The sequence below is a fragment of the Amblyomma maculatum genome, chromosome 1, assembly GCF_055883805.1.
Source record: "Amblyomma maculatum isolate TAMU_Amacu chromosome 1, ASM5588380v1, whole genome shotgun sequence".
Lineage (NCBI taxonomy): Eukaryota > Metazoa > Arthropoda > Arachnida > Ixodida > Ixodidae > Amblyomma > Amblyomma maculatum.
This window is the reverse complement of record NC_139344.1, coordinates 36,285,488-36,357,576: the sequence shown is the minus strand read 5'-3', so window position 1 is coordinate 36,357,576 and position 72,089 is coordinate 36,285,488. Positions and strand designations below refer to the sequence as shown.

Genomic DNA, 72,089 nt, shown 5'->3' with positions numbered 1-72,089 from the left:
ATGCTAAAAATTGTACCAAACGAATTCTATTTGTGTTTACTATCTTAAATAAATCAGACTGTCCATGGTATTGAAGTGCATTTAAACTTGCAAAGGCATCATTTACCAGTTTGCAAGTGGAGTTTACACTCATCTTTTACATCACGTACTGCAGAACCTCAGGCAACTTGGATCCCCTACCCCTCAATGTAGGGGCCGAGGACGCAGAGAATGACCCTGAACCGTCCCAAAATGCTCAACAGATTTTTGCTGATATGTATGGCGGGGAAAATTTTGTGTCTATTTCAAGCCCTGGACCAAGCTCAACTCCAGGAATGAGTGCAGGAGTAGAGCTTCTGCCTGAAGCACCCAGCTGCATTGAGCCCCACAAAAAAAAAAAAAAAAAAAAGCAAAAAGGTAAATATGATGACCAAATCGACAAACTTGGTGTCATTCTAAAAAATAATCCGGATGAATTGGACCATTTCGGCTCTTTTCTTGTGGCAAAAATAAGAACAGTGCCAAAAAGGTTGTGGAGCGAGATGCAGCTGGCGGTCTTTCAGACGGTAGCTGGTTATATCCAAGATGAATGAGTTAGTAATTTATCCTGTGCTCCACAGGATGAATAATTAATCATTCATCTTGGATATAACCAGCTGGTGCAGGGACTTCTCACTTTTTTGTGCAAAGGGGGCAAGACTTCCTGTTTTTTTTTTTGTGGGTATGAAATAATATTGCCCGTATTTTTTCTTGATTTTAACTTTTCATTATATGAGTGGTATCACTCGAATCTTTGTGCAATAATCATGACATTATTTTTTTTTAAATGCGTTATAGCCAGCTATACCACTACTATATACATACACCTGTTACACGAACACTTTCGATCCTCATTGAACTCAATCTGCATTCAACTCAATGCAGATTGAGTTCAATGAGGATCAGAAATGTTCGTGCGACAGAGGTATAACTCCTGTGATATATTTGTACTCAAACATTTATGCTTCTGCACAATTCTCAGTGTTTCATACCATGCATTTTGAGGTCATTATTTAAATGTTTACATTTCTGTGCATGATCAAACCACCAGTGCTTTAACTCTTCACAGAAGCAGCCATACTTGTGAGCAATAGTCAGTGTTTCATGTTATCTATTTTAAAATAGCCATCTGTGCCGCTGTGATAACTGCATGCTGCTGCCATATTTGCAATTTTTTTGCCAATAATCAAAGTTCCTATCATAATTTTAATTTAGTCAACGTTGTCACTTAGAGTCACAGTGATGATTTTGAATTCATGCATCTGTATTTCTGGGCAGTACAAGGTGTGAAATTGTCATCCCCTTTAACATCCGTGTTGCTGTGATAACTGCATGCAGCTGCAATATTTGCAATTTTCTTGCCTATAATCTAAGTTCCTATATTTATGCATTTTAATTTTCAGTCAATGTTGTCACAGTGATGATTTTGAACTCGTGCATCTGTATTTCTGGGCAGTACAAGGTGTGAAATTGGCATCCCCTTTAACATCTGTGTTGCTGTGATAACTGCATACAGCTGCAATATTTGCAATTTTCTTGCCTATAATCTAAGTTCCTATATTTATGCATTTTAATTTTCAGTCAATGTTGTCACAGTGATGATTTTGAACTCGTGCATCTGTATTTCTGGGCAGTACAAGGTGTGAAATTGTCATCCCCTTTAATATCCGTGTTGCTGTGATAACTGCATGTAGCTGCAATATTTGCAATTTTCTTGCCTATAATCTAAGTTCCTATATTTATGCATTTTAATTTTCAGTCAATGTTGTCACACTTGGAGTCACAGTGATGATTTTGAGCTCAGACATCTCTTGTGCAATAAAAGATGTACTTACAGTTTACTTATTTTATTAATGTGGATATAGTGACTGGTGTTGTAGTAACAAACACAAGCAACAGTCTGCTTAAAAATTCATTTAATTCTTTTCATTATAGGGAACAGGTGGGACAGAAAGCTGCAGCAGCTTGGCTAGTCCTCACCTCCTACAAAGTGACGACAGTGGATATTTTAGAACTTGAATACATGACATGGCAGTGCCAAAAAAATGAGAAAACAAAAGAGCTTGTACAACACAAAAAGGACACACACTGGTAAGCATGTACACTGCATACCCGGGCTCACATGCAAGATAAAAATAAATTCAAGGAAAAAAAAAAGAATCCTCTTAAAGCTTCATGTGCACAAGCTGTTCAATTATCTATACCTATTCAGGTGCCAGGTACACATTCTTGTAGGTTTCCATGAACCTCGCAATGGACTCACGGAAGTAATGGTGTGCCGGCCGTGCATCAACATCGCGTGTCATGCAGCCATGCAGGCCTTCCATATGCAGTGCAATTCCATCAGCATCACAGCGTCGAAAGGATAAAACTTGAATGGAGGAAAAGGGACTGTACGTTCCCTGTGGTGTTCATTGCTTTTTATGCAGGAAGCCCGAAACCATCACGTCTTCTTGGGGTGTTTAAGCGGAGTAATGGAACATACAGCGAAGAACACTGAAAAAAAGACCTGCCACTAGATCTCCAAAGAATTTGTTTCCTACCCATAGAAAATGATGTCATCATGTCAGTATCACTAATTGCAGCTTCATTGTCATCACTACTATCATCCTCAAGGTAGACAAGGAGAATTATGACATGCATTTCATGATCCCGGGTGCGGCGCAGTTTGTTAAAGTGCTCAGCTGGGGATCCAAGGGATGGAGGTTCGATTCCTTGTAGACAAGAATTATTACGTGCGTTTCAGTTGACGACATCACTTGATTGAAAGCTGTAGTGGGACAGGACGCCGTGACTATAGGCGATTAAAGGCTTTCGCCTTAAAAATTTGTTGTGCCCCGCCGTGGTGGTGCACTCGACTGATGTGGCCAAGGATGTGGAATCGAATCCTGGCCATGGTGGCTGCTTTTCTATGGAGGCAATAAGCAAGGCATCCATGTGCTGTGTGATGTCAGTGCACATTAAAGAACAACGGGTGGTCGAAATTTTCGTACTCCTCCGCTAAGGCGTCTCTCATAGCCCGAGTCGCTTTGGGGCGTTAAACCCCACAAACCAAACCAAACCAAAAATTTGTGGTCATGATGGAACAACAGCGCAGCAAACATAGAGAGAAGACTGAGACAAGACAAGCGCTGACTGCAACTCAGCTGTAGGCAATGCTTGTCTTATCTCAGTCTTCCCTCACTCTGTGTTTCAGGATGCCATAAGTGCAAACACTTATGGCTTCCTCACACCAGGCAGGCGCCACTGCCATTGCGTTTGACCCTCATTACAAAAAAAAATTGATGAATTTGTTGCGCACAACAGTGGCACTTTGTACACAGTTTCGTGCCCTCGTACGCTGCAGCTCGAACATCGCTGACTTTGCTTCTTCCCTCCAGGAACCTTCGTGGATGTTCCCGAAGCGTAGCCAGGAGGGCAGTAATGGCTGCTGGCAATGTTCTCCAAACAGAGAAAATTGTGCAGTACGCATGTGGCTTTCACTATGTTGTCCACATTTTCGGGTTCCAAGTTTATGCGCCTCTCAAATATGCGCCACCGGGAAGCCAGGATCCCGAAGGCGTTTTCTGCACACCTTCTGTGGGGGGGGGGGAGAAGAAGAAGAAGGAAAAAAAAAAACTTTTGCTTGCAAATGTAAACCTTTTAACAATAACAAGCAAAACCATTCTGTGCCTCAATACGGTTGTTCTAACAATTTGAAAATATTGTAAGCCAGCATGTCTGTAATAACTGGCAATAAAATGAAGCCAAAACAGCACCAGCTGAGTTTCCTATTATGTTCTCACTTGACCAAAGTTAAGAAAGAATACCACCACATTGCATGAAAAGCCCGTTAAAAGGAGTGAAATTGTAGATACCTTGCACGGCTGAGGCGATAGTTGTACACCACTTCTTCAGTATCTGTGCGGCTCCCTGGCAGTGGCCGCATAAAATCTGGGCGCAACTGGAAGGCCTCATCGCCAACAAATACATGAGGGCAGACCTTTTCTGACTCTGGCAGCTGGGCTGCATGAGGCAGGTCAAGCTTGCCCTCATGTAGCCGTTGGCCAATGGGGGAGTCTTTAAAAATGCCCCCATCACTGAACCTCCCAGGTGCACCCACATCAACAAGCCGGAATAGGTATTGGCTGTCCACAACTGCCATGAGAACAATGGAATGAGTGCCCTGGAAACAAGTAGAAATATGAACTGTGAAGGCTTGGATCCAGAAGTGTCGCTACCACAGGAGTGAACAGTTTGCATAGGATGACCTTTGTGTGCATTTTCCTCAGGATAAATGAACATTCTCCAGTAAACCTTTTTATGATCCTGAGAAATCAGTCCGACTGGGTGGTTTAGGTGAGGAGCAATTGTCACTTTTTCCTATGCTATGAGCATAGCCCACTGCCCAATATGGCAGCACTGTTCACTGCTTTGTGAAATTGTGTGCAGGTGGAATGATGTCTTTCTTGGTTTTATGGAGACTACGGCTTTATAAATAGACTTGCCATAACAAGCCCCTTATTTTTATCTGCTCAAGCACTTTGTATTCATTCCACATATATATAAAACTTTTTAAATAGCTGTTAGAGTCTCGCACTTTCTTGCACTAGTTCTGTGTGAGATTGTTTTGCAGACATAAATGACCCTTTCTACAATGCTCATCAATTTGGGCCTTGACAGCACCGCTGCAAATAGGCTATAACCTTTAAATGCTACATATCATCTAAATATTTTTGCTTTCATACCCTGTAGTTGAAACAAAGGCTGCCTGCATTCTTGGGGCATTTAATCTCAACATGCTTCCCATCCACTGCTCCCAGGCAGTTGGGGAATTGCCACCGACTCCAATAGCCTAAAGAAATTTGGAGCCACTCCGTTTGCGTTGGAGGCTGCAATATAAAGGCCAGTGCGTAATCAAAAATGAAATACATGTATCATATCTGACCTATGGTCGAGGGTAGAGTTTGCATACCTTCATATATATTGGCGTCAGCACCTGCCAGAGCACTTTGCATGTCAGGTGTATAGCCTCTCTGGCTGTAGTGATCCCCACCCTGAACGCCATTGCAACATCTTTTATCAGCATTCCTGATGACAGGTATCTGAAAATATGGACAGTCACAAGCATTTCAGCAAGTTTAAACACATGTACACTCACACGTTTTGTTCTGATTGCTGGGCGTCATCCAAGCAGTCTGTAAAGCCACTAACTTTCCTTTGTAATGAAACGTATGGCTTTTTTTGTAAATTTGTAAAACGCATTTTGTAAATCAGATAACTAATTAGAGCATTCTGCCTCTAACCTGGCGTCCACCGTAGTCCTCGATACAACTTCAGGTCTAAAGTATTAATTTAAGCATGCCTTCTTTATATAAAAATATTTTGGAACCTCTAAAAAAAAATAAACTGATATAGGCACACTATTGGCCCTACTCAGGGAAAATAAGCCGCAGTGGAAGATCGTAAACAAAGTTCCCGCACGAGATCTCCTGTACAAGATCCGCTCGTCGGGCACTGAAATTCTTAAAAGCAGTTCACAGAGTACCTTTTGAAACTATACGTACCGCGGCGTCAGGGCGAGGCGCTCGCCAGACGATATGGGCTCTCTGCAGAGCCACTCTTTTGTCAAGCGACTCTTTACCAGCTCGTGAATAAAGTCGAATGCCTCCGGTGACATCCGGTAGAACTTTTGAAACAGCAACGGATCTCCGTTTTTCATCACCTTCATCTGCAAGGACGTTTTGAAGTATTTAGTTGCGCTGCGCTCACCTCTTCGCCAGAAACAACTTACCGCCGTGAAAAACTCGCTTTCTTCGGCGCGCCGCTGCCAGACTGGCCGCACCCAGCATTTCCTGTCAAAAGCCTTCTTTCTTTGCATGATCAAGAGCAACCGCAGTGCTGAGAGCTTCCTGCGTCTGTCCATTTTGCGCGGGCAAAAGATCCCGAATGCGCGCGCGCTTTTTCAAGGCAAAAACGAAAACGCAACCAAAAAAACAAAATGTCACGTGACTACTTGTTAGTGCAATGGTTAGTGCACAGTTAGCGCGTGTCAAACATATCAAAGCCAATGAAGTATGTTGTAAATGCATTTTATTTTGTATTTCGTTGCAAAATACTTAAATTCTTGCAGTTTGTTTTTACTGCTGTTACGTTTGCGAATACATTTGCGGTGTGCTATGCCAGCAACACTGAGCGACTGAGCGCTGTCGCCGTTTCGCGTTGCCGTCGGTTTCGCGCTGTCGCCACTGTCGCGTGCATGGGAGCGAACCAAGATCGCTTTCGCCGCGCCGCCTTGTCGCGTCGCTCACTTTTTCGTTCACATGCGTTTCCCGCTTAAGTGCATCAACATGTACTTGTCTTAAATTCAATTTGTTTTGTGTGTGTGAAGATCGGTTATAAGCTGACGTCTAATATTTGGTACGCAGGGACCTTCCTGATAAGTGTTTTGGAGTCTAGCATATGCTTGCTGGTTGCTGAGGCTGAACAAATGGGACTATGAAAGGCAGAGGCAGCATATGCTCTAACGCCACAAGGTGAGCCCTGTACCTAATCTCAAAACAATTGCTGTACCACCGGGACTGGTCATATGTTTAACATTGAGAACATGCTTGGGCACTGGTCACCAGTTTGCAAAGTGCATGAATGAATCGAACAAGCAAGCATCTCTGCAGCTTCCTGTAGCTTGTGTCCAGCTTGTAGTTCACAGCCTTCCTTTCTCAGCTGCAATTAATGCATTGCAGTGTGCAATGTAACAGTTGATCCAGACTAAGAAAACCAGACTAGCTCCAAAAACAAACAAATGTTTGCACGAGATGGAAGGTCAAACCACGCTATATTGTCATCTCAATTCGCTGTGAGAAACTAGCAAAGCTGCCTTCTTTAAAGAATGATATTCCTGCACAGGTTGTGTCGCTTTTTTGTGCGTGTGACAAAGTTGCTGCAATAACTTTATAGCTTTGGAAACCACTGTGAAAGATAAAATGAGGTCTGCAAGATTGCCATCAATGGCTTGCAAGACAAGCAGCACAGAATGTACACCCTGCCAATTCTTTAACAGTACCGCGCGAGCGTCGACTGTCCGAGCAGAAGCAAAGTGGAAATTAGGAGAGGGAACAAGTAGGGAGGTATAATCATGCTGCTTGAGCGAGGGCTGTCTGCTTGGCTGTTCTGCTCCGTTGGCAGCAACCCCTTGAATCAAGTTTCATATCCGAGTTCTGGGAGCTCTCTATGTGCTTGTGGCTTTTTATGAATGTGTCGATATTTAATATTCTCGACAATAATTTTTCACAAGTGACGATGGCAAAAGAGTTATTGGGCATGTTGGATTTTTTATCGGAAATGTGTGTACTTTGAAGATATTATTTGCACGATATGCAGATATTCCGGCTAAAAACAAACAGTGACAGCTTCTCCGGGCACTGATATGCCTACCAGCCAATTGTGGCAGGGTTGCTTCACATTAATCAAAGCAGCGTAGCAAACGAGGCTCACTGCAGCCGCAAGAATTGTGAGAACTCACTTGCTTTGTCATCTCCTGCATCTTCCGGCACAGCAGTGCCGGTCAGTCTCTTTCCGCTCATCAGAGATGATCCTTTTATGCCAGGGGTCTTGGAGCACGGCCCGCGTACCTGCGTGATGCAGTCCACCAGCTCAAAATTTTCAGCTGACGTTTTGAAAGCATTACCACCAGCCCTAATTTACAACAAAAATAAACTCAGACTTTGTACCCAGTTCGTACGCACAGACAAACCTCATACAAACCACTGGGAAGGGCCAACGTTCGAACGCTTGATGAGGTGCGGTCTTTTTCAAGGTTGGTATTCAACACTCGTGGCGCTTCAGCCACAGATACAGTCTTGCTGCCGCAGCGGCGCCATCTTTCTCAACAGGGGAAGGGGCAGGAGGGGACCTTCTACATGCACATACCTGCGAGGTCTCCCAAATTATCCGGGAGATTCCCGAATCTTGATGCTTTTGTACGATTGTACAACCAAAACAAAAATCTCCCTGAAATGCTCTCACGTTTGGCCAAATCCTTTTTCTAGTCTAGCCACATAGCTCCAAGGCTATCTACTGCTTGACACCGATTGACATCGTGTTCAGTGAAAGGTCTAAAAAGCAGAGTCGGCCAAGCGCAGTAGTTAAAACTGCCAGAACTACTTTCACTTTGCTGTTTGAGACTGTAGCACCGCCACCGCTTGGGGCGGTTCAGGTGTGACGTAAGGTCGGCTTTTTTCTAAAGTTCCAGTGGCTTAATTTCTGCCTATAATGTTTCTACACTAACACCGGTTTTTGCTTAGGCAACTTCTATGTTTACTTGTGTTCTTTGTTACCTTCGGCAGCTCAATTGCATGGTCTAGTGCAGTTTCCAAGAGGCATGCGTTGTGTGTTGTTTAGTGTCGCGTTAATGTAGTCTTCGGCCATGGCGCTAAGCAAAGAGTGCAAGAAATATTTTCAGGTCTTCCTAAGCTAGTATACTGCTGAGTTTGGATGTATTGTGCTGTCTCGAAAAGGCGAGCATCATGCATTTTGCACAGTTTGCAATAGTGACATCAGCATCTCGCGCGGCGGCAGAACGGACTTGGCTACGCACATTTCGTCGAAGAAGCACTCAAGCAATCTTCAGTGCCAAGACAAGCAAAAGCGTCTCCAAGATTTCTTTCGTGCACAAGACGACAGCTATGTCATCCGTGCGGAGTGCTTGTTTACCAATTTCTTGTTAGAGCATAACGTCCCGCTGAGCGCATCTGGGCACGTGGGACCTCTGTTGCGCAAAATGTTCCCAAAGTCTGACGTGAAGTGCTACGCATGTTCTAGAACCAAGACGACAGCTATTATCAGTGAAATGGCACATCACGCACAAGAGAGCACGATGAGTGCCCTGAAAAAGAGTGTATTTTCGGTTGCCTTGGATGGCAGTAACGACAGCCAAGCGCAGCTGTACCCGATCGTGGTTACATATTTTGTTGAAGAATTGGGCATTATCGATAGCAAACTTCTTGCGCTGAGCACCCTAGAGGGCCAGTCAACTGGGCACAATATCGCCAGATTGCTGATAGATGCTCTGAATTTCTTGGACATACCATTGTCTAACTGCATAACTTTTGGCTCTGACAATGCCAACATCATGCTGGGAAAGAAAAATGGCGTAGCGGCAGCGCTGACTGAAGCCCATGAAAACGTTATTATAATTGGCTGTCCGTGCCATTTAATCAACATTGCAGCAGAAAAAGCGGCATGTTGTTTCCCAGCGAAGGTGGACGAAGTCCTCGTAGATATATATTTTTTTTTTTGAAAAAAGTGCAAAAAGAAAAGCTGCCCTTAAGCATTTCCAAGAGGTGCATAACGTTGAGTACCGAACAATTCTGAAGCACACGCCAACCCGATGGCTGTCGCTTGGGAAATGCCTGGAAAGGTTAATGAATCAGTGGGGACCTCTGTTGAGTTTTTTCCTTCATGAGGTGGAAAAAGAAGCCGCAAGTGCGCAATTTCTGTCATTCTACCAAACTCCAAAGACTCCAGTAGTGTCGGCGCAAAGTACAGAACTGGAACACATGCCGTGCATATTGAAAAGAAAGAAGGCAGCAGGTGCTGCACCAGTGGCAATGAAAAAGGCTAAGGCCACTGATATGGTGGACCAGAGTAGGCCACTATGATAACACATGAAGAGAGACTGTTTCAGTTTTTGAGCTCTGACTTCAACAAAGCGTGCCGTCTTTTTTTAAATAACACCATTCCTGTCTTTGAGGCATTGAACTGTCGACTGCAGTCTCAAGCTCCTCAAATACACGCATTGCAATCTTTACTTTTTGGGCTTCTTGAAAACCTCCTTTCAAGGTTTGTGCAGCCACGCCTTCTAAAGGAACACAAGGACCTACTTACAGTTGATTACCATGACAAAGATGGACAGAAGGATGATGATGTGGTGGGACTGGAAGCCAAACGCATTGTTCAGAAACTCAAGCCAAATGAGCAAGAACAATTTTATGAAGCTGTTCGGAAGTACATGATCGCTGCCTGCGATTATATTCGCCTGAAATTCCCTTTGGCTGACAGTGCAGTAATTCTAGAGTCGCAGATCTGAAATCCATCGACACTATGTCCTTTCAGAATGTGCTTTTCTTTGTGGAGCGGTTTCCGGTCTTACTACCACTAAAGCAGCAAGGGTCGAAAGACCAAGCTTTGAATTCTCTGGAAATGGAATTTGTCAAACTTCAGGCGTGTGACATTCCCCAAGATGTGCTGCAAGAGGAACGTGCTGACAGGCAGTGAAGCGCCATCTCCCAGCTGAAAGGCGCAGATAGGCAAAAGAAATTCAGCCGTATCTCAGCAGTAATGCTTGGAATCCTCTGTATACCACACAGCAATGCTGAATGTGAGAGGCAGTTCAGTATTGTGAAAAAAAAATCGCACCCAGTTTAGATTATCCGTGCCCGACACAACCCTCGGTCACATTCTTTTGGCTAAATGTCGCAGGGGCGAGCACTGTTACTCTCGGCAGTACTCAAAGGAATTTCTGAAAAGGGCAGCATCTACCACATCGAAGATTCCCCAACAGTGAGCAGTGATGTGGCACGTCAGTAGTTTTCAAGCAAAAACCACCCAATTCCTGCTCTTTTGAACAAAATAAAAACAACTCATTCAATATAAATGCCTAGTAACTCCTTCATTCCCCCTCCCCCTTCCCGGTCCGATGAGATCTCCCTAATGCCTTTTCTGTGAACCTGGCAGGTATACATGCAGAATCAGCGAAGAGCATTGCAGCCAGAACACGTGCCGGCCCTGGCGGCGGTGCTGTGTGCTGTTGTGAGCTATAACAGCACCTCCCACACACCACAGGGCACGCCGCCTGAGCTTCTTGTCTTCTACCGCCGTCGTCTCCTGTTCACAGATACATTAATTCGAGAATATTGGCTTTCTCTTTCTTTGACGGAGGTATACCTACGCTTGACGAACGGCAGTTTTGGCATGGCGTGAAGGCTACATACGCACGCAATTGGGTACTTTGAGTTTCCTCGAGATTTTAAGCAGTTATGTTTTGTTGCAGGCGGTGTCTAAATATTAAAGCCTCCTCACAAGAAGTCCAATGACAATTTTTTTTTTCGAATTGTTCACGGATTGAAATCATGGCCAAACTGGTTGCTTTTAAGGGGGACATGGCTCTTAAAGCTATTTTTCCTACGTTTTTCAACAAATTTGATGAAACCTGGTATTCTGATTTAGTTTCTTGCACTGATTTCAAATATGTAATTATGTTTCCAATTGGCCAATTAGTTCTAAAGATTAGTTCAAAAGTTCATTGTTCCAAATGTGAGTGCCTTCCTGTCTGATTTAAAGCAAAATTGAAAACTTTGAACTGCTATAACATCGCTAATATTTGTTAAATAACAAAAATGCTCCTAACATTGTATTCATTACGCTTTCTAGTACCTAGCAAAGTGTCCATGTGAATTTTTTGTAGTGCTGTTATTTTTCATTGTTTCTGCAAATTATGAACAATTATTTTCATTATCTCTTGAACTTATTGGCCAATTGGAAAAATAGTTCCATGTTTGAAATCAGTGCAAGAAACTGAATCAGAATGCCAGGTGTTATCAAATTTGGTCAAAAATTGGAAAATAATTTTAAGAACCATGTCTCCCTTCAAGCAGAAGCGAAATGCAATACAGCTGACATATTTCGTGGTGTGTTTGAAGACTGTAAACGGCCTAAACTAATACATTCTTTTTCAGCCAATTTCTAACAATCTAGAGTTAAAATGGGAAGACGAAAGAGTCTCACTGGTCGTACTGCCCGAGTCCGTGCGAGTCTCACTGTCTGTCGGAGGTTGGGCACACTACGAGCAGTGGCGCACCGCTCCGGCGCGGCTCTTTCATACACAACCCTTCAGACACCGTGCTCCACATCATGTTCTACTTGGCACTTGCTGTATTTAATTTTAAGCCAGCCAAAAGTCGAGACAGAGAATAGAAGCGAACAAGATCAGGCTGGCTTCCCTGTGTCTCGTCTTTTGGTTGGTTTAAAATGAATGATTGCCAACTCGCCCATTCGTCAACCTTGTTGCTGTATTTACAGGGCTTTCCCACATCTGCTGCTATGGTTTAGTTTAGCACTGGTGAATGCTGTCTATGTTGGGATACATGCAACATAAAAAGCTTGAAAGTAAAAGATTGCACAGCTATCTTTGTAGCTAGTTTGTAAGGCATGGGATATAATGTGGAGATCTCTGACCTCAACGTTGGCATGTTTCTTTTTTTTTTTTTTTTTTTCTAATTTGCAATGAGTTATTTTTTATTTGAGAGTAGATACACTGCTAATTACCATTCATCACCAATGCAGATTTTGTTTTCTTTATTAGTTAACTATATGCTTTCCTCAGTTTCATTCTGTTGGCCTGCATACCTGTGTCGTAACAGGGCCTTTATATATTTTTCCTTCTCTGCTAAATAAAAGAGCATGAGCCTCTCATAGCCTATGTTGTTTTGGGACGTTAAATCCCATAAACCAGACCAGCATGAGCCTCGTTTCTGGCAGTCTTAATGGCGTAGATCTATTTTATTGAACCTCTTAGTTAATAATAAGCTTGTCAAACATACGTCTGACAAAAACATACAGTATTATGGGTGTGACACCGTGAAGGTGTCAATCATTAGAAATGTCACAAGTGTTGGGCAAGCATGGAGGGCCTATCATTAACGTGTTAAAATTAAAGAAGCTCAGGTGCCACTCGAGCGAAAATGTGAGAAGCCACTGACAGAAGGCCATGGAGTAGGGCATCTGAAGGAGGAAGGGGCTACCCTTGAGTGCAGTCTATCCTCACTGAAGGGATTACTGACCAGTGCCTTGGAAATTTTATCAGAACAGGCATGGATAAAAAAAATTATATGCACAAGATAGGGAGTGAAAATGTGCTGCTTACTGATGTGAACTCCGAACTAGTCTGGTTGGGCTTGAGCACATCATAGTGGTATAGTCCACATCTCTCAAGCTGAAATAGTCACGTTTTTAGTCAAACTTATCATTCGGCATTAAGTATAGAAACAAGCATTGCATTTTCTGCTAGTTTGTTCTAAACTGTTGCTAAGGTCATTTGTGTTATTTTAAACATTTGTACATGTTTTGGCTGTTAGTCTTGTATTTTCAGCAATGCATTGATCTTTAAATAAAAAGGAATCAAATGGGTTATTTTGGTATGTCAGGTATAAAAAAAATCGGCTATTAAAATTATTTGACTTAGAAACATGCTTCAAAATAATTTGAATGCTCCAAAACTTCCGTTTTATAGCTTCAAAGTGCTCGAGCCTGCTTCCACCTCTCCAAGTTGGTTTGGGGTTCAGGTCATTATCAGGTCAATTCTTCATGACTGAATTGATGTCTTCAATTTGGAGTTTTGTGGAGGGTTGCATCCATTGGGAAGACTGAAAAATGGCTGCCAAAGATAAGGAACGCTGCATTATGAAAATTCCGATTGTTATTGGGCAACCGTCTCATAGATGATGGCACTGAAAGTGTTTTGACTGGAAGTACTCTCACTGATTGGGCTAGGCCAGTGCAGCACTTCATCTTACAGGAGCATATGCACCTAATTTTGGTCGCATTTTGCTTGTTAACGACATGCAAGACATTACTCTGTTTAGATCATCACCTGGTTTTCATCTTCAACCGCTAAATAATTTACAATTGATTTTTTGTCTTATCTGTTTTAGGGTGTCTGTACTCCATTAAACGCTGAATGTTAGTAGTGCTGCTACTGCACTTAAAGTCAAATGTTGGTCTCTGTTTGCAATATCTATTAGCTGCTTTGAGAAGTATGATGTTCATGGACAGCCTCCTTAACATGAACTGGTGTATTTGTGGTGAGGACCGTATATCAAAGACAGCCAGGATTTTTATCATAGATAGATATGTTTATTTGTGTGTGCCTCAACAGCCAAGTGGCCTAAAGGAGCGCACACTAGGTCAGATACATCGGAATGGCCACTTAAAAACATATAAAACCAGGCATGAAAACAACAATTAGGCAAATATGTTCGTGGCAATAAACGTTTTGTTGTACAGGATATGTAAATGAGTCATTGGACAGTTGCCGTGCAAATCTGGATAAAATGTGTTAAAACATTTTGTGGCCATTGCATGCGGCACACGACAATTTAGCGACATCAGTAAGGTCCCACAGTTAATGAAAACGCGCACATTTTTTTGCAGAAAGTGCATGTCACGTATGTGTCGCCAAGAGTACACATATTGAGGTCTGCCAAGAGAGAATCGTAGTCGTAGAAATGACGGCGTCCAATATATCTATCATAAAAGATGCATATGAACTTACGCTGGACATTTTCAATTTTTGTGCAATAGGTGGCAGATACGTTATTCCAGGCTACTGACGCGAACTCAAGACGCGGTCTCACAAGGGCACAGTATAGAGTGCGTAGACATTCGTGCCGTTGAAATTTTTTTATTAGTCTAGAGGTAATACCAATATGTCTCAATGCGCGTAACACAATTGAATTTACATGCAATCTAAAATCAAGCCTTGAATCAACAACAACACCAAGGTCTCGTACATGGGCCACACGAGAAATCTGACCCGCCAAAAGTGTATAATCAAACACAACTGAGTCACGTTTCCTAGTTAGAGACAGGACGGATGTCTTCTTAATATTCAGCTTTAAGCGATTCAGCAAACACCATTTCTCGACGTTGTTAATGTCAGCTTGCAATTGGCGGCAGTCCTCAATATCTCCAATATTATGGAATAATTTGAAATCATCTGCGAAGAGCAAAATTCTTGAGTTCTTGACATGTAACGGCAAATCATTAACAAACACTAAAAACAACAGCGGTCCTAAGTTGGAGCCTTGAGGCACTCCTGAGGATGATAGAAATTCGTTGGACACACAGCCGGAAAATCGGACCATGTTACGACGGCCGCCAAGGTAGCTTTTGAGCCACCTACAGTACATGGGACAAAGTCCGTATTTTTCCATCTTCATCAGAAGTACCTCATGAGTAACCGTATCGAAAACTTTATTCATGTCAAAGTAGATTGCATCTTCCTGACCGCAGTTAAATACATGTGGGCCAGTATAATCAAGAAAGCTGCATAAATTCGTTTCCACAGATTGACCTTTTAAAAAACCGTGCTGCAGAATTGAGATCTTCTGTTTGAAGTATGAGCCCATGCGTTCGTATATAACCATTTCAAAAACTTTCGCAAAAGAACAAATCAGCAACACAGGTCGAAAGTTGCTCACATCACAAGTATCGCCAGGATGCTTGTGATGTGAAGGATGAATACAGGAACAACTACCGACAATTTTCAATGACAAGGAAAAACACCAGTTCGCAAGATAAGTTGAACAAATGTGCTAAAATAGAGCCAAAAATGTCAGCGCATCCTTCGATTACAAAGCTGGGGATTTCATCAACTCCTGTTGAAAGTTTTGGCTTAAGTTTCTGAATCGCCAAAAGAACCTCATGCTTGGTAACATTATCATAAGCCAAACAGTCAGCTCTGTCCTCAAAAGTGGTAATAGCAGTTGTGTTACCATGGCGCACAAAACAAGAGCTGAAGTGATCAGCAAAAGCTTGGCAAACATCTTGAGGTTTAAAGCAGATACCATCCTGCGTCTTTATCACAGCAGCACTAACCTTATCATTTCTTTGCTTGTGCACAAAATCCCAAAAACTGTTTGGTTTCTTTTTAAAGTTCTGTTCAAGAAGTTTGTGGTACTCGGTTTCATCATGTGCAATCAATTTTTTCACAATTTTTCTGCACAATTAATATCTTTGGTACCAATATCCACTTTCTGGTTTCATGTAGAGTTTGTGATACTTCTATTTTTTCTTCAAGTAATGTCTTAAATCGCGTTCGATTTACGGCGTGGTATACATTTTTTCATTATAACCTGTACAACTGATATAAGTAGCTCAACGCCTGCATTTACATCCTCAATCTCAAGCAATTCTGACCAGTCGTAGGCCTGAAGATCATTGTACAGCCTAAGGTAATTGCCATACGCATATCTAAATTTTTCTGGCACCATCTCACGCACTGGACGGAAAGACAAAAAGAATGACAAGGTAAACGGGCAATGACATTTCTCTACCAGAACAAGAGGATCGCGCACCGCTTGCACGCTAAAAAGAGGCACATTAGATTGGATTTGGTCTAAAATGTTTCCAGCGCAGTTCTTTATTGCATTGTATTGATGTAAACCATGAAAATTACTAAAATCAATTAAACATTCGGCTTTTTCTCTAGTTGCTTTGCAGTCACTACTGACCAAACCAGTGGACCAATCAACTTTAGGAAGATTAAAGTTCCCATAGATGTGAACCTTGTATTTCGAAAAATCGATTTTTTTTCCCCAATATCCAAGAGATGATCGGTAAAAAAGTTCGGAGCAGAATTTGGTGGCAAGTAGTAACAGCAAATTTGGACAACCCTGCAGGGGCCACAGGATTGGAGGTCAGTTTACATCCCCATTCCAAAGAAAGGCAGTGCCAAAGATTGTTCCAACTACCGCACGATCGCGCTTATTTCGCATGCTAGCAAGGTGATGTTAAAATCCTCCAAGGTAGGCTGCGGCAATATGTGGATCGGTAGCTTCCGGACGTGCAAGCTGGGTTTCGTAAGGGAAGAACTAGAGACCAGATTGCCAACCTTCGCTGGATCATGGAAAAAGCAAGAGAGTTCCAGAAGCCCATCTACTTCTGTTTTATTGATTATGCGAAAGCGTTTGACTGCATAGATCACAACAGATTGTGGCAAGCTCTCCAAGAGATGGGAGTTCCAGTTCACCTCATCTGTCTCCTCAGGAACCTGTATGAAAGACAAGAGGCCACAGTCAGAACTCAGCATGGTCTTACTGATTGGTTCCTGATTGAGAAAGGAGTGAGACAAGGCTGCATACTATCACCCTGCCTATTTAACCTATATGCTGAGTGCATCATGAGGAAGGCCGGTCTGGACGAGTCTTCAGCTGTAGTGAAGATTGCTGGAAAACGTATCAACTGTTATGTATACGCACAACTGCAACTCGGCTTCTCATCATGTAGCGCCATCTCTACGTGGCCGCCTCAATCCTAACAAGGCTCCAGACAGCGTCACCTACGTAACCGCGACCCAAGTTCAAATTCTGAATAAACCTTAGTTCCTTTTCTGTTCACAACTGGGCTGGTCCGTGTCGTCAGTCTCTCCGACATTAACCAACATAACATGGTGTCAGAATAACCTAGAACCCCGTAAATATGGCCAGTGTGTTTCTGCAACCACCTCCTCACTTCGAGCCCGGCGACAACCCGCACCAGGCATGGGAAGACTGGAAAGACGCCTACAACATCTACGAACTCGCATGTGAGTACGCCAGCAAGCCTCCCGCTACTCGCAAGGCCCTACTCCTCCATGTTCTCGGACCCCGCAGCCGCTGCGTCGCCCAGACATTCCCCCCTCAACCTCTGAGCGCCGACGACGCGCAGACGCCGGATCAAGTTACGTACCTCCTCGAGCAGTTCGACGCTCTGTACAAGCCGTACAAAAACGTAATACAGGCGTCGGCTGTCTTCAACAGCATGCAACAAAAAGCAAACCAACCGTTCGACGACTTTGTAACTGACCTCCGGAGGCAAGCAGAAAAATGCGACTTTGGAGAAAAAGCAGAGAGGCTCATAGGGAACCGCATCGTTGTCGGAATTAGAGACGCAGCATTGAGGGAGCGACTTTTCCGTGAACGGGACCTCACGCTTGACAAAATAATTACAACGTGCAAAGCAGCAGAGATTTCTAAGAAGCACGTAAAAGACCTGCAAGAGCCCAAGCTTGAAGTGCAAGCCATAAACAATCAGAAAAGATGGAACTCGTCAAAACAACCAGCTTCCAGGACCCCGCAGCAGAAGCCGCTACGCAAATGCTCACGCTGTGGAACAACGCACAAGCCGCGCGCCTGCCCCGCTTACGGTCACAACTGTCACGCCTGCGGCAAATTCGGGCATTTTTCGAGCATGTGTAAACAACGCCAACGAGGCAGCAACTCAAGTCAGCGAATCGGGCTCCTTGAAGGTCCTCAGCAGCAGGATCAGCAACAAGAATTCTTCCTGGAGAGCCTCGATCTCCTCAACGTAAACAGTGCCTCAGAATGGTTCGAAACAGTCTGCGTGAATGGTCACAGCATCGGGTTCAAGTTGGACACCGACTCCGACGTGAACATCATGCCCATGCATCAAATCAGAAACTGGCGTATGCAACCAGACATGAAGCCGACGCATGCACGAGTGACGACGTACAGCGGGCAGGAACTTCCTATATATGCTGAATGCCAACTGAAATGCTCAGCGGGCGAAAACTCCTGCATCTTGAATTTCCTCGTCGTCAAAAAGCCGCTAAAGCCAATCTTAGGCGCCGACGCATGCAAGGCATTGCAGCTCATCAAAAGAGTACAGCCGCAGCGAACAACTGTAGCTGCATGCACAGCAACCGAGACCACAAGGAACGTGCTCGACGACTTTTCTGATGTATTTGAAGGCATTGGGAAATTGCCTGGGGTGTGCTCTATACAACTGAAAGAAGGAGTGATTCCTACGGTGTCAGCTCCACGCCGAGTACCCTGCGCAATAGAGCACAAAGTGAAGGCCGAACTGCAACGGATGGAAGAGAACGGCATCATAATGAAGGTGACAGAGCCTTCCGAGTGGGTTCACCCAGTTGTCATTATTCACAAAAAAGATGGCAACGTAAGGCTGTGTTTGGACCCTCGCAACCTTAACGCAGCTGTGAAAAGACAGCACTATCAGGTTCCAGTCCCTGAAGAGTTATTCGCAACGCTGAATGGTGCTAAGATTTTCTCTGTTCTCGATGCTAAAAGTGCATTCTACCAGCTGGTCCTAGACGAGCCAAGCTCGCGCTTGTGCACTTTCACGACGCCCTGGGGACGCTATCGTTTCCTTCGGGTTCCATTTGGCCTTGCAACAGCTCCTGAACTTTTCCAACAAGCCATAGACACGGTGTTTGAGCAGCAACCAATTGTCAAGCCCTATTTTGACGACATCCTTGTGGGATCAAGAAACCTTGAAGAACATGCGGGGGACCTGAGACAGGTGCTGACCATCGCCAGAGCCAACAACCTGAAACTTAACAAGGAAACGCTCCAGCTGGCTTTGACGTCCATTACATACCTTGGACACCAACTATCATCCCATGGGATTGCTCCAGACCCAGCAAAGGTGACAGCCATCGAGTCTATGCCACTGCCAACAAACAAGCAAGAACTGCAGAGATTTCTTGGAATGGTTACCTACTTGACGAAATTCGTTGCCAACTTTTCGGAACTCACAAGCCCTCTTCGTGAACTACTGAAGACGGATGTTCACTGGCACTGGACGCAACAACATACCGACATCGTCAAGCTCGTGAAGTCAAGGTTGATTACGGCACCCGTTCTTCGCTATTTTGATCCATCAAAGCCCGTGACAATTTCTATGGACGCCAGCTCCTACGGAATGGGATCAGTCTTACTGTAAGAAGGCAGACCCGTGGCCTACGCTTCAGCAGCTCTCACAGCCACCCAGCAGCAGTATGCACAAATCGAGAAAGAACTGCTAGCCGTCGTGTTTGCGTGTGAAAGATTTCATTACTACACGTTCGCACGAGAAGTGACCATACAGTCGGATCACAAACCTCTGATTGGCCTGCAGAATAAGGACCTGAACAAAATGTCACCCCGACTTCAAAGGCTACTACTGCGCCTCCAGCGGTACACCGTGACTCTGACTTACGTTCCGGGAAAACAACTAGCAGTTGCAGATGCCTTATCAAGAGCTCCCGATGGGTCAACAAGAATGGAAACAGCAGATCACGATCCCGGACTTGACGTTTCAAGTTTGGTTCAAGCAACTTCTAGCAGACTTCGCGAGATCGCTGAGGAGACATCACGAGATTCGACTCTTCAAACAGTAGCCAAATACATCAAAGAAGGATGGCCTCAAAAACTCGCACAGGTAGACAACAAAGTCAAATCATTCTACCATGTGAGAAGCGAGCTCTACAAAACGGAAGGGTTCGTGTGCTACGGCCAACGCTTGGTTATACCAGCCGCATGCCAGGCAAATGTGCTTCGCACGCTCCACCAAGCACACCGCGGAATCGTTGCGTGCAAGGGTTTGGCAAGCCAGAGTGTGTATTGGCCAACTCTAAACCAGGACATCGAGACTTTGGTCAAGAGCTGTTACATATGTCAATCACATCAAATTGGCAATCCACACCAGCCTCTATTGGACCGAGCCCTTCCTGATCGACCTTGGCAACAACTCGCCATGGACTTCTTCCATCTGCAGGGAAAGACATACCTGCTGATTGTCGATTATTTTTCCAAGTATGTAGAGGTTCGGCAGATGAGAACAACCACAGCAAGTTCGCTGATACAGGTACTGAAGGAAACATTTGCCAGGTTTGGCATTCCTGTGACAATCGTATCTGATCAGGGACCACCCTTCGACAGCGACGAGCTTAGAAAGTTCTTCCGTGAGTGGGACGTGACACACCAGCCGTCTTCTCCCTTGTACCCCCGTAGCAATGGTCAAGCGGAAAGAACAATACAGACCATCAAGGCTATGATGACTAAAGCAGCCGAGGAAGGCAACGACCTAGCAGTAGTGCTCCTCAACTACCGCTCCACACCAGTACCAGGAGCAAAATCACTGGCTGAGCTCCTGATGGGTAGAAAGTTTCGCACATTCCTACCAACACTACCAAGTGCCTTGAAACCAAGCTTTCCAACTGAGGCTCACCAGAATCTTCTGCAAGAAAGGCAGAAACAACAACACAAGCATGCTGACCTGCACACAAGAAACCTTCCTCCGCTTGTTCCTGGCCAGCCCGTATGGCTCCGAAATAGCCGCAACTGGACAAAAGCCACCGTGGTAAATGTGGACCCAGAGCCTAGAAGGTACGCCGTGAAAACAGACACCAGAGGCATTTTTGTAAGAAATCGAATCCACCTGCGACCTCGAACGGCGGAACGTCCTACTGCCCAAACTTCGCCGGAAGACTACGAGGTAATCGACTCAAGCACTCCTCAACAGAACCCAGAATATCCGGTCCTTCCTCCCCAACCACTTCCAAGTACCTCCTCGCCCACCTCATACTACTCGATCAGGAAGAAGGATCAAGCCTCCTGCACGTTATCCAAGCACAATCAGTGACTTCTGATTACCAGGATATTCCGTGTGCAACCTTCTCAGTTTTCGTTAAAGAAGGGCGCGTTATGTATACGCACAACTGCAACTCGGCTTCTCGTCATATAGCGCCATCTCTACGTGGCCGCCTCAATCCTAACAAGGCTCCAGACAGCGCCACCTACGTAACCGCGACCCAAGTTCAAATCCTGAATAAACCTTAGTTCCTTTTCTGTTCACAACTGGGCTGGTCCGTGTCGTCAGTCTCTCCGACATTAACCAACATAACATCAACAACCTTAGATATGCAGATGATACCACTTTAATGGCAGAAAGTGAAGTGGAACTCAAGAGACTTCTGATGCGCGTACAAGAAGAGAGTGAGAAGTTTGAGCTTAAACTGAACATTAAAAAGACAAAGATCATATCGTCTTGCCCTATCAAGTCCTGGAGCATCAAGGGACAAGACAGATTTTCTCTTCTTGGGCTCCAAGATAACCCCGGAAGGTGACTGCAGCCATGAAATTAGGAGACGCCTGCTTTTGGGAAAGAGAGCCATGGTTAGCCTTGACCACCTAGTAAAGAGCAGAGACATTAGCCTGCCAACCAAGATCCGTATAACTTGTGCTATGGTCTCCAGTTGTGATGTATGGATGCGAGAATTGGACTGTGAAAAAGGCTGACCGCCAAAGAATTGACGCGTTTGAATTTTGGTGCTGGCAGAGACTCTTGAGAGTTCCTTGGACTGCCAGAAGATCAAATCAGTCAATATTGTCGACTATAAACCCTAACTGCTCATTGGAGGGTCAGATTCTAAAGTTAAAGCTTAGTTACTTTGGTCATCTGATGAGAAGAGAGGAGTCGCTGGAGAAAGCTTTGATGTTGGGAAAGGTTGAGGGTTAGTGGAGAAGGGGTAGGCAGCGAACGCGATGGTTAGATGGCATCATCGAGGCGCTGCAGATGAAGTTATGTGATGTTAGAAAGATAGTGACAGACCATAAAGTGTGGCGTGATATGGTCCATAGGGTCACGAAGAGTCACACGACTGAACTGAACTGAGTAACAGCCGACTAGATAGTGCGATTTGTCACGCGTTGGAATTTCCAACCACACACATTCTTCGTATGTCTCCGCGTCTGGTCTCCTAAATGCATTTAGCACAGAACGGCAGGCTATCAGAACTCCGCCACCGTATTTAATCTTGTCAGAATAGACCCTGTCGGCCCTGAAGACAGCATACTCATCTGAGAAATAAGACGCACTTGAACATGATGAGTTTAGCCACATTTCCATCAGGCACATAATGTCATACATTCGAATGCATTCGCTAAGAGAGCTTCCTTTTTAGTTCGCAGCCCTCTCGTGTTTTGGTAATACAGCGTAATTTTCTGTGCCATTTTCAGATATAGCATGAGCACCGTTAGTGTCTTCGAAGCGTCGTGAGGACCACAGCTTTTCATAAAAAAGGCGAAATATGCAATCATCAGGCCACACTTCTGGATTGTTCACAAGTTCAAATAAATCCAGAGAAAAGTGGAATGAGCAATATGTTTCGTACTTCGTTTTCAGTTTCGTGCAAGTAACAACCTTATTTCCTACTGTATCTGCCAAAAGTTCCTGTATGTCCGACGCCGTTGTTGTCGAGTCCAGGCGAGAAACAAATAAGCTTTTCTTCACCGGTAGTTTGGGCGCTACTTTAAGCATGAACTGCTTAGCTGTGCCAAATGTTGCTCGAGGCCGAGGTGGTTGACTCACCGCTTTCGACGGGCGTGGCAAATGAGTACTCCGGTCCTGAGCAGGAGGCTTCGGTGGAGGGGCCGACATTCCAGTGGGCAAATTTACCAACCACGGCTGGCATAGTAGCAGGTGCTGCAGTTCGGTGAGGGATTTGGCCATCTTGTGGTTGTTGCCTGTTTGCTGTGGCCACCCTCAAAGTAAAGAGCTGTGGTCCTGTCACATAGTTTGAGAACTTCTTGTTACCTGTATGGAAACTACTGTTTGGCACAAAATGACTTGTGTCTGCAATCATGTGTGTTATAGAGGGCGAGCGACTACATTTGGGTGGAACAGTTCCTCATTCTTTTTCACAGCCCATAGGAAGGATTTCGCAAGTTTAGAAAATGAAAAGTCCACAGCTTAGTCAGTCGCAATTCTGGAATCATGCTGTGTAGTCGACAAACTCTGCAGTCCCAGAGCAATGCATGTCGTCTAATGAACAGTGCAAGTGAAACGTCTTGGATCCAGCAGCAAATGAAAATGTGCACATGTGGTTTTCAAGATGTCTCAACGTTCATTCATATGCTTCACAACCTATCAAAGCTCGCGCACTTGCGTTATACCAAAGCACAATCAGCTGTCTGTTCTGATGCCTGCGGCCAGGGTTGATAACTTGATATCAATTCTTTACCACCCAAGGTGTCCATTTCTGCTGTGCTTGTGCACTGCAGTGATACATTGTCGCACGCATGCAGAGAGCACTAGTACTGGCCTTGCTTAGGGTAACCTTTTCGCTGTTTTGGCTTTTCTCATTCTTGAGCTATGCTACATGGTGCACACTTTTCTTTTGGTCTGGTTTCTTTGACAAGTCATGAATTCAGCATTTGTGCTTTCCTTTTTGAGGGTGTAGTGACCATATGCAAATCCACTATTAGAATATATGAGCACTGCATAGTCTGCAGTCCTTTTATCTTTTTATTTAGATTTAGTACGTCTCTGAGTGTTTTGTTATTGTTCTGAGCTTGCATACTTTTGTTTTTTCTCCCCATGACAGCCGATCCTGCATGTAACTGATGCTAGTCGAGAGTTCAAAACAGCTGCCCACCTTTCAAAGCATGGCATTCCCTGTTCCAAGTTGACTGCTTCCTGTGATACTGGCTCAACAGTGTACTCGCAAGTCTGCACTTCACTTAAGAGCGTGATGGCAACACACACACATTGGCCATAGCTTCTTTGTCAAAATAAATTATTCCTACCTATGTTCCTTTTTATTCATTAATAACGCACATGATTGGAGTAATAAACACTGGTGCCAAAATACCATGTTGGCACACCTATTTATGTTTAGACTGCCTACCTTCTGCATTACTTCCCTTTTGTAGCCTACCTAGAAAGGTAAGTATTTACTGTATGTGTCATAGAACCACATGTATTTCCGTTATTCCTTTTGAGACAGGAAATAATCCGCAAAACCAGTGAAGTAAGAAAAGTTCAGATATGTTTCGTAGACAATTTTTAGAGGTACGCCCAATGAAGTTGCTTTGAACTGCAGACAGGGCCTGGTGATGGAAAGGCAAAGTGGGCGGTGTTTGATGAATTACATGAGAGAGGTTTAATAAATATTTTGCAGACGAGCAGCACCTTTCTTAATTGCAATGCCCTTGGCTGTGGGATACTTACACCCATACTGTCACATCATGTAATGCTCAAACATTTGGCAATGCTAATTACTCCGCTAAAATATTGCAATCTTGGCCTTTCAAAGTGAATTGTGTTCAATAGCGACGTGACATGCTTGCAGCAATGAGATTTTAACCTTGGATACTCTCTCAATACGCTATTGCTACGTCTCTATGCTACTGGGATGGTGAGGCAGCATACTAAAAGGGCATAAACAAAAGTTTGTGCAGTAATTCTTGCCATGTAACAATAGTTGAAGCCCTTGCCTAATTTAATGTGACTGCATTAAAAGGCCATATTCACAAAAAAAAAAAGCAATTCGAGCGACAAAGATGACTGGCAGGTGGTATGACTGGATGGATTGGTCTGTGTGATGTGGGGACCATGGCATAGTCCAGCTGCCTACCCAAGCAGCTCCTTAGACATAAGAATCAAACTCGTTGCTTTTCAGAATCCGAAGTCATGTGTGAGTTGGGAGTTCATTTACATAATGTAGTAATTAGTAAACTTACAAATTGGTGTGTGTGATAAAAGCACAAACTAAGATCGGTGAATAAACAAGTAGCAGACTAAACGTACAGGAATGAGGACAAGTTGTAAATGCTGTCGCATGTTTTCCTTAACAGCGGTGCTGAAGTGCCCCCGAAATATTTGTTGCATTTGCTCAATTTAGGTGTATTTCAGTTTCTGGTATAACCCTTCCCACACCTTTAACCTTTGTGCAGAGTAATTGTAAGTATAATCAACAGTTAAAAAAATAGGAAGCATTGTCAAGATGACAGTGTTCTGAAAAATTGAGGAATAGCAATGAAGTTGCGTATAGCAGCAAAAGTTGCTACACTGTACCATCACATACATGTGTGATCCCAGCCATTTTTGGAACCATAAATGCAGTATTAACTTCTGCCGTTTATCAATTCAGTTTCAGACTATCCTCATGTTTGACAAGATTTTAATGATGAAACCTTCAGCTTAATGCCTCTAGTAGCCCAAGTATTTTGAAGCATAGCATTGTTGCCTAACTTAATTGCTTGGCACACTTTCCAATTTTGCAGTGAGAAATTTTCTTAAGAGCCTAAAAAAGTGAAAAATTTGGCAGTACTCTGTCAGGGGCTAAGCAAGCTTTTGGAAAAGAAAAATAGAATAGATGTCTCTGAGTGGACACCATGTGCACTATGAATGAAACTAATGAGCAAAAAAAAAAGTATATGCTTTCAAGCAAAGTATTGCAATGCTTAGTATTACATAAAATTCCTCCTGGCATACACATGGATTTGATGTCTCAAGCTGTCAGTTTCCATCATGCAAGGACATCTGCTAGCACCTATACAGCACCTTCATGCTTTCACACTGGCAAGCCACGTTTTGCGAGGGGTACCTTTCTAAGTGGACTCAGCTAGGCTTAACCCGATTTCCACGAAATATATATGGAAGAGTGCTTAAACCAGATGCTATCAGGCTTTACATATACATGCAGGTAAGGGCCCTGCCAAATGCTATTTTTAATAATGAAAATTTTTTATATCTAGTCGTCAGTAACTAAAAATGAAAATGCAGCGCTGACACCAAGCATGGACGGGCTACTACTCATTTAAAACGCCTGGAGAGAGTGCGACGTAAGTCAACTCAATCGCTTTCACTTCTTTCTTGTCGACTGCGACGTAAAGTATCGGCAGCACTTGTGCAGCGCTCACCTCTACTAACCAAGCACACTATGCGTCTGGTCATCGACTGGAAGCTGTCGGCGGGCGCATCGTCACCGTCGACCCTCCCAGCGACGCCACGCCCTCCGCGGCACGGATTCAACCCTCTTTCCAGTTTGGTTGCTAATGGCCATCAATTTTTGCTGATTATTGTACTAAGCAGGTAAGCCCAGCTCTACTAATTGAGCACATAATTAACATATTTTATCGAGTTTAGTTTACAGCGCAGCCCTATGGCAGTCGCGTAACCGGCGAAGTGAATAAAGAGCACATCAGAGGATGAAAGTTCGGCAATGCACTCTCTTGCATATCTTACGCACTGGATTTGATGACCAACATGGAATATTTTGAACAAATTGTTCGATATATATGGTCATTTGGCTGCTGGATATACCATTCCTTGTACATCCGGCCGTGCAAAATATATAGTAAAAAATTTACTTTTTTTCCACATTCTATGTTCACAACAAACATGCATAATCACGCACTGAGATCAAGCGCCACATGAAAATTCACGCTTCCACTTCAGTTTGATAATAGCTCTCGAGGTCAAATGTTCGAATAAGAGTCGCGTTATATATATGCTGTGTATGCGAGGCGAGTACTTGGGGGACGAATTAAACTGCACTCCAAAAGATGGTTTGGTTTGGTTTATGAGGTCCCACTCGATAAGGCTATCAGATACGCCGTATATGGTGGAGGGCTCCGAGAATTTCGACCACCTAGCTGGGTTTTTACTGTGTAAGCTGACATCGCACAGTACACGTGGGCGCGCTGTTAGTTTTCACTCCCATCGAAAAGCAGTCACACCGGACATTATTCGATCCCTACTTGGACAACAGAAGTCGAGTACGCCAAATGCACCAGCACAGCGGGGGAGGGGGGGACACTGCAGAAGACACTGTTGCGTTGTCGAGTGCTTGGTTTTGCCCGCGGCTGCCACGTTTTTGTGACATGGCCATGCAGTTCCGTACGTTCCACCTAGCTTCCACTGGGCCATCGCAATTCAATCTCGGCCTCCTATAAAATCGCAACCATGCAATTTCTGGCACGAAGTCATCTCCTGATCGAGTCGCCGCCAGTTCGTGTATACACGCTGGCCAACAAAGACGTACAGGATCTGTTGGCTCTTAATTGATCACAACGGTGCACTGCAATGCCGATCGACACTGCGTACACTCTTACGGGCACCATGCAATTCATCGCAGCCTCCGCTGCATGCTGGTTACGTGGGTGCAAGTCGCAAAAAAAAAAAGAAACTATGCCTGAACTGCGGGCATTGCAAAAATAAGATGCAATTTCACGGGTTGGTTCGGCCAGAGGCTTGCAATTGTGTCGGCGCATGCGGTGCGATTTCTGCGGTGGTGTGTAGCAGGCAACAGGTAACACGTGGTAACAATTAATTAATCAGGCACTGGTATATATAACAATACATTTAACTAGTCATGCGCACAGCGTCTTGTTCACTAATAGCTATAGGTTTGTAGAGCTGAGGTTGCAATTATAATATCTGTATCAGTTTCTTAATTTTTGGAAACACCATTATCGTCCACGCTTTTAGCACATGAATAAAGGCCGCGCATGGCAAAAAATGAAACCTGATAATGTAGTGCGCGCGGCATATATATGTGCGGTTGTACGCTGTACTCGCTTCGCTTGCCATTCCTCCCGGGCGCTCCCGAACATTACGAAAGGAGTAACAACCGCGGCGGTGTGTAGCGTGTATTGAATCGAGCATGCATGACTAGCATGGCGATTTGCGCTCACTCGCTGTATAGTTTCAGTTTCACCTGTGTACGGCCAAAACTACCCGAGCAGGTAGCGTAGATGGCAGTGTACTGCTCCGAAGTTGTCACTTGCTCCTTTGTAGCGCACAGGAGGGACGGCAAGCTTCGAGAGCTAGGTATACCCGCATATATGAAGCGGGCCTCCTCTATTTTTTCGAAAAAAATAGGCTATGGCCAGGTATGTGCTCGATCACCACAGTGATTTCAATTTAGCCCGCGCATCAAAATTTCTTACGCTAAATACGGCAACGGAATTATGTTTTGGGAAAGTTAACACTGATATAGATACTGACATGGGCGTCGGCATGACCCCCTGCATGGTGCAAACAGGTTCTTATTCACTGAAACTGCATTGTCAGAACACTTATTGACATAATTTGTTCATTCTAGAAGGCCAAACTCGTAGAAGTTTAAATTTTAGCGCTCATGTTACTAAATTAAGGAAAAAAGTATGGGAGATGGAATAAACCCCACCCTTTACAGCCCCCTTTACTGATACTTTATCACCAGGTTTGCTTTGGTTGTTTAATCTGACGCAAAAAATTAATAAGAATAGCGATAAATGGACAGCAGAAGAAAATAGTTCAGTTCGATTGTTAAAATCTTAAAGTTCACTGTATCAAATGCTTTTTGAAGATTAAGAAAAGGCAGCTAATTTTATTTGAGTTGAACATCCCCATGCTTCTAATTTAGTGAATCAGTATATGTAAAGCATTCCCATCACCCGATGGGCCAGCTCATCAAGACACTAATTACAGTAGTTGCTTAATAGTGGCTGCTTCCTCTTTGTATGAAATGAAAAACCAACTTGAATTTGAGGCAAAAATTTCTAAGAAAGGAAAAGGTGCGAGTACTGAGTCATCAAAAGTGCCTTAAAATTGAGATACTCGCTTAAAATCAAGAGACTTAGCTGCAGTATATGCAGCCAAAGAAGGAACAGAAAAAGGCTTTTGAAATGTCAAAACAAGTGATTTTAATAGCACCCCCAAAATTCAGCAAGAGTACTGGGCAATTTTAGAGTGTATGGTAAAAGCAGAATTCATTTTACCCAAATTTAATACTCACCTTGGCTGCTCTGCCAATGCCAAATGTTTCTCAAAAATTGCAACACTTAGAAGCACAATATCTTGTGGTACAAAAAAAGCCTAGCCCTGAAGGCTTTTGCTTTCTTTTCTAGAATGCTTTCATACCTTCAGTTAGTACAGTTAAGGTACAGAAGCATGATCAAAAGCGACCATTCAGAGCTTCATTGTAACTATTCAAAATATAAGTTATGAACTGCAAAATAAAATGACCCTAGTTTAAGGTCTAATTGTTTTTTTAAGTTTCGCTTCCAGCTATGCTGGTCCCCACAGGACCTTTCCTTTTAAACTGTTCTTCAAGACCTAGTAGAAGTAGTAGTAATAAACTTTATTTGGCTACAAAAATGAGTGCCAAAGAGGTTTGCAACTTGCAGAACCAGGGCCATCTGTCACTTCGACATGGAGGACTCCAGCCAGGTACACCAATTAAAGGAGGAGGGTCAAGATAAATGGGGGACTGAATGGCAGTGGTGCAAAGGAAAAGCAGTGTTCTAGGTTAGTGCAAATGAGAGATATAGTGGGACAAGATGCTTTAGGTGGAAACGGTAAAGGAAGAAATGCACTGGGAGAAGGAGGAAGAAACTTTAATGACACGGAGTATTAGGTACCAAGAATGTCCTCAGTGTGGGTCACCAAGGCCAACCAGTCCGTCAGCTGGCGCAAGACTAGCCAAGCCCATTACGTCGGGGAAGAAAAGTGTGGAAAATGAAATGTGCCGGGATGGTGAGAAAATCTGTTCACATTTTACTTTTGACGTGGGATTCAGTGACAGAGGAAAGGAAGAAGTGCCAAAAGAAGAATGAAATAATCTCGGAAATGCCTGGAAAGCAGCTTCATTCATCAAACTGACAAGCTGAAAGAAGCCGGCTATCCAGAACATGTCATCTCAGATGCTGAAGGAATCTACAAAAAAATGAAAACAGTAAGGAAGCTAGGCCTAAACCGCGGACAGAATACAATAAAACATGGTTGCAATACCCTAACTGCACAGCATATTGCATAATTTGAAACGAATAGGCAAAAAAGTAAACATGAAAGTAGTTTTTACAGCTTCAAAAAAGTTATCGAAGCTTTGTAGGATCACTCAAACTTGTGGTGTGTAGCGACGCGCATGTGGCATAAAACACCAGACTTTATTTGCACAGGTGTGGTGTATAAGATCCCATTAAGCTGTGGGAAACGTTACATTGGACAAACGGGTAGATGCCTCAATGAACAGCTCCGAGAACACAATTATAACTATGAAAAACCTGTAAAAAAGAAACATCCGAGAAGGAAATGTTGCTTTGCACTGCAGCAGGTGCACAGGTTGTACGCCCTGGCTTCTACAGGGCTTAAAGTCAGGGGATCACGGGGTGTCAGAAAGCCCCCCCTCCCCCCCTTCGTAATACTTAAGAAGGGTCCGAGACCCCCCGAGCTTGAATTCAAGCATGGGGACTGTAAGAATACAAACCAAGCAACCATTTTTTTGTTCTTGTCAGTGGTGTAATTGGAAGATTTCTTCTCCATCGTTTCGACAATTTCACAGTGAGTATTAATAAAAACCAGAGATGGAGAAAAATAATGATTTCTCTCATTTGTATAAAACCATCTGCAAAACAGGCAACCAGCCGCTCTTTTTATTTCCCTTTCCACCAATGCTCGAATCACTACAGACCCCCCTCCGACGGAGTCAGACTTTAAGCACTGGGCTTCACAAAACAAAGATTATTGGTAGAAGCAACAAGCAGATTACAAGAGAGATTCTGGAGGCAAGAGCTATCAAACAGAAAAAGGCCGTGTGCGTCGGTGCACCTTCGATAATGCTCAGTGAAAAAGAACTTGGGATACAGTAAGTAGCGTAGGTTTATTCAAAACGCTTAGTATGTTATATCATTTCTTGTATGGCAGTTTTCGGTTCTATATCGGGTGGTTTTTAAGGCTAACAACACAACTTAATCCTGCTCATTCATACTTTACATTTTAACAGCCGAAGCCCATATACAGCTTAAACTGGCTTTTTTCATTTGTCTTCATCGATTGTTTAGCGGTGAGGCATGTGCTTGCTCATGGTGTATACTTCACTTGTGTTTTGGATTTTTGTGATTTCTTGTTTATTGTTACTTTTCTTGTGTTTTTTTTTTGTTTTGTCAATGCTCTGTTAGGAGTGAAAACTGGTACATGTGTATATGACGTTTTCACTTTGGTTGAGTTGCATGTTACAAAAATGTGCATAAATTCCCCCGTTTTCCAATAAGCCTCATTTGAAAGTCGGTGCTTTGTTCATTTTCCTACCTCTGACCACATCTATCTCAATCTCAAAGACCTTATTCTAATAGTAACATGTACAAATATTGATACAGCCACAAATTTATTACAATGAATAAGACTTTGCTGTCAACCATGATGAACTTGAGTTTCTGCAACATCTAATGTCAAAGTGAAAGTGATCACTCCTTTTGCTTATATGCTTCGCTTAGAAGGAGATTATTAAGTTGGTTTAGACCTCAAGGCAGAATATTAGTTTAAACAGTTTAGTCACACAAACAAAAAAACACAGAAAATAAATTATAACAAAGCTTTTTCTTGGTTGAGGTGCCGTACAAAGGAAGAAAGTAATCATATTTACACAGGTGGAAGCAGGCTCAAGCATTTCGGAGCAGCTTTGAAGCAATAAAACGAGAGTTTTGGAGCAATCGCATTACGTCTTTGAGCAAGAGTCTACACTCACTTTTAATAATAGAATTTTAGCTTCCTCACTGAACCCTTCGACTGTCGAATATTTCGAAAAAAAAAAAAAAAAAAAAAAAACTTGCCCCCAGTGTCGAACTATTTCAAACGTACCCATACTAAAAAAGCGCCGCGGGATGGAATGCGGCCGCAACACCCGTACGGCAAAAACAGTCAAGGGGTTAAATAGCAGCAAATGGAATGCTTCCTACTGCACTTCATAATTGAAGATCGTTTAACTAAGAGATTTGCACTGTTTTGTAAGATTCAAAGGTGGACGTTACCACTTTGATGAGCTCAAGTATTGCCACTAGTTCGAAGTTCACATTAATGAACAGTACATTTCTGCTTTCTGTCTTGTTCATATTCTTTTTGATCCTGTGCCTGTGCTGATAAATTTCTGGGTACTGGTCAGTAACGCCTTCAGGGAAGATAGGTGGCACTTAAGTATAGCCTTTTGCCCCTTCAAATTTATTACTTCATGGCCTTCTGCCAGTGGCTGCTCAAATTATTGCTTGAGTTTTCTTAGTCTCAACACACTGGCGATAGGCCCTGTATGACTTTTTTACATATTTAGTGACTGGCACCTAAGCGGCACCACCTCGATAAGAGTTCGAAGCGTGCTTTTGTCTGTTGTAGGCATGACAGGCTAGATGGTGAAGCACCTGCTTGTATTCACAGCAGAACTACTAGAAACAAACCGCATAGTTTGTTGCAGCTGGACAAGTTTTCAATGGCTCGTAGTCATCCATCATCAGCGAGACTATATCAACTGCAGGGCGAAGGCCTCTCCCATACTCCTCTAATTAACCCGGTCCTGTGCTAGCTGCATTCACTTTACTCCTGCAAACTTTTTTAACCTCATCCGCCCACCTAACTTTCTGCTGTCCCCTGTGACGATTTGCTTCCCTTGAAATTGTTTATTACCCTAAGCGAACATCGGTTGTCCCCCCTACGCATTACATGCCCTGCCCATGCCTATTTCGTCTTCTTGATTTCCACTAGAATGTAATGAACTCAAGTTATTTCTCTAACTCACTCTATGCGCTTCCTATCTCTTAATGTTACAACTACCATTTTTCGTTCCATAGTCATCTGCGTTGTCCTCAACTTAAGTAAAACCCTTTTCGTTAGCCTCCACATTTCAGCTCCGTAGGTGAGTACGTGTAAGATGCAACTGCTGTATACCTTCCTCTTGAGCAATACCGGTAAGCTGCTAGTCATAATCTGAGAATACTTACCAAATGCACTCCATCCCAGTCTTATTCTCCTAGTTATTTCCCTTTCATGATATAGATCTGCGGTTACTACCTGTCCTAAGTAAACATATTCGCCTACCACTTCCAGTGCTTCGCTACCTCGCAGTATTTAGGTGTGCCTGCATCACTCGCTGATCTCATTTCTCTCACCACAAGCGATTCAAAAGGCTGGGAGTAGGTGCTATATCAAGTGCACAGAACATTTTCCGTAACGAATTCCTCAAATTTGCTTATGAGCCAACATTATGCTGCATGCTTTTCTAGTATATGAAAATTTTATACGTATTAGGCTCGGGGTGAGATGCATTACACCTCTGCTACCGGTGTGCTGCCATTGTTTTGACTACACCAGCCACATACCCTGTATACAGAACTCATAACAGACCATTGCCCAGCTGCGCTCCTCATAGTCGCTTAACTAAATTGTCTCAGATTGCAGTTCTTGCTGTCAATACCAGTAATGGCCCACTGTGCGCCAAAACCGTGCTCCACTAAATTTGATGTCAGAACATTGATGCAGTCGAGTTGGAGCAATTTTGGAGCAGGGAAAGCAGGTTGGAGCAGAATGAAGCAAATGGAGCAGCACTTCCACCCTTGCATTGAGGATGAATGTAAAGAAAGGAATACTGCAATCAAATTCTAAGTTCAACATCACAGGAAAGGCAATTGTGCCATTAACAGGAGGATGTGCTCAAGCTTAACATCATTCAGCATGGTCCAGTTACATATATATATTCCTGCACAACATAATCACAGTCCCCATATTGTAAGGAATCTTTATCAACCATGCTTTTATTTATGTGTTTAATGATACCTCAGAGGTCCCAATGTGAGACTTTACAGAAGGAATGGGCTTGTGCACAGTGATAAATGGCAACAGGCTAGTGGTATACATGGCTATGATTAGACAGGTTCTTCGATGGCAGTATTGAAGCTTACAGGAATAAACTGATCACTGATGAGGGATGATTTTAGTTGTGAACAAAGCTTACAAAGAATGGCTCATGAAACGTAGTTGTGCGGGCACACGGTGAAACGCCACTTTTACGATGGACTGTGAGAGGTGTTCTATACACTGGTTAGCCGAGACAATTGCCATGAGGTCTTGTATGAAAAGCTTGTGATAAAGGCAGGGGCATGAAGTACAGCGACGAGAACAGAGACTGTAACAGAGTTTCATGGCAGAGATGCTGAAGTAGTATTCGAGGGAATGAAACTGGTGGCACGATTTTGAATAGGTTCATAAGGTTCAGTAAACTTACAGTAGTGTGGATCAACTATAGCATTGGCATAGTAAAGTTGTGAGTGTGATGTGAGACTACAAAACACAAGGGTTTTGTAATCTAGTAATTTTACACAAGAAGGTGCCAGCCATGGGTAGGTTACGATAGAGGTATCCAACAGTTCCATTAGAGGAATTAGTTACATGGCTTACAAGGCAAGACAATGTTAAACCATTAGTGAGGTGAAAACCAAGGTACTTAAACGAATTCTTTGAAAAAATAGTACTAGTGTTAATTTTGTAAGTAGGATGGTTTGTTTTGGCAGTGGTGAGAAGAAATCAAAACAGTCTAAAGCTTCTCAGGTATGGAGGCCACATAGCGCATTACTATTGTATGCGAATTAGATATAGATATAAGGCAGAAGTGTCGGACGAGTTGGTTACAGAGCAGCAAAGTACACAGTCAACAACTAAAATGTGGATGGTAGAAGTTACTGAAGGGAGATCGTTTAGGGTAAGGGACATTGCTTTGTGGAACACATAGCTGAAAGAAAATTTTAAAAAGGAGGACCAGGTATTAGCAGTAACAAACCGCGCGCGCGGTCAGAAAGCCTTGGATCAGGTTAAAAACTAGTGGATAGAGGTTTGTTCAATTCCGGCAGCTTCAGCAGAATGCGGGCGACGCCACTTGGGAAAAGCGGTAAAAGAAAATCGAGTACCGAAACTGCTGGATATTTTTTTCGAGGTTAATATTGGGATATACTGTGGGCGAAAGGCACCACTTCGACTCCACCTTAGTGCCTATACCATGTGCGAATCAGGGAATGTAGGAACGGGTGAATGCTAAATATTTTTTACACACACTTGCACACTACGCGAACGCACACACCTCGTAAATAACGCGAAATAGAAGCGTCCTTTCGCTAAGGCAGTTTTGGGAAAACTGCTCGCAGCTTCGAAAAGACCCGTTTTATCTGGAGTGCCCGGCACTGCAAAAGAAACAGCACATAAACGCCATTCCACAATCAACCAAGCGATCACCTACACGTTGAGTAGGCAGCACAAACCAAATCACGATCCCCATACACAGACCTTTTACACACGCTCTTGGTTTCTAGTATCTTGCACCGTGCACCACTCATGCTTCAAAAATATATCCAAAAAATATGATTTGTTGCAGACTGAACGGAGAGGCCGACGGGGTCCGCAGGTAGGGTAGGCCGTCTTTCAACTTCCGTGGATGCACGAAGCCTCTACCCGTGCCTCTACTGCGTCTATCGCCTCTGTCGTTACTAACGTTACCGTACTAACGTTATCCATGAAGAAAATGCAAGATGAGCACTGCGGCACGAAATGTGCACGCATGATTCACACGACCACACATTCCTAACATCGTTTACAAACACACATGTGATCTGCCTTGGGCTTTCCTGCAAAAAACCCCAATCCGAAAATAATAAACAAAGCCAAGCCAATCCATGGGTTGCAATAACGATTTGCTTATTTTCACCGTTGTACCCTGCACCAAGGTACAACCAAGGCTTGTAGCTTATTCCAACCGGGTCGCAGCAACGCCGGCCTGGCGAAAGGAAACGTGCAACCGCAAACCGCGCCGCAAACACGGTATGTGCTGCGTGCTATGTTTCGAGGCCGAAGTTACGATAGTTTTTCTTCTAAGTTGGCTGTCTTTGTCTTCCTTCTTTCGCCTGAACGAAAACTTTGCCATAGACAGTACCCATGTGTACTTGTACCTGTAACATCCGTATTGAGCTCACTTTGTTTATAAATATACCTTGCTTATTTGAACTTCGTTCAGCCATATTTAATCCGCCGGTTCAACTGACGAGCTAACGGAATCATGTAAAAGTAGACAGCTTTTAAATGCGTTCGTTCCAAGTTTGAATTTTTTCAAGCTCGTAATAAGTTGCAGTGCGTGTTTCATTCATCGTGTGTTGATTTCTGGTAATGAACTCTTTTCGGTTAAATCAGGGTAGAGTTCATCACAAACTGTCATAAACTTGACAATCACATGGGTGAGGCTTATTGTTAGTTTATTACCAATTTGTGACAGTTTGTGTGATGTGATCAAAGCTTAATACGGTCCTTGCGGAAGGGCGGTTCGGTAGGCCACATGACAAGGTGAAATTGCCATGTGTGGCGACGAGAGCCCAGTGCGTAATTCTCAAATTATGCATAAGGCCTGCTCTGCTTAATGAATTGCTCTTTGGCCACGAATGAATAAATTGGCCCCTGTCCATTGTGTTCTGTGTGCCCTATCACAATCTGCTGCATTATTTTTTATTGTGTAGGAAACTCAGCAGTGGTCATCGAGTGACCTGATTGCCACAAGCTTGTGAGATGAGATCAGCTGCAACATCAGATGACGAGAATGTTAAATTAATCCCAGGCAGCTTGAGAAAGCAGCGGCTTGAAAGTTCATCTGAAAGTGAAAGCAACATAGTGAATCACCAGCCGAAAAGTGTGCACCAGAACTTGTTGGCACAGCTCGAATGTTGTGAAGGGCCTGCTGCCACTATAATGTCCAGAGAAGGAGATGGTGTGTCCGAAAATGGAGAAGGCCTGTCCGAAAGTGGAGAAGGCTTGCTGGAAGATGACGACAGCATATCTGGAGAAGAGGAGAGTATACCAAAGCAGCAGCCAGGGATGCTGTCTAGAGGCATGTTGGAGCAGGTAGCACAAATCGAAGTGACTGTCGACCAGAAAATGGTGCGAGCAAAGCAGCCAGAGAGGCTGTCTGGAGACTTGCTGGCACAGATTGCATATAACGAACAGCCTGTTACACAGAAAGTGTTGCGAGCAGGGGTGGCACCAAAGGAAAGGTCTGAAAAGCCTGCACCAGCAGTATGGACATCCAGGTAAGCAGTTGCAAGAGTATGAAACTAAGTGCGGTATTCCATTTGAGCACATCAGTGCTGTCGGTGGGGAGTATCAGTTTGGCCTTTCGTACATTTTTAATTTACAAGTAGGGGATTCTGTTTTGCCGTTTGAAATTAGAAACACATGATCTTTTTTTATCATACTTTAGCGCTTGTCAGTGCATCTTCCCAAGTTGGATGAAGGCACCAGTCAGCATGGCGCTTGAATGAAAGTGAAAAAAATGTAGTTTGTTGGGTTTCAAACCCTCATTCCTAAGGCCTGCCGCATTTACATGTTTATATAAACATTAGCCTAGCTTGGAAAACTTATTTTAACAATTAGTGTCGATTCACCTAACACGAAATAAGTGTTAGTTGAATCACGTAACTAGGTCAAAATTAACATGTAACAAGCAAAAAACTAAAGCATATCCGTCACTCATGTTAACCAAAAAGTTTGCCAAGACTTAACTTCACTTAAAATGATTAAAACATGCAAAAGCTCTGTTTAGCATGGTTTTTCTTGGTGGGCTATTATTGAAAGATTATTGCAAAATTCGGCAATGTGCTGACTGTCCTTAGTTGGCTTGGTTTTTGGCGGAAGAAAAGGTGCAATATCCGCCTCACTTCTCGGTGGACACCTACACTTACAATTAAGGACATATAATTGTAGGTACAGTCTTTGTTAGAGCCCAGGGGGTCTGCTTCTGAGCCACTTCCTGGGGATTGTAATGCATTTCTTGCGTTCCCAAATCTCTTGGTGGTAAGATTTCTTGCCCTATCCTTTACAATAGGAAGGACCTCCACTAAAGCTTGTGGTTTCTACTTGGACATAGGCCACGAACCACCGCGGGTTCGAGCGTCGCGCGAGCCGAAGCCCCGATCAGCCGTCACCACGCGCACACTGAAACACTGCAGCGCGCACTCAACCTCCATCGGGAGGAGAGCACTTCGCTGCAAGGACACAAACCTCCGAGTTCACAAAGGAGACGTTTATTGAAACGCCATCCTCCAGCGGCACACACACACATACGCACACACATACACATATTTACAAACGCACATACACACACATACGCAGTCACCGTGTCAAGGGAGCGCGCGAGGAGCTAGGCTCCCCTGCGCGCACGAAGTGACACGGAGTGCGCGCCGCAAGCACGCAAGGGCGTGCTGTGATCTCTCTCGCAGTGACCAAAGGGTTCCTTTGAGAGAGTGTGGGCAACCACCGCAAGGTACGCCTGTCGCGGATCGTTGGATCACCATCGACAGGCTCGAGCTTCGCTCTCAGGTAAGACCCGGAGCAGACGAACTCGAGTACACACTGGTCTGCGCGGACAAAGGCCGGCAGACAAAAACAGTAGCGTACGCACCTTGCGATGTCTCGGAGGAGTCTCCCTCTGGGCTCCGCTCGGACAGTCGCGCGAGCGCGGCTGTCGAAGCGGTGCCGTGTTCCCGCCAAAAGGCGCCAATGAGAACAGCCATTGGGACGCCAGGGCGGAGCTGTGGCCCGAACGACAGTGACAAGTCGCTCGAGCCCCTCTCCGCCGCCTCAGGCGGGAGAAAGGGAACGGGGAGAACAACTGGGAAGCGGGCGGCGGCCGCGCAAAGGGCAGCCGCAGCAAGCCCGAATCCCACATCCTCCTCTCCTTAATTGCCCTCCTACCCATCAGTGAAAGCACGCAGCAGGTCCCCAGCATGAGGAAAAGAATGCTATCCTCACGCAACAAGTCAACTACACTTCAGTTCCAGCAAGAACGATCTCGAAAAGACACACTCAAGAAAGACAAACATTAGCAAGGCGCACAAAAAAAAAATGAACAAGATGACATGAAGAATAATGTACAAAATTGCGGAGGCTAAGTAACGACTATGTACAGAACACAATCATGTACAGAACACAACTATGTACAGAACAACTATGTACAGAAGTCCCAAAGATCGTCGGTGCAGCTCAGGGAGCCTGCGGTGACTCACCGCTCGTTGACTTCTGGGTGGCCAACGTTCACCCTTGGCTGCAAACGATCTCGGTCGGTGGTGGTACAGGTTAGGTGCAGGGACAGCGAACACGCCGAAGGGGCCCCGGGTGTGGAAAGTCCGTGGCTCCGTGGCGATCCAAGACGCACATGGGAAGACCGCGCGGGGCTTCCTTTCCACCGCGCTTCGCACACGCCGGCAAACACACATGGCGCAACGTCGTCGCCTCCACGCCCAGGCACGCACACGCACAGCCACTCACACACCAAAGGGTGATGCCGACCTTCCGCGGCGAACCTGTCCCGAGCACCTTCGCAACCGCGGCGGCCTTGGGTGAAAGGGGCATCGTCCATGCTACCCGTCCCCAAACGGCCCCAACTTCCTTTCCACACACACCGGAAAGGCCACGCGTCGGAGCTGCCTAATGAGCAACCCTCGCAATTTCAAGCAGAAAGAAGAGAGAAGACGCGCTGTACAAAAGAAGGCACTCACTGTACAATATTTACAAGATAAGAAGCATGAACGGAAACAGAAGAAAGCGAAAAATGGGAAAAGAGACACAAAAACAAAATAAAAAAAATAATAAAGCACACAGGCTGGAACTGAGCGAGCCAGAAAAGGGGGAGACCAACCTTGCTTCCGGGTAGGGTTAAACGAGCAAGCTCGCTCGGTGAGGCGGTATGCCTTCGGTTGCGGAAAAGGCCCGTCGTCCGGCATCAATCTCACAGGTGAACGTCGCCTCACCTTGTACCGGTGCGGGGCACGGCTGCGTTCCACCGCATCGGTTGTGCCTTGGCACTTGCCTGTGGTGACAATGGGCACCAGCGCAAGCTCGTCAGACCGTTACGCATGGGCCTTCAGGTCTGCGATGTAGGCACGGCTGGCTTTCCCCATAGGGGGATTCTCCAGCAATGAGCCCCTGCTTGTTACTGGGGAAATGCCCCATGAAATCGCAGGTGGCCATCTGCCACGGACGCACACTGTCAGTTGGTTTCGTCATGCCCGGTGGCTTGCCACCCCTCGACTTCTCCATTTGACAGACATGGCAGGAACGGCAACAGCGGAAAATGTCGCGCTTCATGCCGGGCTGCAGTCACCGATTGACTCAGTTTCTTGAAACCTTGGAGCCACTCAGATGACCAGCCAATGGTTTGTCGTGAGAGAACGCAACAGAGCGCCGCTCAGACATTGGGGAATAGCCACTTCAAGTGGTTCATGGACTCATCATCCGTGGCTATGATTTCAGCGCGAGCCCGTCATGACCCAGCAAACATGAATCCCCGGGGCACGCCGCGACACACGCTGGCTCGTGCCCCCCTGCGCCCGCTCAATACAAGTAGCGTAACGGCGCTGCGCCCGCTGCAATACAAGCAGCGTAACGGCGCTTCGTCTCCCAGAGACCGTCGCTGACATCGCGACAAAACGGGTCATTTTGCTGGACCGTCGTAGCTCTTCATGGCCGAAAACGATCCCAGTCATCTCAAAGAAGAGCCTGGTATCGTCCCCCCGCAGGTTCGCAGCAAAACTTCCGCTAGCATCGGCGTCTCAGATGTGCTCACAAAGAGCTTTCACCCTCGCCTGCTTTGCGAAGCGCTGCTTACCCGGATAGCGGAATGGGGAACCCGTCTGCGGGCGTCCCCTCCGTGCCGCTCTGCGGCTCGTCCGCTGTTTCGCCCCCTTCGCCAACCGGCGTAAAGACGCCGCCGCAGGCGAGTGGGGCACGGGATAGCGCGTCAGCTACCACGCTCGTTCTCCCCTGTAGATACTGCACCGAAAAGTCGAAATGCTGTACCAAGAGAGAATGGCGCGCCAGCCGGCTCGCAAGCTCAAGGAGCCGCATCAGCCAACTGAGCGCGCTTTCGGTCCGGTTTCCAGAGGGAGCCCGGCCGACGCCTCGCCGTTCCCCAAACAGAAATGTCTGCAAGCGGGGTACGGGTGCTGTTGTGCGGAGATGCCGGCAGCGGCGGCGTCGCGCACATTGCTTCCGCAACGGCGTAAAGCTCAACAGCGGAGGCATATGGTCAACGGTCCCACCACAGGGTGGTCCGAAGAACCATGTTCGTGTTTCAGTGCCTTTGCCGAGCGCCGCGCAGAGGGCGGCAGGCCTGGCGCATGAGCTTGATCGTCAAGGCGACCGGCTCGGCCGATGTGCTGTCCAACGACTCATGGAGCCAGGGACAATTCACGTTGGGCGCCAGTTGTGGTTTCTACGTGGTCATAGGCCACCAACCACCGCGGGTTCGAGCGTCGCGCGAGCCGAAGCCCCGATCAGCCGTCACCGCGCGCGCACTGAAACACTGCAGCGCGCACTCAACCTCCATCGGGAGGAGAGCACTTCGCTGCAAGGACACAAACCTCCGAGTTCACAAAGGAGACGTTTATTGAAACGTCATCCTCCAGCGGCACACACACACATACGCACACACATACACATATTTACAAACACACATACGCACACATATACACATATTTACAAACGCACATACACACACATACGCAGTCACCGTGTCAAGGGAGCGCGCGAGGAGCTAGGCTCCCCTGCGCGCACGAAGTGACACGGAGTGCGCGCCGCAAGCACACAAGGGCGTGCTGTGATCTCTCGCAGTGACCAAAGGGTTCCTTTGAGAGAGTGTGGGCAACCACCGCAAGGTACGCCTGTCGCGGATCGTTGGATCACGATCGACAGGCTCGAGCTTCGCTCTCAGGTAAGACCCGGAGCAGACGAACTCGAGTACACACTGGTCTGCGCGGACAAAGGCCGGCAGACAAGAACAGTTGCGTACGCACCTTGCGATGTCTCGGAGGGGTCTCTCTCTGGGCTCCGCTCGGACAGTCGCGCGAGCGCGGCTGTCGAAGCGGTGCCGTGTTCCCGCCAAAAGGCGCCAATGAGAACAGCCATTGGGACGCCAGGGCGGAGCTGTGGCCCGAACGACAGTGACAAGTCGCTCGAGCCCCTCTCCGCCGCCTCAGGCGGGAGAAAGGGAACGGGGAGAACAACTGGGAAGCGGGCGGCGGCCGCGCAAAGGGCAGCCGCAGCAAGCCCGAATCCCACAAGCTAAACCAGCATCTCTACACGGCTCAGAAGCGGACTTCCTGGGTTCTACACTTCTGACAAGGGGTATACATGTATAGCCTGTTCGAATCCCTGTTGCAAACTGTCCTTTAACTTGACTAGCAGCTAGATGCTAAATAGCAAGTGAATTAATGTGGCACTGCCCTGGATGCTGCACAAACAACAGTTGCGCATTAAACAGCCTGGTGTGAGTAAAAAAAAAAAATTATTTGGATTTCGCTGGCATGCCAACGCTCCTCGAGGTTTGCGATATATAATGTTGTTAATGTTGATATTTCATAACATGCGCACCAAGTGTTTTTACTGTAGCATCAACTTCTGTAGTTGTGTCACAAAGGGCTTCATTGGTGCGTTTTTGTAGTTGATTGCCTTGGACGGAAGATGATGGCCTCTCTTTTCTTGCTGCTTGGTTGTAACATTGAACTGTGACCAAAGTTGTTAGATAGAGACAGTTGGAAAACTGTGCTGGCGCGCCACGTTGCAAAGTGGGCCCAAACAATCGCCAGTCCGGCATGAGTTGATCGCATAGCGACTGATGCGCCCCTCTGCCCCGCTGCGGTAGATGGGTGAGGCCATAGAGCTAATACACAGGCAGAAATTTTTAAATACTACTAACCCTCTTCTTTTAGCAATGCAACAGAAAATAAAATTGCGTTTGCGTTTTTGAACACACTTTTGTACGCATATGAAAGCCACTGTCTACTAACGCATCTGAAGCAAGGAGGCTGCAGACGCGGCTCAAGTGGGTTGTCCGGGTCGCCTGCTACCTGCCTGCCTGAGATGCGTCTGCAAACGCACTGGCGTTCATGCGTTCAAAGATGCGTTTCAAAAACGTGGGCGCAGTTTCATTTTTCATTGCGTTGCTGAAAAGAGAGGGTTAGTAATATTTTAAAATTTCTTCGTCACCCATCTACCGTAGCAAGAGAGAGGGGTGCTGTGGTTGCTTTGCAATCAACTCACTCCAGATCGGCTATCGTTTTTGCACACTTCGCACTGTGCAGTTTTCCAACTTTCTCTAAGAACGTTGACTGTGACACCCAAAAATTTTTAATTGTTCAGATTTCTGCTAAAATGTTTTTTTCCAGGGAATCAAGACTATTGTTTCAAAGCAAGGTGCCATCATCAGCATAGTTGAACATTGTAGCTGAGAGAGGCATGTGATGTCATTAATGTAAATATTAATTCAGTGTTCCAGGCTGCTTTCTTGAGGTGCACAAAAAGTAAAAAAAGTTATTTTCAGTTGTTCATTGCTATCAACGTTGCAAGTATGACATTATTCACCCTAAAGAAGGTCCTTATACACCATGCAAATCTAATTTTTTTAGTCCTGTTGAATGGTTTAAAAGCGCGTGAATGCCTTCTAGAAGTCGATATACAGGCCAGCTGCTGTTTCCCTTTCTTCAGATGGTTTTAAGATCATTTCTTTTTGTGCTAGAAGAGTGAGCTTGGTCATTCAGCCTTTAAGAAGCCCATGAGAGGTACTAATCAAATGAAGTTCATTTGCAAATTTTGTTTTTCAGATTTTCACCACATTTATAAATACTGCTCTAAATTTAGGCATTTATTCTCAGTGCCTGTTGACAGGGTAAAATTTTGTATAGTTTAGTAGTTCTATTTACAGCTTATTCAACATCCCAAAAGTGACTCGGGCAATTAAGAATGCCATAGTAGAGGCTTCTGGTATTCTAAATTTCTTGGGGTTCTTTTATTCTTTTATATGCACTGACATCACACAATACATGGGCACCTTGCATTTTGCCTCCATCGAAATGCAACTGCCGCTGCTGGGATTGAAAGTGAAGTGGGGCATATATATTTTAATTTAACTTGTGGTCGAGAGCATATTTAAATTAAGAGGGGTTATTTGAATGGTTATCTCTTTGTGGTCCCAAAGCAACTCGGACTATGAGAGACACCGTTGTAAAGGACTGCGGAAATTTCGACCACCTGGGGTTCTTTAACGTGCGCTGACATCGCACAGCACACGGGCGCCTTGCTTTTCGCCTCCACCCAAAAGTGGTCGCCGAGGCCGGGATTCGATCTCGCATCCTTGGGAACAGGAGTTGAGAGCCGTAACCACTGCGCCACCTCGGCGGGCAATAGCATGGCCTTTATTGAGGGAAGTAAACACTGAGTTGATTTCACGTCACAGATTGGATCCAAAACTAATGTGTTTAGTCTTATGGCCATTTATATATATGTGTACACTCTGTGGGTCTTTTTGGGCATTACATAAGCGGAAAGTAGATTGTTAAAATATATTACAACTAGCACGTGAGTAAAAATTCGGAGTGGTTTATTATAGCATTCGTTGCTTGCGGGCGGCAAGAACTTGAAACCCAGTCTGCAGAAGCTGTGGCAAAGTTGTACTAAAAAACACGACACAAAAGAAGGACACTTGACACAGGACGAGCGCAGAGATTCACCAAGTAGCCCGACAACAGCTTTTGCTGAAAGCCAGTATGTGAAAAAATGGGTAATTTTGGGGGTGATTTTTTATTACAATGGACATCATTCTTTTCATTTGTTTTGATGAGATCCTTGTTCACCTTAACATGGAGAGGATTTAGTTGTTTTTGTTTTGCTGAGCACCTCTGTGATTTTTTCTCTACTGCTGCCTTCGCCATGTTTTCTGCTTGCCCTAGAACTCGGGTGATCACAAAAATGTGCAGACATCGGTATACTGCAAATGATGGGCCTGCAAAATTGAATGAGGTCAAGAGAAAGTGTAATACTTGTACTTTCTCATAACAGCTGCACTTTATGTTAGTGTGCATAGTAGTATGCTTTTGAATGTCCTAGAGCCGGGGTGGCCAGACAGGTATATGCAAAAAGTCATAAAATAAAAAAAAATCTTCTTAGTCAACAGCCGTAGCAAAAAGGCGGGAGCGCAGATTCTTATTTCATGCAACAAAACTGGCGGATACAATGCATGTCGTTCATGCAGCAATTGCTTACTATGTCTCTGCACTGTACTTCCCCATTCCTGAAGCTTTTTAATATGGCGATCCCACTCCAGCGGTGAAGAGACGACATTTTTGATGATATTCATATGTCTACTGTGCCTCACTCGTTTAGTTTATAAATGTGGTTTTAATATCTTTGTAAAGCTTATTTTATCTCCTTTCGAATGGGGCATTTGGTTTAAAAATAGCTGCAAAGATGTTTAAGTTGTAAAAAAAAAACGCAAAGGTAAGAAACGGCTTTTCAGCTCTACTTGTCTCAGGAAATGCAAAATTGTGCAAACCCTTTTGCACCTAGAGAAAAACCGTTCGAGATGTTTAGAGATTAGATGTTGATAAACAAATTTAAGCATTTTTATTAATGTGTATAACTTAGTTTATTAGCCACGTGCCTTTGAAAAGTGCATAAGACAGGTAATTGTATATACAATAACTTTCAAGATATGCAATCTGCTGCAGAGATTTTTTGCACAGTTGGAGGTCTTGCAGGGTTTGCTTTTTCCTGAAAACATCAGCTGTCTGCATCATTTAGTGTAAAAGTTATTTGTGATCAAATTTAGCGTTTTTCGTAAAATGACTAAAAGAAAATGCTAAACTGTTCAAGTAACAAGCTTTTAGTGGTGCTGAGGTTTCGCGTGGAAAAACTTTACACTTCGCTTTCAGAGGATAAGCATCGGTTTTGCTCTACGACTCTCGAGGAATGTGCACGGTCAGGGTGATTTCTGCAAATTTTTTTGTGGTTCGCTTGAAGCGCGTGAGCTCTTCATGAAATTTTTTAAGCATGATTGAAATGCTCCATGGCTTGTTTTGTTCTGTTAAAGTTTCGGGCTTTCCTTCGTTTATTCAACTGGTAACAATTATCAGCTGCAAAGTGTACAAAAAACAAATAGTAGTGGAATAGTAGAACCACGTGCGGTAAATGTAGTAGGTAGCGCCATCTATGAAATGTACGTGCAATAAGAATGTCGCAGTTCATAAAATTTACGAGGGTGGCGCTACAAATACCCTGAATCGAGGGGTATTGACAAGAGGGTATGAGGTTTTTACAACGTTTTCACTCTGCCCTTTCCTTTCCATCCAGCGAGGGACGTAGACACTGGCGGGTCGGGTCGAGTGGTCTAGTCGAACTTCGGTGTAGGGATGGTTTGATTCGGCCTAACCCAGCTACAGAAAGCATGTAAACGTGGTCTACTTGTGTGGGGGCATAGTGGAACCTCTTGCCACGGATTTGTCACGGAGGGGGACATCCGAACAATGGCTGGGGTATTGTTTGGGTTTCCCCCTCCGTGACGAAGCGAGTCACGGCACTTCCGCGAATGCACCTTTTTCCAATACGACACCCTTCTTGGGGGCTTCAGGCAAAGTACTATGGACGGGACGCGTTGCCAAGAATTTGTGCAATCTTCCAAACGGTAGTTGAGTGTAGGGCTGCTCTTGTCTAGCCTGTGTGAAGATGCGTGAGTCATCTGTGAACCCCCCCCCCCCCTCTTTCCTACAATGACAACAGGAAGTTGGCGAACCTGGCCGCGTCTTCTCTGCTGAGGAAAGCTGCGGGAGGCGGGGAGGGGGAGGGCAAGTTGCGGGAGGCCTAGAAGATGCTAGCACTGCACGCAATTATTGTGCAGCAGTTCATCGCGTTGATGAAGGGAGGGACGTCGTTTCCTGGAAAAGGACGTGCAGCGAAGTCCTCCCCCTATTTTCGCATGGCATCCCAGCGAAAATAGCGTCCATGTAGGCTGCGCGCATGCGCAGTAGCGCTACTTGAAATAGATTCATTGCCAGTGCACACTTGCTTGCTTTGTGATGTATTCATTGCCTCCCATTCAGTGTGTAATACTGTTTGTGTGCCGAGTCCGTCTTCGAACGAAACGCCGCCAGCTAAAGCTCTCGCGCGTGCAGCTGAGATGCGCCCCGGCTACAGCGAACACTGTACTCCGGCGAACGAAACATGCTCCCGGTGCAGTACAAGTAGTGGCTTTCGTTGCTCGTTTTTAGTTTTTTTAGTAACATACAGGATGTATGCTTGTGTTTAGCAAAAGCAGGCATTGCGCTGCTCATGGGTCTGCCTCGCACGAGAAGCGAATAACCACTAGCACACTCAACACGGGGAAACCGATGAACAGAGAGGCCTCTTTCCTTCCACAGAAACGACTAAGCGGAATCAGCCATTCAAAGAACAGTTCTGTCATAATTTCAGCCTATCAGCTAGAGATGTATTCAGACAACGCGAAATCTCTGCATTCTTATTATTGAGTCAGCCTTACACTGAAAGTGAGTCGTTGAAGTCTTGCGCGTTAGAGGGTCGGTATCATGCAATCCTTCGAAGGAAAAATAAAACTTGATGCTATGGAAATTATCGAATGAGGAGAGTTGTTACGTGCCGCATAAATTTGTTGCATGATATGAAGATTTTACGAGTTCACAGCAAAGATAAAAGTGGTACAAGAAATACTAAAATTCTGCTTAGCTCTGCAAACCCATTAGAAAATGCATCGGATGCTTAACTATAGTTTACTTGCTGGTATCAGCCCAAGTACATTGTTTATTTTCCACATCTTAGGCAGGACTGGAAAAAAATGTTACAAAAATGTGAATAAATTTGACTTTGCCGCCGCAGTGCCGTTCAGTCATCGTCAACTACTCATGCCCTTAGTCCAGCCGAGGGAGGAACAACAATAAAAAAAAAATGGTTTGCAGGGTCGTAGCAGCTAAATGACCCGACCTCGGTCTTCTGTGCTCAAAGTTTCTTCGGTACGTCCCCTTTCTTTTGGACGGATTTGTTCATTTCTTTTCCTCGATTTTTTCGCTGAACTGCTCCTTTCATTGTTACTCTTAGTGACAAAGAGACGTTAACGGTCGGAAACAGCGGTCCTGTGTACTTCACCGTGCCCGTGATGTTCCGTGAGGCTGGAAACAGCGACATCGGTCTCGGTGGCTCTTTGCAGCTACCTGTTGGGTCGGCAATCATCAAAAAGGTCGTTTTAGGCTTTTCATCATCACGAGCGCAGAGGTGGCTTCGTAGCTTCCGTTCCTGCTCCTTTGTCGTTTCTACTGTTTTTTTATTATTTTTCCTTCGAAGCTTAGCTGGTAACGCTAGTGCCCCGTTCCACTGCTTCTGTTTTTTCTACAACAGTACCAGTGGAGGAGGGAATGTGCTGGCCACTCGTGTCTCATCTTCGCCGGCTACATTTTGTTACTACAGAAACTACGCCTCTCGTGGAGCATTTGTCCTCGCCCTCAAACTCTATCTTTCCCAGCCTCTCCCTCGCCTCACCGTCTCTGCCTTCCTTCATCCTCGCCCTCACTCATTTTTCAGTGCTGATTCTCCCTTACCTCACCAAGTCAAATCCTCATAAGGTGAAGGTACGGACGCCCTCATGAGGATGCCCAGGTATGTTAGAGTCAAGCGAATGTGATTTGATTTTGAACCTCTAAACTATCGTGACTAAGAGGCGCCGCTGTCCAAGGTTCGTGACGGAGCTAGGAGCCTCGAAATTCACATTTGACCTCTCTGACAGCGTGGTGGAAAACTCTCGTGGCGATATTTGACGAGTTTAGGTAATAGAGAGAAGGCATGACTATTATGATCAGGGTGGATGTTCGGACGAGTTGATTCATCGTCAAAGAAATACAGTGCTTTTGAGACAAGGACAAAAAAAAGAGTGGGCAGCATGTGCGTTAACTTTCAACTCAATTTTATTCAATGCATTATAGGATTTTATACACTGTAGAAGATTAGACAAAACATGATACCAGCATGCTATCGCGACACACGTTACCACATAGGTAATCGCACAAATTATTTTCCCAAGAACATGTCCTTCGTCGAGAGTGATGTCAAAGGATCGCCTTACACATTCTTCTTTCAGCTCTCTTATTTTTCTGGCTTCTACAATCTAGCGTATTTAGGCACCTGCCGGTCTGCCCTACGTACACCTTACCACAAGACAACGGTAAGGAATACACAACGCCCCTCGCACACTGAACAAATTTTCTATTGGGCTTTCTTGTGCATCCTTGTTTCTTGAGAGCCAGTGGATCAGTAATCTTGCATAGTTTCGCTAGTTTATCAGGTGCTGAAAACAATGTGTACATCTGCTCACTGACCGATTTCTTCTTTTTTTTTCTTTTCTTTTCTTTTCTTTCTTTCTTTTTTTTTTTTTTTTTCAGATTGTGCGATATTCTGGGAAGATAGGGTAGTACAGCTAATTTTTTTGTGCTTTTCTGCTTGGCTTTGAAATGGCAACTGTTTTGTAACGAGTAGTGTTTCTGTCACTTCAGACTGCAAGCTCTTAAGCAGAAATAAAGAACAACTGACACGCGAGATTGTAAAAGACAGAAAAATAAGAGAACTCAAAGAAGAATGTGCAAGCGATCCTTCAATATCACTTTCAACAAAGGAGATGGAGTTCTTGGAAAAATAGAAGCATGTTAATTTGTGCTACGAACTAAAAATAAGCAAGGACGACTGTTGACTGAAGTTCAGTAAGTATAGCTATATTATCATATTTGTAATAACGTTTGATAAAGGAAATTTCTGTTGTTTGCAAGAGCTGGCAGTTTACTCTCCAATCATGGAGTGCTCCAGTCCCTACTATATCTATGGCATCAGCAATAGGGAGCTTTAGAATATGGGGACTCTACCGCTCAGGGGCATAGGGTAATAGCGCGGCAACAAATCGCAGTGCTGTGCTGTGAGCGACCCTCTTACAGATAGGGTCGCTCTATTCTAAAACCCCCTAATGGTCACTTGATTGCACAGTGCTGAGGATCAAAAGAACACAAGACAGGCGCCGACTTCAACTAAGGTTCATTGAGGAAGCCTGCAGAAATATATGCCATTCGCTTTTCCTTTTCACTGGTACTAAAATTGCACTGTGCAGTCATGTTGACACCCTGTTTTATTTTTATTGTCAAGGGGAGGAGCAATGGGGTTCCGGAAAAGCCCAGGAGCCCTTCCAATTGTGCTCCTAAGTGCCTCTGCCCCTGTGCACTATAATAAAGAGTTGTGCTCCTACTGGATTTGGGGGGTGAGAGGCATGTAGGAGCACAATTGCGTGTGATCCTGATTGTACTGGGGTGCCTCTGCCTTTCACAGTGCCACAAACATCTTGTGAGACAGGAAGGCTTGTGCAGTGGGGTGAAAAGGGAGTTGAATGAAGCAGCCCATGCTGCACAGGACAGGGACAAAAGCACTCTCCTTCTCTGCCTGGACGCCCCTGTGGAGCCACAAAAATTTTTGAAAGCCCGTGCATCAACAAAAGAAAAGCCTTCAGGCAGGGCAGGTCAAGAGGGCTGGGTACTCATTTTCTTAGTCATGGATTAGTGGCGTAGCCTGGTGGCAGAATCTTAACTACTCTAGATGGCGACCGTGGAACCGCCACCTTAATCCTACATGTGCTAAGGAGATTACAAAAAAGCATCAGTGAGCTCTCCTTGTTGTGCTAGTTGCACCTGTCCTCCCTGCGACTTGTGTGGAGCATTGCCAAAAATAAAAAACACCCCTCGGAACCAGGTTTAAAATTCTGTGAACACTGATCCGGTGAACCTTGTTGACAGCCGTCCAATGTGTGACAGCATTTGCTGACATGTAGACAGTAATGTTAATGTTACTCCTTTAGTGCCAGTTGTCTGCATCACAGGTTGTCCCTTAGCGGTGCTGCCAAAGCTCATTGAATGCATATATGTTGTATTTAGTCTCTTTTGTGTAACACCTGTGCAAGTGCGGTCCTTCACACTGCAGCCATATGCATGCATGCTTTGCGGCTGCATTTTGTGTTTTCCCTGTTGTGGTTACCGACCTTAGACACTGACTTCATGGAATAGGCACGTGGTGCATCCTGGAGGTGACCAACGCTACTTGTGCTTGCCGCAATTCCAGACAGTTCTTGTGCTTGCTTTATCTCCTTTAGCATGTCTGCAGGGTTCTTGTTAGAGTTGCTACAACCTCATCTCTAAATTTTTTCAAAGTTCCTTTCTTCATTAATTGGTCACTGCCATTGCTGTCCTTAAACTGATACTCATTGCATCTTTATTCCTGGACACATCGAGGTTTCTGACCATGTTGAGCTCAGAGACTTAGCTGACTTTTCTTTTTGCTGCATCAGAAAGTTTGAATGGTAGTCTCCATTTTTGTGGTCTCGGTGAGAGCACAGCCTATTGTCCTAGCTCCTAGAAAGAAAGCTCCACACTTCAAGGTGCATAGGAAGTGAATGAAAAGGCACTAACTAGCGTACCTTGTTCATAGTCACATTCCCTCCCATTGTGCAAATGCAGATGACAATCTGTCTTGTCTGTAGCTTTTAGCAACATTTTAAAAATTTTTATATGCCTCTTGACAAAATTACAATACTTCTTGCAGACGATAGTTTTATCCACTGGTTTCTAATTAAAGCACAGGTCAGCACCTTCCTCCTTTCTTCTAGCATATTTTGCAAAACCAGATCACAGTACCACAGTGACTCAACGGAGACTCAAAACTTGCTGTCTGCTTTGAAAACTTGTCGGCGGCTGTGGTTTTTTTCTAAATTAATTGTGTAGGGCTGAATGTTTACTGTCCTTGCAGACTATTTTTTTTTCTGAAAAAGCAATTGTCTGTTTTACAGAAGACAGTCTTATTCATTGTCTTGCAATAAAAAGTGTACATGCCATATGTTGCCAAGTCGTTTAGGCAGTGCATGGTCTCAAAAATCATCTCAGTTTTGCTTTATTCGTCAAATTCATGTTCTGTGCTTTCGTCTGTGGCATTCATTTTCCGCTCTTGAAATAAATTGGCTCACACCCGAGCTGAAACTGTTGCCACTTGTACTAATTGTTTTGGCACTTGGATTAAATTGATTTGCATTTTTAGCTGGCATTATTAAAGTTTGCATTTGGATTAAATATGCTGGTGCTTAAATTAAGTGTTTTCCACTCGGATTAAGTTACATGGCATGCAAAGTATATTAGTTGGTGCTTGGATTATTTTTGCTGGCACTTGGATTAAATTCACTGGGAAAACTAGTAGTGTCTGAAATGTGTGTGAGGTATCCTTTTAATTAGACTATTTGGCAGTGAAGAAAGCATCCCAGTGCCCCTTTATAAATTTAGCTGTAGGAATTTGGAACTACTAGTGTTATCAATGGTTGAGTCTGAAAAAATTCTGCAAAATATAAATTAAGCATTTTATTTAACATTTCTGTCATGCAAAACTCTCGAAGAACAACACATTGGCATGTTCATGCTTTGCTTGATTATGATACTACTGCTTTAGTTAACGAAACCATTTTCACTTACTTTGAGCACTATGTACTGTAAAACTTCGTTATAGCAAACACATAAAGGAATTTCATCAAAAATGCCAGGAGAGCCTCTTTGGAGGACGGATTCATATAATTGCAGGGGAACCTAAATTTTTTGCTTCCATAGAATACGGGGTTGTCGTCCCTTTGCTGTGTTATGAGTGAGAGGGTGACAAATTGCATATTGTGTGCTCCGATGGAAGCAAGAAACTGGTGCTGAACTGCCATAGTACCCAAAACGTGGCACATAATCTGGCACTGAGTTTCGCATCAGTGTTCTTACGTGCAGTGGACAAACTTAACCAAATATTTGTCCCAGGCACACAATGGCAGTGAGCTTGGCGAGGTGGTGGTGGTACCTCCTAGTCTGCAGGAGTGTGATGTGAAGAGCAATACCTAAAAAGTAGGGATGTGCGAATATCCGGAGTTTCGAATACGAATCGACTATGTTTTTTGTCCGATAATTCACCACAGTTTCCCCGCACTGCAAGCTTCACCGCAATGCTTGGTCGCATCGGCTTTGCAGTGAAGCATCCTATAAATGCAACGGGGCTGTTTTGTGAAGAGGGTCTTTCCAGTAGTGTGTACAAAGAGAAACGCTTTCGAAACTGGGGGAGGAGGGGGGGGGGGGGGTGGAATGTGGTTCCTTGGTTTCATCTCAAATGCAGACATCCATTGCGCAGGTGTTCATGAGATGAATTTGCTGTGATGCAAAGGGTTTTTGGCCGTTTTTTCAGGCCCATTTGATAATTTGAGCTTTCAGTTAATTCAGACATTTTTTTTCTGGTCTTTTGAAGGCTGAATTGATGAGAGCTTACTGTATTCACCAGCTATTTGACTGCTCCAACCGGTTTCACGCAGGTCCTTCCTAATAAAAAAACTGATATGCAGAATTCTGTATAAATTCATACTAAATCTTAAGTAGGGTACTCACTCCTCTGCAATTCTAATTTAACTTATTTGCCAATATCGTGTGAATTCTTAAGGAGAGCAGTGGGGGGTTTTCTATTGTTTAATTTTTTGCTCTGAACAGATATTCAAATTTGAAGGCATTTTTTTTCCTTCATGTTCGTATTATATTTGAAAATTTCGATATTCTCACACTCCTGCTGAAAACTCATAAATTCCTCAAGTGCCTCAGTGCCTCAGACTTATAAAATTCGTAAATGTGCTGATTAATCCAGTGGTGTCCCTGGCTTCTATATATACGTGGCCAATTTTATTCTGCGACTGGGTCCGATTCTGACCTTATAACCAGTCGTGGCATGTGCGACGAGTGTAATTACCTTTTTGGTCAAAATTAAATTTAAAAATTTTTCTTTGGCCTTTTTTATTTTCAAAAATTTCACCCGCAGTAAGATCATTTGTTTAGGAGATTTTACTGTGTCCAAGAGAGATATGCGGTACATAGTTTCCACGAGGCTTCCATTTCTTATTAGTTCAATTTGTTGTTATTTACTGAAAGATCACTCTTTCTATTGAGACTTTACTGGGCTATGTTTGGCTTTTATGCATTTGTCTCCTAAGCTTAGCTAAGCATTTGAAATTTGTGCTTCAGCATTTGCTTAAACCTTGCTTTATTCATGATCTGATGTATGGCTTTTACAAGTGGCAAGTTTAGCTTGTCCTTTGATGACTAATGCTTATTATGGAATGGGACAAGTCAGCTGCTTGCTGACGGGACCCATAACAAGGTTCCTTTATTTGGGATGATAAAAATGGGTAAAGGTGGTGGTGGCATTAGCGTGAACGATTGAAAGAATTTGACTGCTTGAGAAAATTTTCCGTGTTGTCTTTTCTGTAAAGTATGCTCAAGATCAATATTGTTCTTTGGCACCTTGTAAAAAAAAAAAAAAAAAAAAAAAAAAAAAAAAAAAAAAAAAAAAGACACATCTGAGCGCCAGCCTTCTTTTGCCGCAAAGTAAATGAGTTGGTTCAAGTGCTACCATGGTGGAGAGGTTGTATAATGGACAGTGTCAACAGTTTCTGTTTTCAGCACATCAAAGTATATCTAGGCATGTCTGGCAGCGTTTGTATTGGGAGTGATATTACTCTGCCATTTCCACCTGGTTTGCTATAATTGTCATACTTTCCTGTCAAACTTTCCCATTCAGCTGGATCTGTGCTGATACTTTTGGTCTAGTGCAAGGAAGTTATTCTATTATAGAATGAGTATTATATAAAACACCCATTTTCCAGTGTAATGCTCCAGTACTGTAGCTGTGATTGTAGAAACAGCTTTCGTAGTGCTTTTGTCTTGTCAATTCTTGAAAATTGGATGGGCAACTTTTGAAAGCATTGTTCAATGTGTGTTAATTTTTTATTAGTGTTCATTATGGCTGCTTGTGAAGTAATGATGGCACTGACCGACCTTGGCACCAATGCAGGAATCTGCGCCTGCAAGTTGTGGAACTAAAACGGCCAGCACCGGTGTCTGAAAAGGCGAGACGATTTCGCCAGGAGAGCCTTTTTGGGGGACGGATTCGCAGAATGCCAGGTGAGCCTAAAATTGTTACGCTCATAATGTAAAGCTTTGTACCGCAGAAAAAAAAAATATATATATATATATATATATATAGAAGCTAACTTTAGCCGAGGGTTAAAAAAATGAAGCATTTGAGATAGGCCAGAGAAACCACCTGTGTATAGCTGCCAGCCATGTGCCACACCATAGGCAATTTTTTGTTCAGATAACTAATTAGTAATTAAAATAATTTTTCTAATTTACTAAATATTGCCTTTAGACAACACATGTGATTTGCAGAGTTGGCGAGCATCTTCTAAAACCCCCATTCCATCTATTTCCGATAAAGAAAGCCTCACGTGTATCGTTTTCCAAGCCCTAAAGAAAGCCTGTGAAATGCAAAAAGTATCACGTGACTGGCGCATTCATGCGCCACGATTGTGGTGCTCTCAATCGTGGCCCAAGTGAATGAAATGAGCTGCGGCCGTGACTCGACAGACCAGTCCCAGCGGCAGGCTGATATGTTGGCGTTGGTTGCAGCTGGCGCGGCGGGCTCGTTGCGACTTTCATCGTCACGCGCACCGACGAAGAATCACTGCAGACATATCGGCCTGCCGCTCAGCGGGGTCTTGGAGCCAAAGCCGCAGCTGATTTCGTTCACTGAAAGCTAGGTTGAGAGCAGCACATTCGTGGCGCATGAATGCACCAGTCACGTGATGTTTTTTGTATTTCGCAGGCTTTACTTAATACTTGGAAAAACAATACACGTGAGGTTTTCTTTATCGGAAATAGATGGTATGGGGGTTTTAGAAGATCCTCTCCAACTCTGCAAATCACATTTGTTGTCTAAAGGCAATACTTAGTAAATTATAAAAATTATCTTAATTACTAATTAGGTAATTGGAAAACAAAAAATTGCCTGTGGTGCACCAGATGGCTTAGAGCTGTATACAGGTGGTTTCCCTGGCCTATCTCAAACATTCAGTGTTTTAACCCTTGGCAAAAGTTAGCTTGGAAGCCCTGTATATATATATTATATATATATATATATATATACTATACTATACCAGAGAGGAAGCACGGGCATAGCACTTGGGTACTGTGCATGCATGTGTTATATGTGTGCGTTTTGTTGCTCATTCAGAAAAATATCCAGTAGTGTAACGAAAAAAGAGAAGGAGAGAGAGAAAAAGAAAAATAACCAGAACAGGTGGATTTGAATCACCACTTTTTGTTTTCAGAAATGCAGCAGCAGTAAGCTCTCACTAATTCAGCCTTCAGAGGACCAGACAAAATGTTACGATTAACAGCAAGTTCGAATCTTCGAATGGGCCTGAAAAAAGTGCTGAACATTCGTTTGCATCGAGGGAATTGTATCTGATGATTGCCCGCAATAGCTTTGTTTTGCGCACACTGTCTGTAATGCTGAAGAATTGCTGCAACGTAATGAAGTGCATCACCGTTCCATGAAAATTTAAGTTCAGGGAGGTTTACCTCAGTGATCGCTAGTTCCGCAGGTCGCACTTTGGATGATCTCCCATCTGAATTAACGAGTGTCTGATTGTCTGATGCCATAGACATGGACATCAGCTTGGACTGCTCTCATTGTTTGAAATATTTGAATTTCTGAATTAACAAGATTTTGCTGTACGTTGCACCACAGAACCGTCGAGAAGTAACGCTTTTAATTGCGTTGTTATTTGTTTTCAGAAAAATTTCCAATTTCTCTGGTTTGCCACTAGCTGTTATTGCTCAAGGTGTGGAAATCGCGGTATAATTTGTTTCCATTAATTTTGTCTGAATGGCCGCTTGGTGACTCTGCTCAACCAGAAGCACTGCGGACTGTTTGAGACTGTACCACTGACAGAAAGGATGCATACTTCACACTCACGCCGCTGGTGATGGAAGACGCCAGGTTTTCTGTGACATTGCACTCGAATTTCACATTACCAAGTATCCTAATCATGTGTCAGTTCTTTTTTTTTTATTTTTTTTTGTAAATGTAAAGTAACAGTAGTTTTACAGGCATTGAAAGCAACTCAGCATTGCACCCCTGCTCACTGTCCCACTCACTACTTGCCATTTACTATCGCCACTCTCCGTCTGGCCTTGGCAAGCCTTGAAAAGTGTTAGTCAGCATTTCGGTGCCATATCATGGATATACTTGTCTGCATATTATTTTCATTTTCTATACAATGGAACCTTCGTATGTGGCACCAATTGTTTCTTGCATTCTATGTTCACTGATGTTACCAAATGCTTTGAAGTTTCTTGGTGATGTTTCCAAGTTATGGAGTTTAATCTTAGACCATCTAATGATGCGTAATAAAGGAGTAATGTTTAGTTAAAATTTTTGCTTCCATGTTCTCTGTACATTGTGCATATCGCACACTGTAAATATGTTGGGAACGCTAAAAAGCTGCTCAGAAGTCAGCACAAGTTGGATTAAAGTCATAAATATGTATGAGAAAGATAGCCTTTGCAAACACTGGTCTTCAGGTGATAATTTGTTCAGCATTCCAGTCGTTTATGTATTTACTCCATAATTATACCCCTCCTTTTCATGTGCACACATGAAATTGGACTTCCATTTGTTGTTCCCAGGGCAGCAACAGTGTTGAAATGATTTAGTGGCTTACATGAAAGGGACTTTTTATTGCTTATTGCTGATGGCTCTTAATCCCTTTTTTTTTTCCTCTCTACCTTGCTTTGGGAAATCAACGGTGCAGACATATTTTTTGGTCCCTTTACTTGCCCGTAAATTGCCAAAGTTGTGACCTTTCCACACATCCGTTCTTTTTTAATTTCTGCTCCAAGACCTCAGACTGAAATTTTATATGAGGGCTGGGTTACCTTATAGCAAAATATCATACTGAAATAAGTCACAATGAAACTTTTTTTTTTTTTTTTGTCTCCTTTGAGTGTAAGTGGGTTGATAATGGCAGCAACTTCGGTCGGCAAGCCATTCCGGTCTCGTGCTGCACACAGGAAAAATAACTGCTGAGCAGTGGCAGTATCTATTTTGTATTTCTGGGTATATAGTAAAACCTTGTTATATTGAACACATAAAAAATTTGTAAAACATTTCTATATGATCAAAGTTAGTAATTATAAATTTCATCAAAACGTACACAAAAGCAATGCTGTGTAGCCGGTGAAGGGATAGCAACTCTGGCGATGCCTGCTAAAGAAATGGGAAACCTTTTTTACAGTTTTAGCTCAATTGGGGTGTGCAAATATTAAAATTGTCAAATGCAAATTGAGTACAGGGAGAAAAATGCCTTTGTAATTTCTTAGAAAAGGCCAGAATAATTGACATTGTCCTGTAAGAACCTCATTCCTGCTACTACCTTTGAAATGCTCAATAAGGAAACACCCGTGGCTAACGGATTAGAGTGGAAGTGAGGGCAACTATTGCAGCAAATAATTACCCTGCATATTGCTGTGGTATAATTTGAATGCTGTCGTTGTTTCATGGGCACTACAGAATTTAAATTCGTCTTCACAGTGGCTCAGATGAAAGGTGCTTTGGTGGAATCTTGGGGAATTCAAGCTCACTTAACCCCGCAAGGGGCACCTGTTAAAGCAGGTGTTTGTGTGTACTGTGCGACACCACGGACCCCAGCACCCACGCTTAGCCGTGCGTGGCATCGTCGTGTCTGGGGAAATGATGATCCTGGTGGTTGAGCCAATGCCGAGTGTTTGGACCTTTAAAGGTCCACGGAAACGGCCCCCAAGAAACCACTGATAAACGTGTTCAGTGTGTAGAACACATCCTTTTGAGCATTAACGCAAAGTATAACTCCTTGGAACAAAGCCAGCGATTTATTATTAATTTTTAAAAACAGCGTTTTTTGAAATTCGCGGGCAGAGGGAATGTCGCTTGGCGGTGTCGCATGGAACTATTTCCTAATCCCGTGACGTCACGGGTCGGTTGACTGGCAAGGCTTGCTAGAAGCTGCCATTCGCTGCGGTCACTGCAACTATGACGTCACGAACACACTTCCGGTAGCTGCGAAAGTCGTCTGCTCGTGCGCTGCTCGAACTCTGTGCGGGCTGTTACAGCTCGCCGCCCTTATCGGTTAGGGGGCCATTGCCCATTAAGTGCAACAACCGAAGCGACGCAGGGATCGGCAGAACGAAGCTGCATTTACAAATATCTTATTTATATAACGTGGTTTCAGGAGTATCGGAGTGTCGTCCGAAGAGGCGTCAACAGCACGGTCAAGCAACGCACGATGGCAGCACCTCCTTGACCGCCGTAAACATCGCCGCTGTGGCCCCTCCTCCCGCATACCGTTCGCGAACCACAAGGCGGATCGTTAGCACCGATGTCCGAAATAAAGCGTGCTAAAATTTGTTGGCGTCTGGAATATTGAGCCGAATATCAAGTATGAAGCCCTCGTGAGGATCGCTGACCAGCAGCAAATTGCTGGTAAGAGCGATAGCCGTGATACAAGCTAGTTTATGCTCAAGCCAGCTGCCGCTGGTGCATTTCGGCTGATCCGATCTGCTCGTACTAGCTCTGCGATTAATGCGTCGGCAGAGTTAATCCTATAATTATTTTACTATGGCAGGATAGGAATCACTATAAGGCAGTTTCATAAGTAGACGATTTACGACAGCGTTGATCATGTTCCAAAGCGTCGACCGCCGCGGCTTCGAAGCGAAACAATAGGCCTAGCGACGACTAGGGACGGTCACGCACGGCGCCGGCGTTCGCCGCGCTCGCACGTTCCACCCCCGCGGTAATTGTGTAACGTACCTCAGCCTGCTCGCGGCATCCCGTGCTGCAAGCGTTGCAAACTCGTGTACGTTCATAGCTAAGGCCGCATATTTTTTGGCGTTCTGCTCAGCAACAAGCCGTTCAAACGATACTGTAGGCAAGACAAGGCTTCAGTACACAGTCGCTGCGCTGTCGGCCGTAATCGAAGGCGTCGGGCGGCACCATAATCTATACATCGATCTTTAAACGTGATACAGTGGGCAAATGAATAACTTTCTGAAGTAGACCCGCTCGTACGTTTCGCGCACTCGGGCGCCTACGAGTAGCTTCCGTCAACAGACGCCGTCATAACCTCGGTTAACGCCGCAAACCGAGGTCTTCAAGCTCGGTTTGCGGTAACCGCGGTTAGTGGTGCAACCATGGTTTGGTCCGCCGTGTAACATAGGATAACCACGGGCTCGCGGTTACACTAACCGTCGCTGCGCGAACTGGCGAACTCCTCAGGCGTGTGCGAGCGAGGACGGGTTGGCGCGAGTACGCCAGCGAGCGAGCGCGCGGCAACCGGAAGTTCGTTGAAGTGACGTATGTCTGGGCGGAGCTTTGAACTTGCTTGTATTCTTTGTTTTTTTATGGCTCCCTTCGGCGTACGAGTTGAGAGGGAAAATTGGAAGGGTCATTTTTAATCGCAGATATCTCTGGTGTTGCAGAAGCTAGATAGAAAATTTTTGCGGGAGAATGATGGGTGGTTCAATAACTATCAGTGTTATGGCGTTGTTTACCCTTCTTGGTGACCCCTTTCTGGGGACCTTTAAGGCCCCTCGGTGGAGGCAACACACCACTTTGGCCCACGCTTCCCACAGACAGCACTTCCGGGCTGACCCACCCGGGGGAAATCGGCAGTCGCCTTTTCCTATCCGCCCCTTCATCTTTCACTTCCCTATCTTCCATCCTACAACTCTCCTGTCCTCTACTTTCTTCTTGTTTTTCCTTACTTCCTGGCGGCAAGGGTTAACCGTGTGTGGAGTAACTACCCTGTGTTACCCCATATTAGGTTATAGTTATGGTGTACAGCTGGCGGAGGCAGGACTTGTTCGGAGTTTCCTGCCCCGTCCCCTTGTTGGGCTCCATGGTGGGCGGCTGGCACCATGGCCGAATAGCATACCTTTTTATGGTTTCCTCCCCAAAAACAAATGATCGCCTTAAAAAAAGGCGGACCGAAGCAGCATCTGACTTTTTCTGCAAAAAAACAGAAGTGGTTATTAAGTTCCACATAATTCACAGTGAAAACTCAGCCCGTACAATATCCCCATTCCTTGTCTCTAAGACTCTTACCCAAACCCTAGGATGAGGATACAAAGTATCTAAACTAGCCAGTTGAGACCTTCTACTGGAATTCTGAGACCATGTCCAATGCTCGAAAGTTTCCCAGCTTGAGAACTTTGGGGAAATCCCCATTACAGTATCTGCACACAGATCCCTGAACTTTGTCCGTGGAGTGATATCCGAAAGCGACTTCTTGAACCTCACAGAGGAAGAAATGCTGGAGGGACTACAAGAACAAAATGTGACTAATGTGCACCGAATCAAAATAAGAAAAGACAACAAGGAAATACCTACCAAACACATTGTCCTGACTTTTGTAACCTCCAAACTTCCTGAATCAATTGAAGTAGGGTACATCAAAGTAAATGTTCAACACTACATAAACTCCAGACGCTGCTTTAACTGCCAACGTTTCGGTCATGGCTCACAGAGTTGCTGCGGCCGCAAAACATGTGCTGCAAAGGACCATGTATCCGATGACTGTACTGCAGCGCCACATTGTGCAACTGCGAGGGGGACCACCCCGCATACTCTAGGTCATGCCAGTCATGGAAAAAAGAAAAGGAAATTATAACAGTGAAAACAACCGAAAACATCAGCTTCAAAGAAGCATGTCAACGAGTCAAAGATAAAAACCCGTTTGTTTTCACAGCGAAAGCAAACTACTCCAAGGTGGCATGGGGTGGTGACGCGCCACACTTGGATCTGGTTCCTGCTCAGGCTATGTCGCAAGCAGGACCACCTCCGCCTCAAACAGGGACTGCAAAAGCTACCCTGTCAGCTAAGAAACAGGGCCCGTCGGCCCCTCAACCGGCTGCCCAAAAGACTTCTTCGCAGAAGGAAGCCTGAAATCTCTTCTCCCGCAGCTCGTCTGCGAACCTCCAGCGCCTCCGAGCAGGCGATGGATACTGCCCCTCACCCGCCCCCGCTCCAGCGGCAGCACTCTCTTTAACGAAAAAAAAGAGAGCGAAATAAAATAACAGGCTCCGGATAATCCGGATACCTAAGTTTTTAGCTCCATTTTCACAAATCATTAAACATGGCATTTCTGGTCCATTGGAACTGCCGTGGACTCATTAGAAACTATAGTGATGCAACCGGTCTTTTAAATTCACTTGCCCCGGTTGCTCTATGTTTACAGGAGACAAACCTAGGGCCTAAACACACAAACATTCTAAAAAAGTATAAAGTCTTTCGCTGTGATCGACTGCAAGCAAATAGGTTATCCGGAGGTGTTGCTATTATCATTCAGAATTCGATTGCAACTCATCAAATTGACCTCAAAACTAATTATGAGGCTGTTGTGGTCACTATCCTGCACTACAAAACTATAACATTATGTTCTGTATACCTTGAACCCCATTCTAATGTCACACTTCACGACCTGGAATCACTTTTTAAACAGCTACCAGAGCCATATCTGGTAGTTGGAGATTTTAATGCACATTCCACTTTTTGGGGAAGTAAACAAACCGATAGCAAAGGCCGTATTTTAGAAGATTTTATTTTGTGCAATGATGTTTGCCTGCTCAATACTGGCAAACCTACTTGCTGCTCGCCAAGTACTGGAGCAATGTCTTTTAGTTCACCATCAATTTTTTTACAGATTTTAAATGGGATGTTCAGGACAACCCACAGAGAAGTGATCATTTCCCTGTCACAATCAGCTTAACACCTTCACCAGCCATCACACTTAACAAACCACGACGGTGGTAGCTTCACCTAGCTAACTGGCCATTATTTCAATCAAAAGCTAACCTTGAAAGCATTTATTCAGATCACCTCAGCGTAGATGAGCTGAACGAAAAGATTACAACTTGCATCATAGCTGCGGCATACTTAGCTACCCCACAATCCTCAAGAGCTGTGCAAAAAAAATCACAAGATCTGGTATTCGCGAGAATGTAAAGAAGCAAAAAGAAAACAAAACAAAGCATGGGGAATTTTTCGCAGGCACTCCACGGATGAAAATCTCACAAATTTTAAGCAGGCAAGAGCCAAAGCACGATATGTCCGCCGCAATGCCGAAAGGTCTTCCTGGCAAAAATATAAATCTTCCATAAATAGTTCAATCACATCAAAAAAAATTTGGGAGCAAGTTCGTAAACTTGATGGAACCTTCTCTCCTTTCACAATTCCATTTCTTACAGATCCCAGCAAGCAAACGAGCATAGAAGAACAGGTAGACATTTTAGGCGAACACTTTTCTTCAGTATCAAGTTCATTACACTACACAAAATGCTTCTTAAAATACAAAACTTCAGCTGAAAAACAAAGACTTCCTACTAGTGGGAGTGGAAATGAACCTTACAACTCTTTGCTCACAGTACAAGAAATACCGTTTTAGCTGCTGGTAAAAAGACGGCGCCTGGCCCGGACGAAATACACTATGAAATGCTAGCACATCTGTCTACACCTGCGATAGGAGCCCTTGTGAATTTTTTCAATAAGATATGGGTATCTGGAAAGATCCCAGAGGCATGGAAGAAAGCATTTATTGTGCCTTTCCTGAAGCCAGGAAAGCCACCCACTGCCCCCAGTAGTTATAGACCTATAGCCCTTACAAGTTGCCTTACAAAATCATTTGAAAGTGTTTTAAATATTAGGCTAACCTTCGTCCTTCAATCTCAGGAACTTCTAGATATCCACCAGTGTGGTTTCAAAAAAAGCATGTTCAACAACGGACCATTTAGTCCGCCTTGAAAACACGGTCCGTGAAGCATTTATACATAAGCAGCACTGTCTTGCAGTCTTCGATATGGAGAAGGCATACGATGCGACATGGAGATTCGGCATCCTTCGTGACCTAGCGGATTTGGGCATCCGCGGTAGAATGCTGAACTGTCTAAAAGACTTCCTTTCGAACCGTACATTTCGTGTGCGCCTAGGCTCAACTTTTTCAAGAAACTTTATGCAGGGTGCCACAAGGCTGTATATTAAGTACAACTCTCTTTGTGGTAAAAATGAATTCTTTAAACAAAGTAATCCCGAAATCTGTAATGTATTCACTGTATGTCGACGACCTACAGATAGCATACACATCCTCCAATGTATCAACATGTGAAAGACAAGTGCAGCTTACTATAAACAAGCTGGCTACATGGGCAGATCAAAATGGATTTCAGTTTTCACTACAACACTGGCTGTTCTATTCTCTCTGTGACGAGGGTTACAAACCGACCCTAGCCTGCACCTAAATGAAACAATACTGTCAATAAAAAACGAGCATAAATTTCTTGGTGTAACATTTGACAAGAAACTCACTTTTCTACTACATATCAACAACCTCAAAAAGAAAGCTTCCCGATCCCTGAACATACTGAAAGTGCTATCACACAAACGCTGGGGCTCTGACAGAACATGTCTTATGTGTGTCTATCACTCAGTAGTACGCTCTTCTCTGGACTATGGATGTGTTGTGTATGGGTCAGCAATACCCTTTTACTTAAAACTTCTAGATCCTGTGCAAAACCTTGGCCTGCAGCTTACAACTGGCGCATACAGAACATCCCCCGTAAATAGCCTCCATGTAGAAACAAATGAACCACCCCTCGCAGACAGAAGAACAATGCTTATGTGTGCTTACGTGCTAAAAATAAGGTTCATCCCAAAACATCTTTGCCACTCTGTAGTCACAAAGTGCCCATCTAGAACACTTTTTAACAATAAACCGCTAGCAATAAGACCCCTAATTCTCCGTCATGAACAGATATGCCAGGAACTAAACATATATGATAAACTTCCAAACGTTGTCCATAGTCCCGAACAAATTGCCCCTTGCTTCCCTTTAATATAAGCTTCCCTTCTGTATGCAACCTTTCACTAACACAGTTTCGTAAAAAGCAGACACCACCTGATCACATAATACAAGAGCTCCTAGCCTTGAAAGAAAAGTACAAAAACCACACTGCATTTTATACAGACGGTTCTAAAAACTTTTTACGTTGGTAGTGGTGTAGTGGAAGAAAAACTTGAAAAAACAGTCAGGCTACCTCTGTGTGCAACAGTTTTTACTGCCGAATGTTATGCCATCTCCTTAGCTGCGGAAAAGATAGTGAAGTGCAACATCGTAAAAAGTATAATCTACACAGACTCACTTAGTGTGATCACAGCACTACACGCCAGAAATGCAACACAACCCTTATTAGGAAAAAGCAGACACACCTGATCACATAATACAAGAGCTCCTAGCCTTGAAAGAAAAGTACAAAAACCACACTGCATTTTATACAGACGGTTCTAAAAACTTTTTACGTTGGTAGTGGTGTAGTGGAAGAAAAACTTGAAAAAACAGTCAGGCTACCTCTGTGTGCAACAGTTTTTACTGCCGAATGTTATGCCATCTCCTTAGCTGCGGAAAAGATAGTGAAGTGCAACATCGTAAAAAGTATAATCTACACAGACTCACTTAGTGTGATCACAGCACTACACGCCAGAAATGCAACACAACCCTTATTAGGAAATTCGAGGACACGAAATTAAATTCTGCTGGGTGCTAAGTCACATAAGTATAAATGGAAATAAAAGAGCTGATGCGTGTGTTGCAGCCGCCCAGGATGCAAAAATAGAACAAGTAAATGTACCTCATAGAGATAAAATATATACAAAGAAAATTGAAAGAGAAATGGCAAGACTCATGGGACAAAGAAATCAACAATAAGTTACACGTACTGAAGCCCGTGGTAGAGGAATGGAAAACATGTAGCCACCAAGAGCGTTTCATTTAAGTGGTTCTATGTCGTCTTTGTATCGGTCACACACACCTTGCACATAACTTTTTACTAACGAAACACGATCAGCCTACTTGTGAAGAATGTGGAGACATGCTCACAATTAACCATATCCTAATCAGTTGTACAAGACTTGAAGATCTACGACAGAAGCACTTCCCACAACTTTACAATGAACATATACCATTCCACCCAAGCTTACTTTTAGGAGAAAGGTCACTCATTGACATTTCCTGCATATTTTCATTCCTAAAAGAAGCAAAGTATCTAACTAAGTTATAGAACCTGTAATAACTTCTTAAAGCCCTTAACAAAGTCCAGATTTTAAACCTTGCTTTTGGCGCATGATGGCCTTAGTTGCCTATGTGCCATAAAACACAACACACAACAAGCTCACTTAACCCAAACTTCCGATTTATTCAAACTGAAGCTCACATGCATTGAGAGAAGCTCGATAGGGACCACTTGGATTATAATCTTTGGCCAGCTTCGCATTTGAATTATCAAGATATGACTACAAAAGAACTCTCTGATAACACCACATCGCGGTTTTGCACTCAAGATTCCAGCCACAGCACACGGTGTTTCAGCAGAGGCAAACGAGAATTTATAAAATAGGCTTTGAGATAATATGAGGGGTGTTCAAAGTTCTTATTATCAATACCATAAACTTACAAAAAAAGCACACCCAAGAGGCTTTTAGCAGAATATAAAAATTCTGTTCTGTATAGCACCACAGAATCCCTCTAGGGCATCAAACTAAAAATGGCAGCGTCCATCGGGAAATTGGAAGCACTCCCAGTGGTCTGCTTTCCATATTTGAAGGGCCATTATTCAAAGAAGAGAAATGCAGAGCCAACGGTAATGTGTGGCAATAATGTTCAAGCCCGTAAGGTTGTCGTTAAATGATGCAGAAGATTTTAGGTCACATAAGTAGGCCTGGACGACCAAGACCGGAGCTGTCGACCATCTATGGCTTCAAACATCTATGGCTGGTCTACCAGAAATTGCGATGAGAGCAGGCCTCTTAACGCTTGCTGACCGGTGGATGACTGTCGAATAAATACTGGAGCACATTACTGTGAGTGCCAACCCAGTGCTCACCATTCTTTACAGCAACCTGCACATGACGAAGGTTGCTGCGTGCTTGCAAAAATCTTTTGCCCGCTTCACTCAGCACAGGTGGTGATGACACACGCAGCTATCTTAGGCAATGAAATATTGCATCATCCTCCATATTCACTCGATCTCGCATGAAGTAACTTTTTCCTCTTTCTTCCCAGGAAGAACACACTACGTGAGAACACGCCAGAACGACAAGGAAGTTCTTTTTTTTCTTTTTCATGCGAATGCTCTTCCAGAGATAAATAAGAGGTTTAGGGCAATGGTCTACACTAGCTCGTTCATCAGTGCCAGAAGTGTGTGGTCTTGGGCCGAGAATATGTATATTTATTTTATTTATTTATTATTTATGATGAAACTCCCACTGAAGCCACACTTTTGTATCTGCCTTTCTTCATGCCAGTAATACGAACTTTATGAATGCCTCTCGCAAAATGACTTCTGCGGCACTGCAGTAGCAGCACTGGCAGACATCAGAAAACAGGTCAGTTATGTTGACTAACAAATTTACAACAGTAAACTTTTCACTATTGCATTTAGGCACCAGATTGCAATGAAAAATATGTAGCCAGCCGTTAGTAAGCGCCCGATCACGTTTTAGAATTTCAAGAATGCGATTTCCCAGGGCGCCATGGCGCAGCAATATTTTGCTAATGCACGCCTTTTTCAAAAAGTGCACGCCTTCTGTGGGCCGCGAAGCGATGTCTGTCACTACAGTTCACTTCGTGGAACACCTGTAACATGTCCTCTCTCCTGTGTTGGCTGCAGCAGCGAGCAGCGGTGGACGCTGTACAGGGACTGTGTATCACTCGCAGGTGATTGTTGTCGCTATGTAGACCATGCTTTTCAAAAAAGGCATATGGTAGATGAAATTTATTGAGCCACAGCACTGAGGGAAGCAATGTTTACAATATTTTTGGCTAATACTAACAGCAGGCTAGAAATGGTTTGTTGGGCTTAATGCCCCAAAGCGACTAAGGCTATGAGAGACACCGTAGTGGAGGGCTTAAGAAATTTGGACCACCTGGGGTTGTTTGCAGTACAGGGGCGCCTAGCTTTTCGCCTTCATTGAAAAGCATTCGCCGAGGCCGGGATTCGATCCTGCATCGTTGGACACAGTAGTCGAGCGCCCTACCGCTGCATCACCCTGGCGAGGTAGCAGGCTAGAAATCTCGAGTACCTAATTGCAGTGGTTGAAAAGTAAACTATTAGAATTTGGTTAACCAGCTTACTAGTTAGCATGATTCATCTGTTTTCAGATGGCATCCAACACTGGCATCGCAACGCCGATGAAGCCATCTCAATATCTCTAAAAAAAATTTTTTTTTAAATTTTAGTGGACCTGTGCTGAAGCAGCCGGTATGTAAATTGATCGACAAGTGATTAGCAAGCCCCCTTTCTTTCAGCAAGTGAGAGTTTTTGAGATACACTTTCTCCTGTTTTCTACTTCCGCTATTAAAAACATGTTGCATAATTTTTTTGCACAAGTAATTACAGCCACTTCAATAAGGCCCTTGCGCAAAGCACAGAGCACCACGCAGGTCTGAAGATTCTACGACATTTATGAATCGTCTACTATTTTCGAATCATCTACAATTGTAACGGAGAGAAATATATTTACACAAGAGGATGAAAGATATATACTGTCGACACAGCTAAGGAGCAGGCAGTGAGGGCCCAGCGTTCGATGCACTTCTTTCTCTTCACCTTCCACGCACGAGCACGCCACTTTGTTTCATCGTCCTCCACCTGTAACAGTATTGTATCTAGTCATTTTTTTCCTCAACATTGCAAGTTAGCCTTCAGAGACACCGCAATGAATGATTCGGAATCAGTTTTATACATGTGGAGTTCCTGATGCGCTGTGGTATCAAGTAGCACACAGACATTTTTTTGCAATTCACCTTCACCATAATGCGGATTACACAAAAAGGCAATAAAGTTCAATGATCAAGCTACATATTCCAAATAATTTTTAGTGAAATGGCAAAATTGTAGAACTGCCTCATTAAGAAACAGTGTTTCTGGGCTGCAATTGTTTGAGTGATCCGACTGTGCACATTGCCTTCATTCCTGTACACACAGTTTCTTCCATGCAGTCCCAGCTATGTGTGCCGGCATGAAGTGTGAACAGCAGATCAAGCGCCCCTTAAAACCCAGTTCAGGCCTTCTGGCTGCCATCATCTGAGATAGGCGCACGTATCCGGTTACCGATAGTTTTGCTTTTTTTTTTCTTTTTTTTTTTGCATTCGAAACCTTGCTTTGTCACTGGCGTGCCACACTCATACTTTCCATTGATCACATCTGGCGCAGCAGTTCCTCATGCGGCAACGGCTGTCGCCCACGCGGGTGAAGTGGGCACTCGAAGGTCCAAACGCCGGGCCCTCATTGCCTGCTCCTTGTCTGTCTCTCACTGTATATGTACCTTTCATCCTCTTTTGTAAACATATTTCTCCCTGTTACAATATTATGCCAAAATTTAAAAATCGTTCATAAAATCTTCAGACCTGCATGGTGCCCTGTGCCTCGCGCAAGGGTCTTATATTGAGGTGACCGTAATTACTTCTGCAGCAAAAATATGCAGTATGTTTTTAATGATTTTAAAAGCTGAAGTAGAGGATAATAGGTGGACAAAGCTTAAAAAATATCAAATATGCATTGTTTTTAATTGTCCTCAGAAATGTTCATTGTTCACTGTTCTCTTGAAATTAACGCGATCTTAGCTCTGTATTGAAACATTATATAAATATGAGGTTTAGCAGTTTGATAGACAAGTATGCTGAGAATATAGTATGGAATTATTGGTGCTCTACCATAAACCTTTTTTGAGGTACAGGCTTGCAAAGTAGGTAAAATTTAGTTTCCTGGGCAGATTTTGAGAAATTTTATAAAAACATCTAAGCTACCCAGAAAAGTGAAAATTTACTGAATGGAATGGAAATTTCTCCTTCAACAAACAGCACATTACAAACCATGTACCCAACTTACTAACGGTTAACAGGTGAATAACCATTGTTAATGGTAATCGAACCCACACCTTTCACATGTGTGTTAGATGCTGAAGTCACTAGTTTACTGTAGTGGTCAAGGTTTTGCTTCAAACTGCTTGGTTGTAATTATAGTGGTGGCCTTTTGTCTTTGTGGCTATTTTCATCTGGCATTTATTACACAGTGTGTCAGGTTACCCTCATTCCTGTCACCCCTGACTGATATAGACCAATATTTGTTTTTCCAACAGGTGCGGCTTTCCTTCGGCTACAAAGGAAGAAAGCAGTCAGACGAACCAACAAGTAGCAACTTGAAGATTCCTCTGACGAGGTGCCTTTTTTGTGTGCTTTACAGTTCAATAAAGAATTGTGTCGTATTGACACTGTACAGGTCAGGCCTTTTGTTGGAGGCTTAATGCCATGCAGCTCATTGTATGGTGCAAGTGTGGCTGCAATATTATGAAGTAAGCATACTTTGGCATTTGAAATTCTCTTGCATTCTGTAAAGAAAATGAATATTTCTTCAGTTTATGCATCAGCATACGAGGGGCATTTGCAAGCATATGCTAAAAGCGCATTGTAATTTTTCAAAATTAGCCGTGACAGAAGTTTGATCGCAGAAGCTTGCTGCACGATATGCCTGGACTATGCCTTACAGTTCACTAATAATTTTTGCGCGTAGGGTATTTTCTTTTCAGACACCTGGGGAACATATTGGTGAGCGGGGGGTACTAGTGCATATGGGTCTTTTAGTTCAAGCCAATGCTGCAAAAGTGACCTTTTTACTTAATCTTGTTCACCTGCTGCATATGCTAAAGAACCGGTTTCAGCCAAGTGAGCTTCTTCGAATGGTCTGTATCGAAGCAACGAAATGATTGTGATCTGCCTTAAAGTTGTAGGAGTGCATGTTAGAGAAGAAACCATGTGTTTCGAAGAAGTCACACGAACACTTTTGATCCTTATTGAACTCGATCTGCATTGAGTTGAATGCAGATCGAGGCTGTCATGTGGCAACTTTCAAGTGCAATCGAGCCCGAGCCTGCGTGACTCAAAGCTGCTTCCTCAATCACTCGAGTTTTCGAGCACGTTCGAGAGCAGGCGTCGCCACCATCGACGCAACCTAACGCACACAAAAGAATCTTCTCGGTGGTCATTCAAAATTCCCTTGTAGCACCGGATGCTTCAATCCCTTTTGAAAACCTCAGTGCAGATCGAGTTCAGTGACTATCAGAAGTATTCGTGTGACAGAGGTATTAGTGTACGTTTGTGAGAGGAGTCCTCTATTGATACACCGAAGCACTGGACACTACCTAACTAAGCCATAGTCTCCTCCATTTTTTTAGTGCCTGCTCAACGGCGGTGAGGGCATTGATGAGTGCCGTCGGCGCTGGTACGCAAAGTTGCTGACTTGGCACATGCAGCCCTGGGTGGAGCAGCCAACGTAGAAGGGGCAGCACACTGCATAAAATGCGGCGCATTGTCACTGTGCATTATTATTTCTTTAGCACACCATGCATGATGGGCGGGCACAATTGTGAGTGCACCTGATAAGTTTTTATCATGAATGTATGTGCACACATGCTTGAATAGCATGTAGCCAAAAAAATTACGGAAGTGGCGGCCTGCCATTCCGATATCAGTATAGCAAGAGGATCAAATCTCTTGGTTTTCAGCTAAATTGCTTTACATAATTATTAATGGGCTGTTTTGTACAACGCAAGCATTTTGAACAGAACTTGAATGTAAGCATTCTGTGTATTCAGATGCGCATGAGTTAATAGCCCTGCTAGCGCTGAGCATAAGCTAAAACAGGATCTACTGGCTCTTTCTTCCACATTGCTTCACAGGCCGACATCCTCTACAAATGAATTTATCTGCTTGTTAATTATTGTAAAGTTCTTTCTGAAATCTTATCTTGTCAGCAATTAGGGAGAATACCTTGGCCTGCTTGACTTTTAGTCCCATTACTTCCATCTCACGCATTGTTTGACAAGGGATGCTATGGAGAGATATAGATGTTAAACCTGTACTTCCAAGAAAATTTGGTAAAGTAGAGCAGCTTGGCAGTCTTGAGGGGGCATTCTTTGCGTATGTGCTCACAGAGAGAGAGCAGAACTTTTTATTCACACCAGCGGATGAAGGAGCTCCGGCCCTTCATCGCTTGGGTGACTAGCTGAAGCCCAAGGTCTGAGCAGCACAGCATGGTCTTCCAGAGTTGTGCCATCAGATTTAAGCCCCTCCC

At 44.2% G+C, this 72,089-nt stretch overlaps 2 protein-coding genes across 6 annotated transcripts in view; both read left to right on the top strand.

The window, feature by feature from the left end:
• Positions 1 to 2,362, top strand: part of LOC146202132 (transcription factor Adf-1-like) — a 3,189-nt gene extending 827 nt beyond the window's left edge. Inside the window, exon 3 of one of the 2 annotated variants that reach the window (XM_084587970.1) lies at positions 1,954 to 2,362. In XM_084587970.1, the coding sequence (XP_084444096.1) occupies positions 1,954 to 1,991 (38 nt within the window). In that variant the 3' untranslated portion in view covers positions 1,992 to 2,362. Of the gene's footprint in view, positions 1 to 154; positions 381 to 1,953 lie in introns of those variants that run through there. The other variant, XM_084587971.1, reaches the window with a different exon arrangement.
• Positions 2,363 to 35,796: 33,434 nt separating this feature from the next.
• LOC146202131 (uncharacterized) lies at positions 35,797 to 70,237 on the top strand. Of its 4 annotated transcripts, XR_014703652.1 has the most exons (5): positions 35,797 to 35,952; positions 36,639 to 37,205; positions 48,532 to 48,606; positions 49,497 to 49,700; positions 54,883 to 54,992. XR_014703652.1 is itself a non-coding variant. In XM_084587968.1 (4 exons), the coding sequence occupies exons 2-4, from the start codon at positions 36,688 to 36,690 to the stop codon at positions 67,278 to 67,280; spliced, it is 645 nt and encodes a 214-aa protein (XP_084444094.1). In that variant the 5' UTR covers positions 35,797 to 35,952; positions 36,639 to 36,687; the 3' UTR covers positions 67,281 to 67,295. The 4 variants fall into 4 exon arrangements, 3 of the variants coding, with proteins under 3 accessions (XP_084444094.1, XP_084444095.1, XP_084444093.1); XM_084587968.1 differs by lacking the exons at positions 48,532 to 48,606; positions 49,497 to 49,700 and adding an exon at positions 67,264 to 67,295; XM_084587969.1 differs by lacking the exon at positions 49,497 to 49,700.
• Positions 70,238 to 72,089: the final 1,852 nt, after the last annotated feature.

What these genes read in the sequence shown, in the direction of transcription:
- LOC146202131 (XM_084587967.1), top strand. Translation starts at nt 36,688, where the DNA reads ATGAGATCAGCTGCAACATCAGATGACGAGAATGTTAAATTAATCCCA. An exon ending in CCAGCAGTATGGACATCCAG is followed by an intron (nt 37,206 to 54,882) that starts GTAAGCAGTTGC and finishes GCACCAATGCAG; the next exon opens with GAATCTGCGCCTGCAAGTTG. An exon ending in ACGGATTCGCAGAATGCCAG is followed by an intron (nt 54,993 to 70,098) that starts GTGAGCCTAAAA and finishes TTTTTCCAACAG; the next exon opens with GTGCGGCTTTCCTTCGGCTA.